At 38.9% G+C, this 72,089-nt stretch overlaps 1 long non-coding RNA gene across 7 annotated transcripts; it reads right to left on the bottom strand.

Annotated features, from left to right (window-relative positions):
* Positions 1-16,585: 16,585 nt before the first annotated feature.
* LOC132534275 (uncharacterized) lies at positions 16,586-46,057 on the bottom strand. 7 transcript variants are annotated; one of them, XR_009545995.1, is made up of 4 exons: positions 45,968-46,057; positions 45,405-45,655; positions 20,361-20,423; positions 16,586-17,571 (listed from the first exon to the last, which is right to left on the bottom strand). It is a non-coding gene; the product is annotated as an uncharacterized LOC132534275 (long non-coding RNA). The 7 variants fall into 7 exon arrangements; XR_009545994.1 differs by lacking the exon at positions 45,968-46,057 and adding an exon at positions 45,821-45,900; XR_009545997.1 differs by lacking the exon at positions 45,968-46,057 and adding an exon at positions 45,676-45,778 and having other exon boundaries at positions 45,405-45,604.
* Between the last annotated feature and the right edge of the window lie 26,032 nt (positions 46,058-72,089).

The following is a 72,089-nucleotide window of genomic DNA, read 5'->3' as shown; positions in this document are numbered from 1 at the left end:
TCCAATAAAAACATAAATAAGTAATGAAAAAGAAAGGATATATTTCACTTATCATTAAATAAATAAAAATTAAAACTACATAGAGGGGTCCAGGTGGTGGTGTACCTCTAAGTGCACATATTATAGTGTGAAAGGACCTGGGTTCAGTCCTCTAGTCCTCACCTGCAGGGGAAAAGCTTCACAAGTGGTGAAGCAGGACTGCAGGTGTCTCTCTGTCTTTCTCCCAACCTCTCTTAATTCCTCTCTGTTTCTATCCAATAATAAATAAAAATAGTTAAAAAAAAAAAAAAAAAAAACCTACTGCCTGGCCCCTGAAAGTTTTTGTTTTTTTAAAGCATCAAATAAAGTGGAAAGAATATGTGCCTTAAATATTATTATATCTTATCAAATATTCAAACTATGAGTCTAAGAAGTTAATTTTCTTGAGCAACTTTTTTTTACCACATACTTGTGAAAATTATTTACATCAACAAAATAGGACATGACTTGGTAAAGCAAAGTTGTGGAGAAAAAGAGACTTTACTACACTGTTGGTGGGAATGAAAACTAAGACAATACCTTTGGAAAACTGTATGGAGAGTCTTTATACTAAGAAAAAAGGAAATACCTTATGACTCCTCAATACCACCGTTAGGCATTTATCCAAGGAACATTCAAACAGTAATTCAAAGGGGCACAGCTACAGTATTCACAATAACCAAGAGTGGAAGCAGCCCAAATTCCTATCAACAGACGAGTGGTTAAAGACATTATGTGATATATGCTCTATGGAATACTACCCTGTAATCAAAAAATATGATGTTGTGTCCTTTGGGACAAAATGTATAGAACTGGAGGTGATTATGTTTAGCTAAAGAAGCAGAGACGTTAAAGACAACTATCAGATGGTCTTATTCATATGTGGAATCTAGAGACTTGAAACACATGAACATGCAAAAAACTATAACAGCAACAGAAATACTCCCCCACCCCAACTCAGAAATAAATTGTTTCAAAGACTTTTGAGAATTCTGATGGTTATCATTGGGAGATTGGGGATACAAAAGTTTGGTGGTAGGTGTGATGTGGACTGTACCTTGTAATCATATTATCTTGTAAACCACAATTAATAGCAAGTAAAAAAGTTGCTTAAGAATATTAATTAACTTCTTAGACTCACAGTTTGAATATTTGATAAGATATAATAATATTTAAGACACAGATTCTTTCCACTTTATCTGATGCTTTAAAAAAAACCAAAAACTTTCAGGGGCCAGGCAGTAGTGCACCAGATTAAACACTCATAGTACAAAGCACAAGGACCTGCACAAGATACCCGGTTCAAGCCACGGCTCCCCACCTGCAAGGGGGTCGCTTTGCAAGTAGTGAAGCAGGTCTGCAGGTGTCTATCTTTCTTTCCCACTCTCTATCTTCCCTTTGTCTCTCAATTCCTCTTGTCCTATCCAATAACAACAACAAAAGTGGAAAAATAGGACTTCCAGGAGCAGTGGATTCATAGTGCAGGCCCCAGGCCCCAGTGATAACCCTGGAGGCAAATAAAAAAATAAAATAAAATAAAATAAAATCTTTCTGGAACGTGTCTTTTTATTTTTTAAGTAAAGTTACACTGAAATGGCCCTTACACTGTTTAGATTCAATATAAAATACTTAATTAGCAGATAAATGTTCCTGTAGTGATTCTGCTTGCCTATTCTTTTGAAGTTTACCTATAAAAAAAGCACACATTTTTAGTCATTACACTATTTTAAACTGTTTGCTTTTCACTAAGTTTTTATTGCTATGTAAATATTTTTATATGTTTTTATGAGTGCATCCTCCTATTAGTTTCAAATTCTTTAGTGTCATAATCACATAAAAGGCTGAAGTACTGATTATGCCTCAGATAATGTAGTTGTTAATGATCAACTTAATGTTGAAAGCCATTACTGCTCATTGACATAATTCTAAGAACATTATACTGTAGAAGTGCACCTTTTGTGTGGAAACAGAATGACAAAATTGAAATGTTAAAAGTTGAGTGTCTGAATAATAGCCTGTGAAATCATTTAGACAAGACCATTGTTGCTGTTATTGTTCGGAGACTAGAGAGTGACAGGATGAGACAAAAAAGGAGAAACACCCCAACTGCTCCACTTGCAGGTTTAAAGGGAGGTGGAAAGTGAAGAGGAACCTTGTTTGTCTGTTTTTCTCTTTCTCCTGGAGGGTCTTCCACCTGACCACAGAGCACCCTCCTCTGGCCACTTGCCAAAAGAGGATACTTGCCTTCTTTTTTGATTGGCAAGAGCCAAGCCAGAAAGGAAGTTGCTGTAAGTACTGCTAATGATTTTTCCAATACAGTGCTGTGTGAGACTGACTCACACTGCTCACCCAAAGCCTCTTCCACGCTGCTGATTCATGAGTATTCAGTCACAAAACATTTGATTGCTAGAAAGAGATTTTTGGAAGCGAGAAGGTAGCCAATCACTTTCCTAAAATCATCAGTCAGCTCACTTGGGTACGTTACAACTTAGTGTCCACTTTCTGGAGATTTCTGGGTCCATCTTGATGCACAGGACTGAGATAATGCAGTAAGATTTTAGAGAGACAGAAGAGTATGTGTGATGTGGTTGTGTTTGCAGAGGGAGGTATGTAATCCATGCTTATTGTTGTTTATTTGTTTCTTGTTTTTTCTTTTCCTCTTAAAAATTTTTATTTATAAAAATGGAAATATTGATAAGAGTAGAGGATAAGAGTGGTCCAAATCCACACAGTTCTCACCACCAGAATTCCATATCCCATCCTTGATAGCTTTCCTACCTTTATCCCTGTGGGAGTATAATATTATAGGGATGCAGAGGGTGGAAGGTCTGGCTTCTGTAATTGCTTCCCTGCTGAACATGGGCATTGACAGGTCAATCCATACTCCCAGCCTTTCTCTCTCTTTCCCTAGTGGGGCAGGGCTCCAGGACACACTGGTGAGGTTGTCTGCCTAGGGAAGTTTGGTTGGCATCATAGTAGCATCTGGAACCTGGTGGCTGAAAAAGAGTTAAGATATAAAGCAGAACAAATCGTTGACTACTTGTGAACCTAAAGGCAAGAATATTGCAGATGAAGATTTGAGGGGTCTCCATTTTGGGGAAAGCTAGCAGGTCTATTTTAGGTATATTCCAAGGGGCTCATGACTTGACTAGTTTTTGCCTGAGTCTGACAGCTAACATGCAGGTGGACCCAAGATATTGTCTGGGGAGATGGTGTCATAGTTGGAAAAAGGACTAGAAAGCTGGATCAGGGAACAGCATTTTGACAGAGACAGAGAAGCAGAATTGAGAGAGAGAGAGAAGAGAGAGAAGCACCAATGATTTTTTTCACCCCCACACTGAAACCTGGGTTGCACATATGGCTAAGCAGTACATACATAACCTTACTGAGCTATTTCCACAGTCCTCTGTTTGCTTAATGGAGCCAATAAGATTTAAATGACAGGTATAATTCTCGCCAGGATCATATACTGTCACTCTCTCACTAAAGAGTCTTTTAAAGACCTTACCTGGACAAAACACTTAATAATGCCTTTATATAGTCACAGTAGTGACCAGTTGAGGATATGTGAATAGTTTATAGTTGGTTCATCATCTCAAAGTTTATGATCTGTTTATAGTGGGTAGGTGACAGCTATCCTTGTAGAACATTAATGTCACTGTAGTTTTCTGTTTTAAGCAACATTCTAGGTGCTTTGTATATATTAACAGGAGAGGCACATAGAATGGAAATGCACATTGACCACAGACTATCAGAAAGGAAAAATATATGGCTGTATTATTAAAGGGATAAAAAAATGATGTTCGGGAGTCGGGCAGTAGCACAGCGTGTTAAGCGCATGTGGCGCAAAGTGCAAGGACAGGCATAAGGATCTCAGTTCGAGTCCCCGGCTCCCCACTTGCGGGGTGGGGGGGGGGCGGGGGAGTCGCTTCACAAGCGGTGAAGCAGGTCTTCAGGTGTCTGTCTTTCTCCCTCTCTGTCTTTCCCTCCTCTCTCCATTTCTCTCTCTCCTATCCAACAACGACGACAATAATAACTACAACAATAAAACAACAAGGGCAACAAAAGGGAATAAATAACTAAAATTAAAAAAATGATGTTCATAAAGCACTCTATTTTTAAAAAAAATTCTTTATTGGGGGGATTAGTGATTTACAGTTGACAGTGAAATACAATAGTTATTACATGCATAACATTTCCCAGTTTTCTACACAGCAGTTCAACCCCCACTAGGTCCTCGTCTGTCATCATGTTCCAGGACCTGAATCCTTCCCTTCACCCTAAAATCTTTTTTTTTATTTTGTTGTTGTAGTATTTATTATTGTTGTTATGGTCGTTGTTAGATAAGACAGAGAGAAATGGAGAGAGGAGGGGAAGACAGGGGGAAGACAGGAGGGGAAGAGAGGGGGAGAGAAAGATAGACACCTGCAGACCTGCTTCACCACCTGTGAAGTGATCCCCCCTTCAGGTGGGGAACCTGGCCTCGAACCGGGATCCTTCTGCCGGTTCTTGGGCTTCACACCACATGCACTTAACCTGCTGCGCTACCACCCGACTCCCCACCCCAGAGTCTTTTAATTTGGAGCAATAAGCAATCCATTTTTAAAATGCAACATTGAATTATGGTTGAAACTGTTCAAGAGAGAAATTTGTTATATATTTTTAAGAGTCCATAAAATCAATTATTGTATACATGCAAAGTCTATTTTTTTCATAATAAACAGATTTATGAAGAGAACTATAATAAAGATTTTACAAAAACTCAGCATAAATCCTATACTTAGTTCTCACGCTTGTATGTTATATTTGTTGTGGTTGATGAAATAATGATAATATAATTGTGCTAATTAAAGTCCATGGTTTTATTCACATTCCCTCATTTTGTTTCCTATTGTCCCTTCCTGTGAATTCCAGTGTAGACCCACATTCTATTTACATAACCTGTCTCCTCAGACTTCTGTCAGTTTCTCAGGCTTTATGTCAATGATATTGACAGTGTTAAGGAACACTGGGGCAGGAGTAGATAGCATAATAGTTATGCAAAGAGCTATAGTGCCTGAGGCTCTGAGGCCCTAGGTTCAATCTCTTGCACCACCATAAGCCAGAGCTGATAAGTGCTTTTTTTTTGAGTGCTATAATATTTTAACTTACATTTTGATATTGCCTTTAAATTATTTATGAATATAATCAGCTGAACTTTTAATTTTTTGGTAAGGTAGCCTCAGTTTTACTCTAAATGTTCTTCACATCCTTATTTATGTTTGGATTTTTTTTTCCCTTTAAACGTTCAATCTTCTTGTTGGAGAATCTGTTGAATTTCAGTAACTGATAATCTCCTTCTTTGAGTTCAGAGTATCTTAAGTTCTCCAAATGTCCTCATCATAAATTTTCTGAATTTCAGGGCCAGGTGGTGGCATACCTGGCTAAGTGCATATATTACAGTGCACAAAGACCCAGGTTCAAACCTCAGCTCCCCACTTGCAGGGAGGCACTTTATGAGTGGTGAACTAGGGTTGTAGGTGTCTCTGTCCCTTTCTATTTCCTCCTCCCCTCTCAATTTCTCTCTGTCTCTATTCAATAACAAAAAAAAAAATAAAAAAAAAATTCTGAATTCATTTTTTTCCCACCAGGCCCTTTTATTTATGATGAATAGTGGTTTACAAGATTTTAAGATGACAAATGGAGGGGGGTAGATAGCATAATGGTTATGCAAAGAGACTTCCTTGCCTGAGGCTCCAACATTCCAGGTTCAATCCCCTGCACCACCATAAACCAGAGTTGAGCAGTGTTCTGGTTAAAAAAAGTTCCACATCACAGCCAGCATGAAATTATTTATCTTCATCCTCCCAGTGACAGCCACCATAGTTCTCCCAGAGTTCTAGAGACAGTTTACTCCTGGTGGCTTATTTGCTTTGGTGATTTCATGTGTTTAGTTCTCTAGAATCCACATATGAGTTGTTTTTGATCTCTTTACTTACTGAGGTGAGCATACCCGACTCTAGTTGTATTCATTTTGTCCCAAAAGCTGTATCTGGATGATAATAACCAAATGTAATTACTTACTTAGCATGTGACGTTTAGCATGGCTCTGGGTCTACACACACACACACACACACACACACACACACACACACACACACACACACACAAACACACACACACCCCTCTTTCTGTGTACTTTAGGAAACAGGTTTTTGATCATTCTTATATCGTCTTGGTTACCTAATTAGAGGCAAACTCACCACCATCACTTTAAAGTTGGAAGTTTTTTTTACTTTTATTATTTTTTTAATTTATAAAAAGGAAACATTGACAAAACCATAGGATAAGAGGGGTACAACTCCACACAATTCCCACCACTAGAACGCTGTATCCCACTCCCTCCCTTGAGAGCTTTCTTATTCTTTAATCGTCTGGGAATATGGACCCAAGGTCATTGTGAGATGCAGAAGGTGAAAGGTCTGGCTTCTGTAATTGCTTCCCTGCCAAACATAGGCATTGACAGGTCGATCCATACTCCCAGCCTGTCTCTTTCTTTCCCTAGTGGGGCAGGGTTCTGGGGAATCGGAGCTCCAGGACACGTTTCTGGGGTTGTCTGTCCAGGGAAGTCTGGTTGGCATCATGTTAGCATCTGGAGTTAACATATAAAGCCAAAGAAGTTGTTGACCAATCATGAACCTAAAGGCTGGAGTAGGGCAGATCAAGAGTTGGGGGGTGGGTCTCTGTTCTGTAGATAGCTAGTAGGCATATTTTAGTTATATTCCAAAGGGCCTGTGGCTATACTAGTTTTTTTTTTTTCCCCTGAGCCTGAAATCTGGTATGCAGGTGGATCCAAGTTATTATCTGGGGAGACGATGTCATGACAGGAAAAGGGACCAGAAAGCTGGATCTGGGAAGAGAGTAGCTCCCAAATATGGGAAAGGTGTATAAATATTGTTGACTGTCTGATTTCATTTTGTTTCTGCTTTGGGCTTGCTTTTTTTTTTTTTTTAAAGGAAATCATGTTTTTTTTTTAAAAAAAATTTATCATATTTATTTACTTATTTATTGGGTAGAGACAGTCAGAAATGGAGAGGGGAGAGAGTGATAGAGAGGGAAGAGAGAGACAGAGAGACACCTGCAGCACTGCTTCACCACTTGAAAACCATTCCCTCTGCAGGTGGGGAGGGGGAGGGGGGGCTCAAACCCAAGTTCTTACATATTCTAACAATGTGAGCTCAACCATGGCCTGGAAATCATGCTTTAAAAAATATTTTTTATTCTGATACTGGGAGATTTTCTGTGTTTGTTTATTTAGTTTGCTTTATTTTATAGTACTGTTTTGTTTGTTTGTTTCTTTGTTTTTGCCTCCAGGGTTAATACTGGGGCTCAGTGACTACACTATAAATCCACTGTTCCTGGTGGCCACTTTTTCCATTTTTATCGGATAGGACAGAGAGAAATTGAGAGAGGAGGGTAGATAGAGAGCAGGAAAGACACCTGCAGATCTGCTTCACTGCCAGTGAAACGACACCCCCCCCCCCTTACTCTGGCGCTTGTGCTCATGCTATGCACCTAACCTGGGGTGCCACCACTCGACCCCCTAGGTTACTTTCTATTGTTTATCTGCTATGGCAATCATGTTAAAAATTCTCCTTTTTTTTTTTCCCCCTCCAGGGTTATTGCTGGGGCTTGGTGCCTGCACCACAAATCCACTGCTCTTGGAGGCTATTTTTTTCCTCTTCTGTTGCCCTTGTTGTTTTATTGTTGTTGTGGTTACTATTATTGTTGTTATTGCCGTAGGTGTTGTTGGATAGGACAGAGAGAAATGGAGAGAGGAGGGGAAGACAGAGAGGGGGAAAGAAAGACACCTGCAGACCTGCTTCACCGCCCCCGGAAGCGACCTCCCTGCAGGTTGGGGGTGGGGCGGGGGGGGGGTCTAACCAGGATCCTCGATCCTGTTCTTGAGCTTTGTGCCTTGAGGGTTTAATCCACTGCGCTACCATCACCCAACCCCCTCTCTTTTGTTTATAAGGTGTGGAGGGAAGGGGAAAGGCAAGGGATAAAGAAAAGGATGCTGGCATTTGAAGCTGCCTGAAATCACTGGGAGGTGAACAGCCCCACGGGAAGGCTCGACCTTGCATCCTGCATGGCATCTTTATGCCTGTACTGTAGTCAGTGTGGTGGAGATTTCCTTTCTGTGCTCAACAAGATAGTCTCAGTTTCTTAGACATGCTGACTGGAACCTGTTTCATTCTTCCTTGGCTGTTTTCATCTAAACTGTTTTTACATTATGGAAGGTGAATTTGGGAAGTCTGTGTTTATCGGACTCAGTTGCCAACTTTCAGATGACTTTCTTTTCTATCTTAAAGGTGATTCCTTGTGGGGAGTTCAGTATGTTTGCCTCTTGAAGTGTTCTCTCGGGCTAGTGTTTTAAGGATCTGTGGGCTTTCTTCTCAAGTCTAAACGAAGCAGGCCCTGTGCTGTTAGGATAATGAAAGCTAGCAAACCTCAAGCTGCTGGTAAAATCTGTCCAATTGTCCATCATCCCTTCTGTGGACCACTATCCACTTTTCTTCCTTCAAAGGATGGCATGTCTTTCAGGTCTACCCAACTGTGATTTTGAGATTTTTCTGTGACATATTATTCTCCATATAGTTGTTTTAAAGGAAGGAAGAGTTCTAGTAACGATTTTTGTTACGGCCCCACCACCGGAAGTACCAGATTCTTATTTTGAAAAGTTTATTTCTTCAGTGTACATTTTTGAGATGTCAAGGCCTTTGTCTGAATCTCAACTGGCTACAAATGAGTGGAGACATGTGGGGAGACATCTAATGTGTCATGGAGTGTTTGAAGTGCACTCTAAGGGAATAAAATCATTGTCTTGCAACCTAATGAGAAAAGAAATGAACAGGTCTGTTTGGTTATTATTTAATTTCTAGAATTTAAATGTATGTGTGAGCGTTAAAACAAAGAGGGTGGATGTAGAGAGAGTGAAAGAGGGAGATTTTCCATGTTCAGTGCCCAGCACCACCAAGAACCAGAGCTGAGTACTTGCTGCGGTTGAAAAAGAAACAATTTGGCCGGTGAGGTGACTCAGTGAGTAGTGCACAGGACTGGCCACCTGGAGGCCTTGTTCTTGATCCCTGACACTGCATGTGGTGCTCTAATTTCTCTCATTGAACAAGCAAACAAACAAGCAAACATACAAATCATAAATACATGTTTAAAAATGAGAACGAGGGAGGAGAAGGAAGTAGCAGGGGAGTAAGTGAAGAGAGATGTGTAATTGTATTATTGGCTGGAAGAAAACCCAAAGCAAAAAGAAATTTGAGACTGTAATGAGTTCTGTGGAGGAACATGTAGGAGAAGCAAATGAAATTCACTTGCTCGCTTTGAGAAGGTGGGAAGAAATAACCTCAGCTTATTTGTGTGCTTCTGAACCCTGGTTCACCCACCACTAATTCAGAGGCTGTGGGAACTCCAGATGTAGTTGTTGTTCTCATAGAGATACATTAGGAACTGATCCAGCCACTGCCAACGTATCAGGAGGTTGCATTGGCAGCAAACAGATCCACTCCTAATGTAACTTGAGGGGAAAGCTTAATGCCTTTGCTCTGCCATTTGAATTTATTTTTTTTGTTTGAAAGAGCATATAGATTATTTATAGTCTACCAAATAAACCTGAGGGTCTCTTAATAAACTCATAGATTATGTTGCTCAAAGGAGTTTATTGAAATAATATCTGAATTCGCCCGTGACAGTGACATTCCATAAGAGTTTATGGTTCTATCCCATGTGGAATAGGATTTCCCACCTCACCCCAGGGTATGTGCGTATCATCATTTCAACATTCAAAGAGAAGATGAAAGAGAGACTTTAGGTCACACTATCAGCTTTTATTACATTTTTTCCCCTCAAAAATGAAAAGAGGCTAGAGAAAATGGAGGATAATTGATAAATAAATAAACAACAACAACAAAAAAACCCAAATCAAGCAAACAAATAAGCAACCAGCCAACCAATCAACCAAACGTACAAATAACAAGTGAGAAGAACTCAACTATCTTCGAAAGCAGGTAAAGTTAAACTCTTGGATTAACATTTTGGGAGTGGGGGAGAGGGGAAGGGGTGTGTGTGAATTTTCCTGTTTAGCATATTAGGGGTTTAGGGAATTTGGCTTGGATCTAATCCAAGAGAGAACAACGAGGACATAAAAATCCGTGTCATCATAGCCAGAATTTTCATTCCAGCTCCATTTATTCATTTTTCTGATGTGTCTGAAGAGCTCACAGTTGCATCAAAGTGTGGGTTTATCATTCACACTCCTCACAGTCCCACCATAGTTCACTCCCACATTCCCTTAGGGAAGTGTTTCACCTTCTTTTTCAGAATTATGACTGTTTCCCTTTTCTTAAAATTAAACCACTCCATTACATTACACATTATACTTCTTAAAGTTCAATTTTTTTAAAGTCACTCACCTCCCCCTTTTATTTTTACATTTTACCTTTATAGTTCCCCCATCAGTATACTTCGAATCCAAACTCCCCTATTCCTGTCAGCGGACCTTTCTTTCTTCTTTCTTTCTTTCTTTCTTTCTTTCTTTCTTTCTTTCTTTCTTTCTTTCTTCTCCAGCTGTCTCTTCAAATCTCACATCTCACTTGAAATTTTATTTAAAATCTCTAGCCTCTTCCCATATTCCTTTCTCATTTTCCCCATGACGGCTATTATTTAAGTTTACAGTGATGTTTTCTAACTTCATAAAACCTCCTGAGGTAACAATTTTTCTGAAACACACACGATTCTAGTATCTTCCTTTTTTTTTTCCCCCAAAGAAGAACAGAGCCAAAAAAGAAACAATGGAGAATTGTTTTCCTCAAAATAGGACAAATTAAATAACACAACCAAGGTAATCTTGGAGTGTATTTTTAAAACCCATCTTGTCAAAGCTCTCATTTTATAATGAGTAGACTCAATTCCCATAAAGTAGAGTTATTTTCCCCGAGTGACATATGCAATGTGACCAGTGGATGAGGTGCTTTCCATGGCAATTTATTCAGAGGGATGCTTTACAAATTGGCATCATTCAGCTGATAAATACTAATGGTGACATACTATGAGTAACTTCTAGGCATCCAAAACACACTACAGATAATTCCAGTTTCCCGTGGTCTGGGAGGTGGCACAGTGGATAAGGCATTGGACACTCAAGCATGGGGTCCTGAGTTCAATCCCTGGCAGCCCATGTACTAGAGTGATGTCTGGTTATTTCTCTCTCTCCTATCTTTCTCACTAATGAATAAATAAAATCTTTAAAAAAAGATAATTCCAGTTCCCTTTTTACATTTAATTAATGGAGATGAGTAATAGACAAGGCAGCCACCTACTACCAAATAGTGAAAGGAGCTCTGAAGAAAAATGAAGCAATACAGAGAATAACCATGAACAGACAAGTATGTGTAGGCTTATGGCATGATGGCCAGAGTTGTCTGAGGAGGTGAAAATGTGAACAGAGGTTTGAATGAAGTAAAGGTATAGGTCATGAGACTACAATGGGAAAGAACATTCTAAAGAAAGTGGAAGAACCCTAGTATGGTTCAAAAGGCTAGTGGGACCTTTATTACATACATTAATGAGTTTTTGATTTTGCCTCCAGGGTTATTGCTGGGGCTCCGTGCCCATACTAGGAATCTACTGCTCCTGGAAACCCCCCCCCCCCATTTTATTGTTGTTATTGTTGTGGTTGGACGGGACAGAGAGAAATCAAGAGAGGAGGGGAAGACAAAGAGGGGGAGGGAGAGATAGACACCAGCAGACCTTCTTTACCACTTGTGAAGTGATCCCCCCATGCTGGTGGGGAGCCGTGGGCTCTAACTGGAATCCTTACGCTGGTCCTTGATCTTCATGCCATGTGTGCTTAACCCACTGAGCCTGGCCCCTGAGTGATTTTTTAAAAAATTATTTAAATAATTTAAAAAAAAAATTAAGGGAAATTGAGAGGGGAGGGAGAAGTTTGTGTGTGCGTGTGTGTCTGCAACACAGTTCCCTGACTGTGAAGTTCCCCCCTGCAGGTGGGGGTAGCAGCTTAAACCTGGGTTCTTGTGCACGATGATATTTTTGCTCTACTTGATATGTCACTGCCAGGTCCCATGAATGAGTTTTACTCTGAGAATGCAGTATACTGATTAAGTTATGGGGTTTTGAATATGTATCCGTTGATTTAAATCAAGAACATTTTGGTTTTAGCAGACAAAATTGTTCACACCTGAATTATGCCTGATCCTACTAGTTGTCCATCTGACTGGTTCTTTGACTCTCTGTAATTGTGGGAATCTAGAAAATAGGCCTTGTCTTTCCTGCCCCAAGAATACATAACTAAACAGAACCACCTCCCAACCAAGTTTTCACTTTTATTTAAGTAGTTCTGTTAGAGAAGCAGATAATATAGCCTGCAGGTCAACTTTGGAGTTGGATATCGGCTTACACATTGTAACACAAAGGAAATTAATTACACAAGGGTCTTCGTAAAACTGGACAACTGACTAAAAGAGACTCATCACTGGGGCAGTGAGGTAGAGCCTTGGGCATGAACTACAGCTATTTTTGTAAACTTATGCCCAGGAATCCCCGATGTCTTAATAAGGAAAAGGGCTAGCCTAGTTTGACCTTTAGAGACTGTTGCAAAGTCATTGCTGAGCTATTATTTGAGTAGCTTGAGGTACAATAATGTTCAACTCAGCTTCCTGGAGCTGCATTTGAAATGCAATTAATTGACTGCTGTTAGTTGTCAATTAACATTTATTATCAATTAGTTCATCAAATTGATTAGTTGGCAAGACCTTAAAGTCTAAATGCACTCCTTTCCATTATAAATATGTCTATAAGAGTAAAAGCTACTCACTAATTGATGTCAAACTGGAATTGCTTATGTCGGACTTGAGTCTTGTACATATTGCATTTTAAAATCTATATCTGTGAACTCAGATAATACATGTACAGTTCACACTTTTGAAATGCACATAGCAGAGATTCTCTTTTTTTGGGGGTAGGGGAATCAATAAACATGCCAGGTGGAAACTTTATACTGATGTCAAAAAATGATATTTAATAGAACTTAATATTTAATTCTTGCAAATCTAGAATGAGTCTACTGAGGGAAAGAGTATCTGACTACTCCATGTTAATTTTTATACACATTCAAACACTGACCTTTTTCCACATTTTATGAGCCATCTAATAATATGTAAGTTTTAAAAACTCTCCAAAAGAAGATACATTTATGATTTGCCACTCCTCCTGTTTTGAGAGACAGACATACATACATTTTATCCCTTTTCCTTCCAAATCGTGTTTCTTCAGTACACTTACCATCATACACATTATCTCAAAACTAACAGATTTTGAATTTTCCTTTCATCCCTCTCTTCAGTCAAAAAAAAAAAAAAGCAAGCAAACAAAAAACCAAAGATAGACCATTACTTACTTAAAAATATCCTTTTTGTTGTTGTTGTTATTTTATTCTGTACCCTACAATACCTAACGGCCTAGCTTTACATATAAAAATGCTGCAAACTAGAGAAGTTAATAAATTTCATCTGAGTGAAGCAACTACTCCACAGCAGAGCCTGAATTTTGGAAATGTCTTTTTTTTTTTTCTTTTCCAGTTTTATTTTGCTGCATTCTCTCACTGTTCTGCCCCAAGGAAGTAAAAGATAGTTCCATTTTGTCCAGTAAACCTTCCATTTACAAAATAAACACTGAATACTTCAGAGGGATCTGAGCAGATTCCAGGGAGAACAATTTCTCAAGGACCAAGTATGCTGATAGGTTCTGTTTAACTTGTTCTTATAGCAATTTTTCTCAGAAAAAAAAAAAGATCCATTTTTTCCCCCTCTGAGAAACAGAAACTTATAGACAAATGTTTAGCCCTCTATGTATTCTGTATTTTTTATTTACCTTGGGATAAAGCATAGAACAAAATTGTAAAATTTACCCCATTTATTTAACAAAATCCAATACCTATAGGGGATTATTCATTTTGATCGTCTTTGTGCAAAAGAGAGAGTTCCTGCCTCCTCCTATCCCAAATTGTGACCTAAATATGGCTGAAAGACACAACATGTGACCTGCTTAGCACTGCCTGCCATGGCCTCGAGCCACAGCAGGAACTCTATTAGAGGGAAAGGCACAGATGCTACCAGATGGCCAACATATTGTCCAGAGATGACCCATGTATAATTGCAGAAAGTTCAATACATTCAGGTTTTGAATTTAATTGCATTGACCATCTTACCTACTGCTGCTGCATGCCTTGATTCATTTAAGGTGGAAACATAGTTTAAGAGAGAGTGAAGGAACTCCTTACAGTGCTATCTTTCTATGATTTGCCAAGCATCTGCCTGTCAAAAGACCTGATTCCAGGAGTTCCTAGGTATTAGAATGAACAATTTGTGATGTATTTGCTCTCCGTTATTTGGCTAGCTTCGGTTTTTAATCAACATAGGAAGACACAGCATTGCCCCCATGCAAATATTTTTCAAGATTCTGATTTTTTTTGGTGTAGGGGAGATGGATGGGATGAGGTCCTGTGTTATTTCCAATGTACCCTTCACTTTGCATGGGCAAAAAAAATTGATTGAATGTTAGTTACTTTGCCACCTTGTATCTTCCCTGCAACTTTAGCTTATTTTCCTGCATATGCAAATATGTAGTCACTTATAAATAAGAGTATAGACTTTAGTAACTGTAGCTTTGGGATCATTTCTCTCTGGAGAGAAATGCCAATGCTATGTTATATAAAGATAGGAAACTATTGTTTCCATCTCCTCTTGCAGGCTGTTATTTCTTCAGATGTTTCTGCTAAGCAAATGTAATCACGATGGCATGCGTTATTAATTCAAAATAGCTTCTCACATGGCTCAAGCTTTGAGATGGTAGCATGTCTGTTGCAATGTCATTTGTCATAATTCTTTGCTCTTGCATTGTGCCTTCTCTCCAAGCCACTCACATACTACATTTGCTTTGTGTCTATATTCAAGACAAAAGATAAATCCCTGTTTTGTTAGAATTTTCCAATCTAATGCATCTTTTCATATTTACACTGTAGACCATCTACTGATAGATCTGACTCATTTCCCTGATATGTTCTAGGAAGTAAATTCCTGAAATAGTCAAGGAAAATTACATTCCTTGTCAAAATCTGATCTGAGAATGAATTTTATGGTGGAAGCCATATTATAATACATTCAATGATGTTTTGTTGACACTTACCATCTTTAATTATGTTTCACAATGTCTTCCTTTTTTGCTTACCATGTAAATCCAAATCAGTTGAACTGAAAGTACATTTTTAGTGTTGCAAAAAGATTTTTAATTTTAAAAAGAACATGTTCTCACAAAAACAGGTAATGGAGAACACTGTATTAAGCAAAAACAAAACAAAACAAAACAACAAATAAACATTGCAGAAATTTAAAAATCGCACCTTAAGCTCTTGCTCATGATTTAGACTTGCTTTCGGGATGTCACAAACCTGATTGAGTGGTGTCCTTTTAAAAGCAGGATAGCAGCTGCTGTCAAAAATGGAATTCACCCCCCAAAAGTTGCTGTTTATTCATATCCCAGTTAAAGCTGAAACAAACAACTGAAGCTAATCACGCTTGAAGTTGGGTATCGCCTTTGTGAGCTTTATGAGCCTATTTTTCTGAAATTAGAAATTGCCTGAGTGAAATGTTTCTAGCTAAACTGCTTTCTACTAAAGTCGTGATTTTTACAGTCAGATAAATGCCCCTCAAGCTCCATTTATGTAAGCGTCAGTGACATCCAGTGGCTAGCAGGCTGATCACAAGTATGTCTCCCTGCAGTGTGGGGGCCCATGGTTGAGAGATGGTGTTGGCTTCAGCTCTTCATTGTGATAGTGCTATTTCTACTCATGAAAGTTGATTTTATCAAACTGGTCCTCTGATTCAGATGACTATATATTTCACTGAACATACAAACACACACACACACACACACACACACACACACACACACACACACACACACACACACACTCACACACATACCCCAACATTGACAGAAAGAAACAGGACTTGAAATTTGGAAATCCAAAGACACTTAGGGGCAACAAAGAAAAAGGCCATTGCTTGGGAAGTATAATCAGTACCCACACTAAACTCCCAAGCTTGAAACTCTGCAGGTGCCGCATAGAAATGGCTCTCAGGGAGCTAGCACAGCTTTCAGTTCTACAAAAGAGAACTAGCAAATTCTGGAGAGGCTGGCTCATTATGCAGAACTGGGCAATGTTACTCTTAATGCTTTAAGCCTTTCCTTCACAAGATGGTCCACCTTAATTTGAAAAAGGTATTACTTGAAATTATGTCAGCTACATAAATTTATTTGCAGACAGTCAATTCATATTGATCATAACCCGACCTTACAATGACCTTGAGAAAAGGTAGTCTGTGCTGGGTATAGATATTGGGATCGATACCAGAGTGCAATCGACTACACCTAGTACTGATAAATGAAGTAAAGAGGTACACTATTTTCAGAAACAAAGCTAATAACAGCTCATTTAGTCAACTGTTTGTAAAGGTTTAATATTGATACATGTAGCCATAATGACATCCTCAGGCATTTGCAAAGAGCAGCAAACAATAGGGTGCTGAGTGGCAGAGCCCATTAAGTAGAAAGAAGAATCATTATTTTCAAACTCCAAATAAGAAATTCTGCAAAATCTATGTCAACAACAAGGAGGACGAGGGCACTCTCTCTCTCTCAAGCAGTCCATAGAGAGCTCACAGTTCCCATGGCGCGTGGCTGGGCTGCTTCCGTTTTCTTCTCAGCTTGCCAGGTCTTGTGAAATGGAGACGCCCTGTTACATGAGAATAAAGCCTCCAGGACCACACATTGTATGGCAGTACTACCCTCTCTTGAACATTTGTAGTGGAATTAGTTTGCCTAGCCACAGGTACAACCAACTGTAATCATGAGGATGAGTGCATTTGGTCTCAACACATCTGCTCCATGTTGCTGCATTCCCCTCTGCTAGGGCAAGTAAAAGGAAAAGATGTTCCCAAACAGTTGCCCCAATTGTTTCTTTCTCTTTGCTGGGAATTCCACAGAGTGAGCACTTGGCAAGTTTTGCAGAACCCAAGTAAATAGAGTCCATTGGCAAAATGGTAACAGGTTGTGCAGCTTAATTGGAGGAGAGAAGTTCAGGAGCCAACACCATGTCTACTGCACCCGGTTGGTAAATGGTGCCTGTGGTGAGAACAGAGCGATTTTGCAGTAAGCTCATTTTGGGTAACCAGTCAGTCTGCTACCTTGAGCCAAGAAATATGCGGATTTGGTTTCCGTGTGCGTGAGTGCGTGCATGCGTGTGTATGTGTGTGTGTGTGTGTGTGTGTGTGTATGCTTCTCTTTATTTTGCAGTCTAAAATATATTTCTATATTTTGAGCAATGCTTATCTTCTGCCAGTACAATTTTAATCAATCGATTCCAGCACTCTGATATTGTCTTCCTAAGGGAGGAAAATAAGAAGAGACATTTGTGGCCATTAAAACCTGCAAACAGAAGGAAAGGGCTTAGGCATGGATTCCACTTGAATGTTTTCCCTGAATGCTTAAATTTCTAACTTGCTCCCTGCAGTTAATCTCCTGGTCACATTTCTTCAGCCACATGCTTGTTCACATGGCCTTCTTGCTTTTCATGCCGGCTGTCATTTGCTAGCCTCTTATGAAACTATTTATTAATAAACCTGTGTTTTCAATATAGTGGTACATCAATAAGCCTCCAAGTGGTTCCGTTAGTCAGCATTCTGGGAAATCCTATGCTGTATCGAAGAACTGTAAATCTCCATTATTGCTTCCCATAGCACAAATAAAGAATACTCTCTCACCTCTATAGTATCCTCTGCTAATTTTTAAGGGTGGATGCACATGCTCGCATAGGTGCTCTGGGTGCTGAACTTGTGTTTAGAAGCAAATGGATTGTTGCCACTGGTGAATATACCCTCGAACACCTAGAATCAAAGGGTATGTGGATTAAAAGTATTTAAAACCAGGTTACACCAGTTTTCTTCAGTCGTCCCCAGTCGTCCCTTTTCCTTAATTCTTTTAACAAGTCTGAGGAGATGGGAATTTTCAGCCTGAGAATTTTGTGTTTGGCAGCTATGGTATTTGTTACTCAATGTGTTATAAATTGACACAGATGTCAGTAATGAGAAAGATGAGATGAGATTGTTATACACCTTTTCACTCCTGAGCAGCTCTGCTGTGGGTTAGTGTTCCTGCCTTGCCTTTATCTGCTGCTCTAGCTTCTGACCTAGGCGTAGGGCCTCTCCCTCATTTTTTCTTTCTTTCTTTCTTTCTTTCTTTCTTTCTTTCTTTCTTTCTTTCTTTCTTTCTTTTTTTTTCTGCTGACTTTCAGTTTTGTTGACTGTTTTAGGTTTTGGTAAACATCTCCACAGAGAACAGGGATCCATCAGCTTTCTGTAAATCTCCATGAGCCTCAAGTACCCAGTGGCTCTCTAACTTACTTCTTCGACTCTTTTTGCACCCTCCCCCCGCCTTTTTTTCTAAGTTCCTATTATGTTTCAACTCCTTAGTGAGTCCTGCCTTCCCTGGCACCACAGCCAACCATAGTGGCATTCCACAGAGTCTGTCACCTAGGCGCTCTCTAATGCTCTACACCGTTCCCCAGAGCCCGTCTCTCCACTAGAACACCAGTAGTTTGATTTGTGTGAGCCAGTGTATACATGCATTTTTTTCCCCACACAAGGGTTGTCACCAAGACTCTGTGCCTACAGGATCCCACTGCTCCCAATACCCATCTCTCTCTCTCCCTCCCTTCCTTCCTTCCTTCCTTCCTTCCTTCCTTCCTTCCTTCCTTCCTCCCTCCCTCCCTTCCTTCCTTCATTTCTTTCTTTCTTCCTCTCCCCCATCTCTCTTTATCTCTCTCTCTTTTTCTTTCTTTCTTTTTGCCTCCAGGGTTATCACTGAGGCTTGGCTGGGTGCTAGCACTATGAATCCACAGCCCCTGGTAGCCATTTTTTTTTCTTTTTTCTTTCCTGTTTTAAATTCTATAGGAGGGCCCAGGAGGTGGCACACCTGGTTAAGCGCTTACATCACAGTGTGCAAGGACCCGGGTTCGAGCCCCTGGTCCCCAGCTGCATGGGGAAAGCTTCACAAGCAGGGCTGCAGGTGTCTCTTTGTCTCTCTCCCTGCCTATCTCCCCTCCCCTCTAAATTTCTCTCTGTCTCTAATAATAAATAAAATATTTAAAAAATAGATAAATTGGATAGGACAGAGAGAATTTGAGAAGAGAGAGAGGGAGAGATGGAGAGAGAAGGACAGACAGCAGCAGACCTGCTTCATATTTGTGAAGCTTCCCCGCTTGCAGGTGGGGTGCTGGGGGCTTGAAGCCAGGTCCTTACTTGAGTCCTTGTGTTTAGTATTATTAACTGGATGTACCACCACCTGCCTCCACCCCCCCCCCCATTTATTTTTCTTTCCACTGGAAGGAAGGTAAGAGACAGAGATGGAGAGGCAATAAAAGAGAAAGGGGTGAGTACATGTAAAGCTACCACTTCCACCCCCCTCCCCATAAGTGTTCCTCTGTGCTTGAGACTTGAACTTAGGTCCATATGCACGGCTATATGTACGTTCTACTGAGTAAACCACTTGCTGAGTCTCAGATAAACGGATTCTATTGGACCCAAATAACATTTTCTCTTTAACTGGGTGATAAGAAACTTCAAAGATTTTCTTAACGCTGGAAGGAAGAAAGAACTTTAAGACATTGGTGTATTTTAGTAGCAACCTTTAAGTGACAATCTAGTCCCAAACTGTATAAGGTCAGCCATCTAGAGCGTCTGATATCTCAGTGGCCTACATCTGCCATTAGTTATGTTTAGAACAGCAGCAGCAGTAGAAGACAGTGGAGTGGATTTTAACTGAGGGCCACAGACAGGCATTCTAAACACGTGCCATCTGATTGAGACCCTAGATTCCCACTAGTACCAACTTTTAACAATCTCAGCTTGCTAGAAGTGTGTCCAGAATTATACCTTCTGGTAAGTCAACATCATTATATATAAATGGAGATCCTTTGCTGGGGGCCCTTCACTCTGACAGGGATAAATCGTCATCGGTTGGAGACAGGAGATATTGAATTGAGGTAAACACTCAATTATGTTTCTCACCCTGGCCATGCCAAACAAGTTGGAACACACAGCAGAAATGATTGTTTTCTAGAATTCAAGCTGGTTGTCTTCTGATAACTAAGAATTCTTTTGGTATCTAAGTTGTTTTAAGGTATGAAGGCATTTTTAAAATGCAGAATTCTCACTTACCACTACATGAAATGCCTCTCTGAAAAAGCATCCATTAGGTAGATTTTCTGCTAGTTATACCTGCTGAAAAAAATACATTAGGTACATTAAAATGATTGCAGAGTTGCAAAAGCAATAATACTTCGCCATATTAATTAATTTTGAATTACAACCGAACTCTTATATAAGTGCACATGACATTCATGGTAATGCCAAATTAATTCTTTATGATCAGTGCTACTGCAATCAATACTAAATGAATTCATAATGATAAGATACTTAAAATAAAGAGTTACCACAAAAACAATAAAAAGACCATCACCAGCCAAGCTATAGCACACTAATAAAGTATTAGCTCAATAAGCTGGTGCTGTCCATGACAATCAATGGCAGATATTAATTTATTTCTGTCTGCCCATGTCCTGCTTTTCCTGTAAGGGCTGGGTAAAAGCAGTGTACTTTGATTCTACCTTAAATTATATACAGAGAAAGACGTACGGTACTCTTATGACTAAATAATTTCACGATAGCAGTCACTTTATGTGGTACCTCTCTGCCAAGGAGTTTAGGTGATAATATATACAGTGATTATATATTATGCTCCGTGAATTCATGAATTCTTCTTGCTTCTACTCAATAGTCATGAAACCGTGCCTTAGTGTTTCTGTTTCTTTTCTTTCTTTCTTTTTTAAAATTCCTTCCTCTTTATGTCTATAACATCTTTTAAAAATATTTATCTATTCTCTTTTGTTGCCCTTATTGTTGTAGTTATTATTGTTGTCGTCATTGTTGGATAGGACAGAGAGAAATGGAGAGAGGAGGGGAAGACAGAGAGGGGGAGAAAAAGATAGACACCTGCAGACCTGCTTCACCGCCTGTGAGCGACTTCCCTGCAGGTGGGGAGCCGGGGGCTCGAACCAGGATCCTTAGGCTGGTCCCTGCGCTTTGCACCACGTATGCTTAACCCGCTGCACTATTGCCAGACTCCTAGTGTTTCTGTTTCTTAACCTTATCTCCCTTTCTTCTTTCCCCTTCTCCCCCTGAGGTGAAGAAGTATTTGTGTTGTGTGTGTTGGGGGTGGGGGGAGGCTTGAACATTGCAATGCTTGTCTTTATACATTTACTTTTTCTATTTAAAATAATTTTTAGTGATTTAATGTTGGTTTATAAAATTACAAGATTTAGTGTGTGTGTGTGTGTGTGTGTGTGATCTCACTGTATCCACTAGTAACATTTTTGTGGACTCCTTTCCCTCACTTACCATAGAGTTTCATAAAATCCAAGAGTCAGTTCTGTTACCATTTTTTAAAAGTTTGTTTGCTTTAGTTATCTGTGCTCTACATAAGAGTGAATCCATCCAGCAGTTGTCTTTCAAAGCATGATCACGTCTAGCACTTCATACCAATCATTTTTTTTCCATTTTGATGTTACCCAAATACATTGTAAGGAATAAAATTAATGACTTTATTACACCTGTCCTTTACTGTACATTCCAAATCAATGGACCACAAATTTCAAAAATAATAAAAAAATTTTTCTGTACTAGTTAGTTCCTCCTTCCTTCCCTCTCTTCTCCTTTTCTTTTCTCCTTTTTTTAAAAAAAATTCTTCTTGCTCTTCTTCATTTTAAATTTGATTTCACATGTGTTTACCTTATTATAAGACTTCAACAGTTCAGTTGTGCATCTGTGCCTATATCCATGAATATAACTCATGGAATCTACAATCAAAATTTCTGTGCCATTAAAACTAAAGAAAACCCTCTACCTCTACTGCCCTCCCTCCTCTTCCTGCTCCGCTCACTGCCCTACAGATACCTATCACACTTCAGAGTCTAAGAGTCTGGTTATTACCAATACTGCTTTCTTTTTCTTTTTTTTACATTTTATTATCTTTATTTATTTATTGGATAGAGACAGTCAGAAATCTAGAGGAAGGGAGAGAGAGAGAGAGAGAGAGAGAGAGAGAGAGAGAGATAAAGACACCTGCAACCTTGCTTTACCACTCACAAAGCTTTCCTCCTGCAGGTGGGGACCGGGGAGCCCGAACCTGGGTCCTCGCACATTCCAGCATATGCGCTCAACCAGGTGTGCCACCACCCGGCCCCCTGCTTTTTTCTTTTTAAGATTGTCCTTATTTTTTTTATTTTAATTTTATTTATGAGAGAGAGCTAGAGAGAGAGAGAGAGACCTGCAGTACTGTTTCATCATTCATGAAACTTTCTCCCTGCAAATAGGGACTGGGAGCTTGAAACTGGGTCCTGGTACATTAGAATGTGTGCACTCTAGTAAGTGAGCCACCAGCTGGTCCCTGTCAATACTACTTTAGAAAGTTCATTTATCTACATTCCACACATAAGTAAACTATCTTGTTGTCTCTCATCTCATACTTACTTCACTTAGTAAAATCACCTTAGTTCCATTTATTTTGTTCCTAGTGACAAATATCTACTTAGGAAAACTTCTCTATCTGGTCATCTATTGATGGACATCCAGGTTGATTCCTTCTTTTAGTCATGGTGAATTGTGCAGCTATGAGCACAGGATGACATATATCCTTTCAGATGTGTGTTTTCATGTCCTCTGGATATATGCCTAGGAGTGTACCACAGGATCATAGGGTACTTCCACTCTGTATTCTTTCTCTTTTTTTTGAAATGATTTAATTTATTTATTTTTTCATTTAAATTTTTTTCCCTTTTGATGCCCTTGTTGTTTATTGTTGTTGTAGTTATTATTATTGTTGTTATTGATGCCATCATTGTTGGCTAGGACAGAGAGAAATGGAGAGAGGAGAGGAAGACAGAGAGAGGGAGAGAAAGATAGACACCTGCAGACCTGCTTCACCACCTCTGAAGCGAACCCCCTGCAGGTGGGGAGCTGGGGGCTCGAACCAGGATCTTGATGCCGGTCCGTGGGCTTCGGGCCATGTGTCCTTCACTTGCTGCGCCACCACCTGGCTCCCCTACTCTGTATTCTTAATGACTCTCCATATTGTTTCCCATTAGAGCTGCATCAGTTTGCATTCCTGCTAACGGTGCACAGGAATTCTTTTTCTACATCCTTATTAGCTATCATTGATTTCAGTACCTTCGATGTAGAGCATTTCCGTCAGTGTGAGTTAGCTTATTATGGTATTAATTTGTATTTCTCTAATAATACATGTTGTAGAACATTTTTCTTTTTCTAAGATTTATTATATATTAATGGGAAAAAGGAGAGAGACAGAGAAAGAGAGGGAGAGGGAGAGAGTAATAGAGCATAACTTAGGCATGTGTGATGCTGATGTCAGGGATAGAACTCAGGATTTCATGCCTAAGGATCCAATACCTTATCCCTTGTGCAACCTCCTGGGTTGATAGAGGACTGTTTTCATATGTCTGTGGGTCATCAGTATGTCTGTTCTGAAGAAGTATAATCTTTTGTCCACTTTTTTTAATTGCGTTGCTTGCTTTGTTAATTATTGAGTTGTTTGATTTTCTTTCTTTTTTGCCATCAAGGTTATTGCTGGAACTCAGTACCTGCCTGTTTCCACTGCTCCCCTGATAGATAGATACATAGATAGATAGATACATAGATAGATACATAGATAGATAGATAGATGATAGATACATAGATGATAGATAGATAGATGATAGATGATAGATGATAGATGATAGATAGATAGATGATAGATAGATAGATAGATAGATAGGGTACAGAATTGCTCCATCACTTGTGAATCTTCCCTCTTATAGGTGGAGACTGAGGGTTTAAACCTGAATTCTCATGCATGGTAACGTGCACTTTTCTGAGTATACCACCACCTGGTCCTGAGTTATATGAAAACCAACTATATAAAATCACAATTATGTAATGACTGGCTTTGTCTACTCTAGCTCATAGAATTAGAACTCTTAACAATTTCATAAAATAAGTTTGACTCTGATGCCTATCTATCATAATACCTGAAGGTACTATGTAACTAAACATTCCATAAAAACAAAAGGAAATGTTGAAGATGACTAAAACTCATTCCTTATAATGAAGCTGTATTAAATACCATCACCATGGACTAGGATTGTCTCTCCCTTCTTTCTTCCAAAAGTCTGGTTATATGGTGATATGATTCTCTGATGTGTGAATAGATTCATGAATAGATTCATGAATAGATTCCTCATCTTCTTTCTCAATGTTTACATCAAAATATCCCGTTTATTATTAAGTCTATTTCTTGTGTCATAGAAATGTAAAGGAAAACAATGAGATACCACTTCACTCCTGTGAGAATGTTATACATCAGAAAGGGTAGTAACAACAAATGTTGGAGAGGTTGTGGGGACAAAGGGACCCTCCTGCACCGTTGGTGGGAATGTAAATTAGCCCAACCTCTGTAGATAGAAGTCTGGAGAAAACTCAGAAGGTTAGAAATGGACCTATCCTGGGATTTGGGTTGTAGTGCCGTGGGTTAAGCACGTGTGGCACAAAGCGCGAGGACTGGCATAAGGATCCCGGTTCAAGCCCCCGGCTCCCCACCTGCAGGGTAGTCGCTTCACAGGTGGTGAAGCAGGTGTCTGTCTTTCTCTTCCCCTCTCTGTCTTCCCCTCCTCTCTCCATTTCTCTCTGTCCTGTCTAACAATGACTACATCAATAACAACAACAATAACTATAACAACATAAAAAAACAACAAGGGCAACAAAAGGGGAAATAAATAAATAAATATTTTAAAAAGTAATAAAAAAGAAATGGACCTATCCTATGACCTGACAATTCCTTTTCTGGGATATACCCTAAGGAATATAACACATCCAAAGAGATCTGTGTATACCTGTGTTCATAACAGCACAATTTTTAATAACGAAATCCTGGAAGCAATCTAGGTATCCAACAACAGATGAGTAGCTGAGAAAGTTGTGGTATATATACACAGTGAAATACTACTCAGCTATCAAGAATGATGAAATTACTTTCTTTACCTCATCTTGGATGGAGCTTGAAGGAATCATGTTAAGTGAGATAAACCAGAAAGAGAAGGATGGATATGGGATAATCTCGCTCATGGGCAGAATTTAAGAAACAAGAACAGAAAGGAGAAACACTAAGTAGAACTTGGACTGGGTTTGGTGTATTGCATTAAAACAAAGGACTCTGGGGAGGTTTGTGGTAGGGGAGGGGTCAGTTCCTGGTCCATGATGGTGGAGAAAGACTTTGGCTGAAGGTGAGAATGTTTTGTAAAAAACAGAAATTTTACACATGTATCAACAACTATATTTATGGTAAACCATTAGTTGCCTCAATAAGATAAGTATTTGCCACAAAACTTGATTTTTTTCCTTTTCTACTTTATTATTACTTTATATTAGTGATTTAATGTTGATTTACAAAATTACATGGGTACAACCCTGCACTGTTTCCACCACCAGAGTTCTGAATTTTCAATCTCTCCATTGTAAGCTACAACACTTCTCTTAATGTTGTAGATATGGATTAGCTATTATTTACACAACCCTCTGTCTATATTTGTATATATTTGCCCATTTTTTAAAGGTCCCATCTTCTCTTCCTTTCCAAGTCACACATACACATTTTACTACATCCAAATGTCCCTCCCTTTTTTCTCTTCTCTCTCTAGGTCCTGATGGATTTGGAATTCAGAGCCCTCTGGTCATCTTCCCCCTATCACTTCTTTCCTACTGGGGTACGGATCAAAATTATTTTTGGGGTGCAGACAGTGGGAGTTCTGGCTTCTGTAATTGCTTCTCCACTGGACATGGGCAGGTCAATCCATACCTCCAGTCTGCAATCCTTGAATTTTGTTAGTAAAGTAATCAAAAGTACATGTTCTAAGCATTATGTTCTAAGCATTTATACATTGATTTTAACTAGAAGCTTTCATTCTACCCAATTGTGCCCACCTACCCTGAAGGTTAGATTACATTCTCTCTGCTGATTTCTCTGTTTGATGAGACCGAAAATTTCATATAGATACAAAGATGGGATTTTAAAACTCCCCTGATGGAAAAGTTTTTATTTGTATTTAAAGTGGAAGCAATCATTGCTGGATCTCCCACCTAACAACAGCTGAAACCTTTGAAAATGGTACCTTAAATGGTTACTGTTGAAATCACTGTAGTTTAATGACAATCGCTAAGCAAATGTAAATTTAACAGTAGTGTTGCCGAGTTAATCTGAAATATACTAATTAATTAATTCATTCATAAGGTCAATCAGTGAGTGGATAGTTATGAATAACTATTATGTGCTAGGCTCTGTTTTAGTCACTAGGATGCACTAGTGGAAACATTCATTCATGTATGTCTCTGATCCCATTGAACCTAAATTCAAGTGGCAGAAAACAGGTGGTAAACATTAAATACAACATAGCTTCACATTATAAGAAAGTGTGATGCACAGTGACTAGCACAGAGTGACTTATGTAAGAGTGGGTAGTTGGAAAACACTTCTGGTGATATCTAGCCTGAACCTAGGTGGTGAGAGCAGAGTTATTTCATCTCTCAGGCACCATAGGCATGATGCCTATGACTAGGAGTTTTTTTTTAAGGGTCCACTAAGGTGGAAAATACTATTGGCATTAATTTATGAAAATACTATTGGCATTAACTTATGAAAAGAAGGTTGTGAAAATACTATTGGCATTAACTTATGAAAAGAAGGCTGTGAAATTAAAACCAAGAGCACTTATTTCAGTGCATAAAATTGCCCATTATAACTAATCAATTGCAATTTAGCAATTCACCTTTTATATCAATTCTGATAAATAAATGTATTGTGTAGGAAGGAGAACATATCAGAAGGAGTGTATTTTAATATATTGGAGCTGATGAGCTTAGATGCCACCAAAAACAAACAAACAAACAAAAAACTCTGTGAATGAGAGTGAGAGACATGAGGAGCTTGAGAAAGAATGTTGTCTTAAAGCAGAATGAGTTCCAGGGAAAGAAACTGACTAGAGCGCAACGATGTGGAGCATGATGGAGTGGTAGGAAGGGAGGTTGGGATCAGACATTGTCTAGATTATATCAAGTTTCACAAAGTAAGAAAAAATGCAAACCTGTTTCGCAACAATAACTTTCTTTTTAAAAAAATATTTATTTATTTATTCCCTTTTGTTGTCCTTGTTGTTTTATTGTTGTAGCTATTATTGTTGTTGTTGATGTCATCTTTGTTGGATAGGACAGAGAGAAATGGAGAGGGGAGGGGAAGACAGAGGGGGAGAGAAAGATAGACACCTGCAGACTTGTTTCACTGCCTGTGAAGCGACTCCCCAGCAGGTGGGGAGCCGGGGGCTTGAACCGGGATCCTTAAGCTGGTCCTTGCACTTTGCTCCACTTGTGCTTAACAATAACTTCCTTTTTCAGGTTCAGAGGCTTAGGTGTGAACGTGAGTGTATGTGCATGTTTCTTATTTTGAATAGAATTTGCCTTTGAGATTTGACAATGATAAAGGATATTAGTTGTTTGCCTGTATACTCTGGCTGTTTCTTTATATGATGATTGTGTGTGTATGTGTAGACTCAGGGTCTTGTCCATGCAAATTTCACTGCTACTATGTTAACTTATTTTACTGTTCATTATTATTTTACTTTATTTATTTATTTTTAGAAATTAAAAGTTTTTTTTATTATCTTTATTTATGTATTGGATAGAGACAGCCAGAAACTGAGGGGAAGGGGGAAGCAGAGGGAGAGAGGGACAGAGAGACACCTGCAGTACTGCTTCACCACTCGTGAAGCTTTCCCCTTGCAGGTGGGGATCGGGGGCTTGAACCTTGGTTCTTGGGCATTGTAACACATGCGTTCAACCAGGTGCACCACCACCTGGTCCCTTCTTCTTTTTTTTTTTTTTAACTCTTAAATTTTTTATTCTATTTTATTTATTGGATAAAGACAGCTAGAAATTAAGAAGGAAAGGGGAAATAGGGAGGGGGAGAGAAAGACAACTACAGCCCTGCTTCACCCCTCACAAAGCTCTTCCCTATACATGCCCCAGTGTGGGTCATTGTGCATTTTAACATGTGTGCTTAACCAGGTGAGTCACCACCCAACCCCCTTCATTTGTTTGCTTGTTTATTTATTTAGGGAGAAAGACACCACAATACCAGATTTTTCTCTGAGTCTCTGTCCTTCCCCACTGGGGTCCAAGCTAAAACTTAGCTTTCGTGTATGACAAAGTTCTCTATTGTAAAAATAAAAAGACTTTTATTTATTTATTTTTTGGAGGGGGTGCTTGGAGTATTTAAAGTCAATACATTTTTTAGGTTCCTAGAAACTACAGTAATGGAATAGATAAAGGAGGGAAAGATTAAAAAACCCAAGCAGTTGATACCCATGAGTTACTTTCTTTTATAAGTCTATTCTCCAGCTATCATCTTCCAAAACACTCTGGATATTCCAGAGGGTAACGGGGCAGGAGCAAGAGAGGACACCAAGAGGCCAAGAAAAGTAAGAGAGCCATTCCTGTCAAACCTTTCCTTAAATCTCTTCAGTTCTAAAAAAAAAAGTCCTGGTTGGGCCAGACGGTGGCGCACCTAGTTAAGCACTAACATTACAATGCACAAGGACCCAGGTTCAAACCAAGAGGGTGGAAAGTTTCAAGAGTGGTGAAGCAGGGCTGCAAGTGTCTCTCTCCCTATCTCCCTTCCCTCTCTGTCTCCGTCTAATAATAAATAAATATATTTAAAAAATAGTGCTTGCAAGATTATGTCATTTGCAAATGATGTCTGCTAGTCATACTCATAGGCCTCAGCCTTCCTTTTTTTTTTTTTTTACAGAAATAATACATAATGTCTTCCCAACAGCACTCATGCTACCTGATAAGCTATCTGTCTGTCCTTCCAGAGATCATTACCTTGACAACTCAACTTGTATATTTTGCCCTAAGTATTCTATAATGTTTTTCATCTATGGGTCCAAAAACATCCTGTCTACTAACTAGATTCATGATGATAGAAGCCAATTATATTTTTCTTGTTTTGGTCTTTTTCACACTTCAAAATGGGTTGGTTGCCTGATGTTTGGGAAAGTTTCAAATCAGGGACAACTTTTGAAGACTTTGAACTTTTCACCAACTTCTTTCCTCATTGTGGGCCCAAGGGTTTATTCTAGAGTTTAAGCTTACCGCAGTTCCTTCAAGTACTGTGCCATTCATATTTGCTTTGTGATGATTCCCAGCTACTCCCAAGTGACAAAAATATCTTGAAATAATTGCTCTAGCAGGTAGGACTCAGAACTTGCTTTCTTGTTGGTTGGCGGAGGGGGCTGGGCAGTTGAGTGCTTTGCCTGCCAAGCTATAGAACATCTTAGCTGCTTTCTTTTTTCCCTTCAATTGTCATTGAAAATAACGAGTCATAATGCTTTTGTGAACCTTGCCTGGCCATGGCTATGTGTAAATCATGCTCCCAGACAGGGCCCCATGGTTTAGAGGTCCCATTGTGGGAGTGATTTAGGTAGAGGCAGAATCATGAATAAAGAACACTCACCCTCTTCTTCAGAAGCAGGGACAAGAGAGCCCGGGAGAGCCCTTCCCAAACATCTCTTTTCAGCACCAGTATTTGGCTAAGGGCTTTAATTTCATTAGACAAATGGAGGCTGGGTTTTTCCATGCATCTCAGCCTCCTTTTAATGTGTAAATTACATAGGATTTGCCATTCATTACAATGATGATATGATTATTGGCCTCAAACAGACCACACTGCACAGGCCCCTAGTGATAGACCAGCTAAGAAGTGGCATGTGTGGGAAAAATTGGATAGGACATGTTTTCTAATCACAAGCCCTCAAAAGAATTGAATTTACAAATGTGAGGCCCCCATTCGGTTTACTCAGAGTGTTTCATGCAAAGTAAATTTTGGAGTGGATGAGGCATCAAGGTAGGTGATTGATTCGGGGGCATTTGCTACACAGGTTTCTGAGCAGAGCATAGGAGAAAGTTTGTGGATTTGATACCAATGCTACATAGTCTTAGCTGTTCACTGAAGATAAGCCTTTCAATTCCCATGAACCCCAGTGAACCCATTTACAAAGTAGGAAATAGTCATACCTCTCCAATACCAGCTGATTGTACAGAAACATTTTGTTTGAAACTCTGCTATGAAGTACCATGTTAGGAAATATAGCCTGCATAACATCATTCATTCTTTACTACAACCCCTTTTTTAATTATTATAATTTTTTATTTGAAAGGACAGAGATAAATTGATAGTGAAGGGGGGTGGGACAGAAGGAGAGACAAAGAAAGAGAGACACTTGGAGCATTTCTTCACCAATTCTGAAGCTTCACCTCTGCAAGGTGTGTGGGTGGGTAGTGGAGGGGAGGAGCTCGGGGCTTGAACCAGGATCCTTGTGCATGGCAATGTGTATACTCAACCAGGTGTGCCACTACTCAGACCCCTTTACTACAACCCTTATAGGTAACTATGAATAAGCAAATAGAAGAGAATTAAGTAAGCCAATGCAACATCTTTCCTAAAGTTCTGCATGGACACAACTAACTCTCTCTCTCTTTCTGTGAAAAATACTGCTCAAAAATTATATATAATATTTACTCCTCATTGACCTGTTCTTGAAAAAATATTACAGGGCAGATTAGCACAATATAGTTTCTAAGAAACTCTTGATTAAAATTTTTACTTTGATTTTAATCCAGAGGTTTTTTTAAAAAAATTATTAGTGATTTAATAATGGTTAACAAAATTGTAAGATAATAGGAGTATAATTCCATATAGTTTCCACCACCAGAGTTCCATATCCCATCCCCTTCATTGGAAACTTCTCTATTCTTTATTCCTCTGGGAGTATGGACCAAAATTCTTTATAGGGTGCAGACAGTGGAAGGTCTGGCTTCTGTAATTGCTTCTCCACTGAACCTGGACGTTAGCAAGTCAGTCCAGACCTCAAGCTTCTCCCTTCCTTCCTTCCTTCATTTCTTTCTTTCTTTCTTTCTTTCTTTCTTTCTTTCTTTCTTTCTTTCTTTCTTTCTTTCTTTCTTTCTTAACGTCTTGGTATTTTCTATTTATTTATTTATTTATTTATGAAAGGAGACATTAACAAAACCATAGGATAGGAGGGGTACAACTCCACATAATTCCCACCACCCGGTCTCCATTTCCTATATCCCTATATCCCAAGCTTGTTTCTATCTTTCCTTAGTGGGGTAGGGTTCTGGAGAGGTGAGAATTTGAGACAAATTGGTGAGGTGGTCTGCCTAGGGAGGTCAGGATGGAATCCTAGTAGTGCATGGACACAGGTTTGAGCTCTCACTTTCCACCTTCCAGAGGGACACTTTATTAGTGGTGAAGCAGTTCTGCAGGTGTCTTTCTCTTCCTCTGTATCTACCTCTATCCACTCAATTTCTTTCTGTCCTATCAAATGAAAAGAAGAAAAAAAATGGTCGCCAGGAGCAGTGGATTAGTAGTGCCAGTACGGAGTCCTAGACATAACCCTGGAGGCAAAAACAAAAACCAAAAACAAACAAAAAAAAAAGAAAGAAAGAAAGAAAGAAAGAAAAGAAAAGGAAAGAAAAGAAAAGAAAAGAAAAGAAAAGAAAAGAAAAGAAAAGAAAAGAAAGAAAGAAAGAAGTAGGGTGGATAAATGGAAAAAGGATTGGAGTTTGAATTGTTTTTTACATACCTAGTTAGGACATCTTCACATTATATCCTGTATGTAAACTCTAAACAGTTGATATAGAAAAGTGATGATACTCATAAGAAATATGCTTCACTCTTCCACTCAGAAAAGATTTTTTTGGATAATTTATGTATGTTCACTTGAACCATCTCTAAGGTTATAAATTTGAGAGACAGTGAACTATGGTTAAAAACTGTGAAGCAGTGTCTAGCTAAATAGCCTGTCCTGAGAGCAAGCCTATGACCTCAGTCTTTTGTTTGTTTGTTTCTAGGGTTGTCGCTGGGGCTTGGAGGCTGTTCCCCCCCCTTTTATTGCTCTTGTTGTTTATTGTTGTTGTTGTTATTGCTGTCATCGTTATTGGATAGGACAGAGAGAAATGTAGAGAGGAGGGGAAGACAGAGAGGGGGAAGGAAAGAGATACCTGCAGACCTGCTTCACCGCTTGTGAAGCAACCCCCTGCAAGTGGGGAGCTGGGGGCTTGAACCAGGATCTTTATGTTTGTGCCATGTGGGCTTAAACCCATTGTGCTACCGCCTGGCCCCCCTGACCTCAGTCGTAACTTGCATAGAGCCATGATGGCCACCAATGAGTTAACTCCTGCATTTTCCCTATTTGAATTCTGAACATGGTAAGGATGGTTAGTTGCCAAGCAAAAACTTCACTCTTTGCTCTAAACTTCTGATGTCATCTTATAATTTCTTCATTAAAAGATCTGAGCTGAAGATATACAATGCAAAATATTTTTTAAAATTTTATTATGTTTTCTGAGATCAATCAATGAATTTAACTTTCAATCTTACTACATTCTGAACTGCTGCAGATGGTGTAGGTGGCAAGTATTACACATTTGGTAAGAAAACATCATGGATATAAATACCCTTGTCTTTTTTCCTCAGATCAGTGGAGAGCTTTAAGAACAGGATAAATACCCATCTGCCTGGAACATTGCCTCAAGGCAGGGCGATGGAGTGGAGGTCTTACTTAAAACTTCATTCAAACTCCTCCTCAACTACCCCACCCCTATTCAGAGCTTTCTGCCTTTGCCAACAGTTCCGGTGGGATATATCTTAGGACTGGAGAGCATTCTTCTTGCATGCACAACGTCTAAAGTTTTCTGTTGAGATTAGTTAAGAATAAGCCTCTTCCTCTTTTGTATAGAAATATGCTGTGGGGTGCCAGGTGGTGGTGCACCTGATTGAGCACACACAGTGCAGTTTACAAGTACCAGATTTCAAACCCTTATAGGGGGAAAGTTTCACAAGTAGCGAAGCAGTGCTTCAAGTATATCTCTCTTCCTCTCCTCCTCCTCTCTCTCTCTCTTCCCTCTCATTTTCTTTTTTTCTGGCCAAAATGGCTAAACAAACAAATACATTAAGAAATAAACAGGCTCTTTCTGAAAGCTATCTGCTCTGCAGAATTTACTATTTAGCTATGGGACTTTATTAAGAAGGCAAAGAGACACTCATGCCGGAGACTCCAAAGCCCCTGGTTCTATTCCCTCTCCTGGCACCAACATAAGCTAGAGTTGATCAGTGCTCTTGAAAACAGAAAAGAAGGAAGGAAGGAAGGAAGGAAGGAAGGAAGGAACAAAGAAAGAAAGAATAATGTAAATACATGTTTTCTGCTTTCAAGGGAACCAGCATCACTGTGATTTATGGTTTTTTTTATAGGTTTGCCATGGAACCCAAAGTCAATTTGTAAGCTTGTTTGCTGCATTGGTGGTTCAATTGTAGAATTCTCACCTGCTAAGCTCATTTGCCAGGTGATGGCCTATTAAAATTATGGCTAACAACATGAAAATATTGATAATAATCCCAACTGTCCAACTGGAAGTGGTGTTCTAGTGGAGGTGGGAATCTCAGCCATGGCTATACTTATCATGTACAACCCAAATGAGAAAAAAGACAGAAGTACATTTATGTTAATTTTCAAAGCAAGCAATATACCACTTAGAAATGTTTTAGAAAGCAGATATGTATGAAGACTACAACAAAAATCATCCTTAATTCTTTAACCAGTAAATAATCACTTGACTGAACGGCATATGGTAGGCATTCAACATTTTTAAGTTGACATACTGAGCACTTGAAAAATTGACATATGAACCCATTTCACTATAGTATCTGAGCTTCCCTTGGGGAAAAAAAATAATTCTAATGGAACCACTAGTGATTCTTCAGTTTTTCCTTCACTGGAAGATTTTTGTAATCCTTGGAGTGCAAAGAAGTTATGTCACATTACTGCCATGTTGGACAATTATGATCACATTCACACTCACTTCACTAAGAACCATGTCACCAAGTCTTTTGGACTTGCTATGTTCTTTCCAGTCCCATGACTGGCACTAGTAGTTGGTTTACATCCTTTATCTTTTGGAGTTTTTTTTTAGAAGTAATGTTTTGATGAAACTTACTACTTTGTAGGTTTTTTTTTTTTGTAACTATAATATCATTTTGAAAAGTAGCTTCTGGTTGGTCACCCAATTACATTTTTTCCAAGTTTATGACTTTTTCTTTTAATTTTATTTCTTTGTTTACTTCGGATAGATATAGAGAAAAATTGAGAGTGTAAGGGGAGATAGAGGGAGAGAGACAGAGAGAAAGAGAGAGAGACTTGTAGCACTGTTTCACTGTGAAGCTTCTCCCCTGCAGGTGGGGACTAGGCCCTGTTAACTTCATTCATACTCTTAGTAAGTTTCTCTCTCTCTCTCTCCCTCTCTCCCTTCAGGGTTATCACTGGGGCTCAGTGCCGGCACTACAAATCCACTATTTTTGGTGGCCATTTTTTCAATTTTATTGGATAGAACAGAGAGAAATTGAGAGAGGACAGGGAGGGAGAGAGAAACACAGACATCTGAGACCTTCTTCCCTGCTTATGAAGCATCCCTTCTGCAAGTGGGGAGCCAGGGTCTCAAATCATGAGTTCCTTGTGCTTAGTACTGTGAATACTTAACCCGGTGTGCCACCACTGGGCCTGTAAATTGATCTCTTCACATCAGTGCAATACACTTAATGTTTCAAATTCATACACCAGAAATGCAACTAATTTATATGATTCATGGACTTTAAGTTACTCAGTTAGAAAAATCACATATGCAAGTGTTAGAGTTTCATGATTTCTCTTTTTAGACTTTTTCTAATTCTGTTGGATGTTTATATTTGTGTTGGTGTGTCTATGTGTGCAGTTACTTCAGTTTTTTTAATATTTATTTTTCATTTTTTGTTGCCCTTGTTTTTTTAATTATTGTTGTAGTTACTATTGTTTTCATTGTTGTTGGATAGGACAGAGAGAAATGGAGAGAGGAGGGGAAGACAGAGAGGGGGAGAGAAAGATAGACACCTGCAGACCTGCTTCACCGACTGTGAAGCAACTCCCTTGCAAGTGGGGAGCTGGGGGCTCGAACGGGGATCCTTCCTCTGGTCCTTGCACTTTGTGCCACATGCGCTTAACCAGCTGCACTACTGCCTGACTCCCTTCAGTTTTTTTTTTTAACTTGAAAGTACTCAGAGGAATTTTTTTCCCAGTTTGTTATTAGAATCAATTTTTTTTTCGCCCTACGCCCTGTATTATTAGAATCAATTATTTAATTATTGAGTGATCTTTTTATTGTCTTGCCCACCAAAATATACTTGAGAAAAGATCATTTTTGTGTCATTCATTGCTGTATCCTTATCATCGAATAAGTCCTAGTAATAAAATGGCAATAACTGTTAATTCATTGAACAAATGAATGATTTAAATATTCACTGCCCCTATAGTTTTTGATGACTCTATAATATTTTATAATAAAGACTTAACAAAAATCTTGTTAAGTATAGTTGACATTAATGTTTTATTATGAATTTAGGACCAATATTCTGGGGAATAAAAATCTTGATCTCTAGTTTTGATTTTTCCTCAAGATTTTAGAATTACTAGGTCAAAGCAGAAGGATTCCATAAATATTACAACATAATGTAACTTATCTATCCCTCCCACCAGCCCCACAAAAAACCAGAACACCAGTATACAATAAGCAGTTAAAGACAATTTATATTGTATCATAGCCTTGTTTTTTAAATATATATATTATTTGTTTTATTTATTTTTATCTTTATTGAGGGGATTAATGGTTTACAGTCAGCAGTAAAATACAGTAGATTATACAAGTGTAATTTTTCTCAGTTTTCCACATAACAATTCAAGTCCCTCTAGGTCCTCCTCTGCCATCATGTTCTAGGACCCGAACCCCCTGCCCCCCCAAAGTCTTTTACTTTGATGCAATACACCAAGCCCAGTTCAAGTTTTGCTTTGTGTTTTCTTTCTTATTTTTTCAATTTCATTTTAGTTGTTTTATTTTAATGAGTGAGAGAAATCAGAACATCGCTTAGGTCTGGTTTATAGTGGTATGGGAGATTGAACCTGGACCTTTGGAGTCTCAGGCTGCAAATCCTTGCTTTATGGAATGATTTTTCTTGTTAATCCTTTTCCTAATTTTTTATTGCCACCATGGCTATTGCTGGGCCTCAGTGCCTATATGAGGAAGCCATTACTTCCTGCTGAGTCTTTCCTTCTTCCTTCCTTCCTTCCTTCCTTTCTCTTTCTTTCTTTCTTTCTTTCTTTCTTTCTTTCTTTCTTTCTTTCTCTCTCTCTTTCTTTCTTTCCCCCTCCTTTATTTTATTTAATAGGAAAGGAAAAAATAAAAAATGAGACAGGAAGGGAAGACGTAAGGGCGAGAGAAAGTGTCACCAGCATCACTGCTTTACCACTTGTGACGCTTCTCCTGTGCAGATGGGGACTAGACACTTGAACATGGTAACATGTATGATCTGATACGTACTTTCAGCTCCCTCTCCCCAGTGGAGTGATTGTTCAATTTTCTTAATTCTGGAATTCAAAGAAATTCCACTTCTTGTTTTTTTTTTTTTTTAAGTCTTTAATGAGAAGTAAGGAAAACATCATTCCAACATGTACTATGTTGGGGATTGAATTTAGGTGCTCAAGTTTATAAACTCTGTACTCAACCATTGAGCTACCTTGCCAACCATAGGCATTTTGTTTCTATCACAGACATTGAATTAGTTGAGATATCTTTACTGCTTTAGCCAAAATTCCAAGTTTAAGCAATAATGAAACCCTTTTCCTTATTTACAGTATAGTTTGTTGTAGCTTGGGTGACACTTCTGAGCAGCTGTCTCCAAGTAGGAATTAAGGGAATCTGGAATTTAAAGTCTTTTAATCTACCATCTCTGAATAAGTACTTCATAGTGTGTGTGCGTGTGTGTGTGTGTGTGTGTGTGTGTGTGTGAGAGAGAGAGAGAGAGAGAGAGAGAGAAGTTGAGAAATTAATAGGGATATCATTTTGTTCAACTGCAAGTCATTTATGCTCAAATTCTATTGACCAGAATGAGTCATGTGGCTCAGTTACATAAGGTGGGGGCAGTTATGGCCACCACATGTATTGTTCTTAAAACAAAACAAAATGAAACAAAAAAAATTTCTTTAACTTTTTAAAATAGATGAGGAGTCTAGAGTGCATGTGAGGAGATTAGATGTTCCCATTCGGATCAAAAAAGGCATTCTTTTTTTTTGTTTTGTTTTTATTTTTTATTTTATTTTTAAATTTTTTATTTAAGAAAGGATTAGTGAACAAAAGCATAAGGTAGGAGGGGTACAACTCCACACAATTCCCACCACCCAATCCCCATAACCCACCCCCTCCCATGGTAGCTTTCCCATTCTCTATCCCTCTGGGAGCATGGACCCAGGGTTGTTGAGGGTTGCAGAAGGTAGAAGGTCTGGCTTCTGTAATTGCTTCCCTGCTGAACATGGGCGTTGACTGGTCGGTCCATACCCCCAGTCTGCCTCTCTCTTTCCCTAGTAGAGTGTGTCTCTGGGGAAGCTGAGCTCCAGGACACATTGGTGGGGTCTTCAATCCAGGGAAGCCTAGCCAGCATCCTGGTGGCATCTGGAACCTGGTGATTGAAAAGAGAGTTAACATATGAGGCCAAACAATTTGTTGAGCAATCATGGATCCCAACCTTGGAATAGTGGAGAGGAAGTGTTAGGGGGATACTCACTGCAAACTCTAGTGTACTTCTGCTTTCAGGTATATATTTTGCAGTAGTTTATGGATACGTGTGCACATAAGCTCTCTCTCACAGAAACTGGTATATATCTAGGTTATGGGACTTTGTTAGAAAGTGAACTACCTGAGATGAAATTAGAGTGTACTATTAAAGGAAAGGTCTCACCCGAGTAATGAAGCTGAAGGGTTGTCATTCCACACGTGAAGTCTCTGGATACAGTCTGAGGTGAAGCATGTTGAGATGGTAAAAAGGCATTCTTACAACTCCATTCTTACAACTGCATCCAGTACTTGTAATATTAATAATAAAATAAAGACAAATAAATGGAACGAACACCAACCTTGCCATTGATGTGGTTTCTTGTCCTGCAATTGGGGAGAATTGCTAGTCAATTTGCCCACCTTTAGAGTTCGCTTTTGGTGTCCTGGAACAATTCCAACTTGGTTAATTGCATTCTGCTGATCTAAAATTCCCCTGTAGTTTCCTCTGGATAAGCTAACCTCCGTCTCTCCCTTTACACATTGTAGCACAGTGTTACTGGCACTCATTGATTACTTCATTCCATGAAGAAGCTGGGCACATCTTTCCACCAGGAGAGTGATCTCTGGGTAAATTTTGTAGACTGCAAGATTTTTAGATTCCTTTAGCATGCTAAATAAGCATTTCATGGATTCGTAAAATTGGTGATTTGAAACAAGGTGGTGGAAAGTATTAGGCATGTTTTATTATTATGGTTTTAACTCTAGAAATAAAGGACTGTCTTCCTTAAAATGTGCAATATCTTTGACCCAGCAAATAATATAGTACTTTCTCTTTTGCTAGATGAGTTATTTTGATATCTTGAATAATATCTTTGAGACCTATAGTGTAATATTCGCACATCAACATGTAAACCTATATTCCAAATAACAAACTGTCCTATAGATTTTACTAAGCAAAATTCAAATTTAGAGAACTACTCTTTTTCTTTTCCTTCCCAGGAATATTCATCTTACTAAGTAGTCTACACTACCACCAAGTAAATGCTTATGTGTGCAAAAATAGTAAGGGATGATATTAATTTTCATCTCGAAATAAAATATTGCTTGGTGGTGGGTGTTTCTGTTAAAAACCGAAGGTCAATGTGCAATTACAGGTCTTTTAGCAAAGTATCAGAATAATGTGCTGCTCACTGGGGTGATGAAAACAGGAAGCTATGGCTGTTAAGTAATTATTAAGGTCACACTTGAAACTTGTAGAGATCTTTTATTTTTGTTTGAAATAATTTTTCTTTTTTCCAAAAAAAAAATTAAAAATCCAGGCTTATTTTTGATTTATGAATTTCAAAGCTCCCATAGCCAAAGGAGGGAGATTTTCCTAACAGTTGGGGGTTATCCTATTAAAATGCACCATGATTCTCCTTACTGAAAGAAGTAAACAAGAATCAATTTCCTTTACTTAAGAAGTTGGCTGAGATGCAAGTTGATCTAGGACAGAGTTGACAAACCCATATGAAATGTTTACAAAATAATTTGGAATTGGAATCTACAATTTATAGGGAATTCTCTCCATTTTCCTTGGACAGGGAGAGAGGGCCAGTGGAAATCTGTATTAAGGAAGTAAAAGAAAACCCTGCACACACACACACACATACACACACACACACACACACACACACACACACACACACACACACACAGTAAAGGATTTATAGATTTTAATTCTGCTAAGCCACCGATACATAGAAGATGCACAGTAGTGTAATTATCTGGCTAGATAGATGTAATTGTATCTATCAAACTAAACAGAACACTGTCAGATGACAGCCAAGATTGGATTGTCTTGAAGGGTCAGACAGCAAGTTAGGGTGACCTCATTCCTTCCTTCTCACTATGCCTGTTTTCTTGGTCTTTGATGGGGGTCCATTTTGCTAACCACGTGTAAGAATATACAGTAACACTGTCTTTTTGCTCTATGCCAGTGACCTCCCTAGAGACTATACTCAGTTTACTTGGGCTCGGGGGAGTAAGCCTGCCCAGGCCTCCCTTGTATTTGAAATGTATGATATTGATATCAGTGAGGAGGGAGAATCAGGCCCCTGCAACGAACAGATCATGCCTGGCTCCATAAAGTCTACTTTGCACAGAGAGATGTATAGGCTGGGTGGAAAGGGGCCAAGCTAGGCTTTTGCACTGTAAAGCAAGTATTAGGTAATGAATTAAAGAGTTTGTCTCCTGACTTGTTTCTTAATATTCAGAACTTCTCGTGCTTACCAACAGAACTGAACCTCTGGGACAGTAGCAAATCACTGTCCTCTCATAGATGTTGACAGGAATATCAGCATTCATATGCCTTTGCTGGGCTGTCTTTAAAACAAGCAAGCCCTTCCCCTGTGCTCATTTATAAGCAGTTGGAATCTATTTTCATGGAGTTCCTCTAGTCAGGATTCTGTCCAAACCGTGTTATTTTTTATTTATTTTTTCCATCCATACTATATTCACTGTGTTTACTGAAAATTCTAGATTCTCCCCTTGCTAAGTAGTGAGCCCACAAAGGCAAAAATATTCCAGTTGTCCTTTAGCATATTTGGAAAAAGAAAAAAAAATTCTCACAGAAGATGTGTGGTTGTTAAATGGTGGCCCCACTGGAGTCAGGGATGCATTTTGGGTCACTCTTTGGTAACTTACTGTCACTGAGACACACGGTTCCCATTGTAGTTCAGTTGCTGTGAGGGAACAAAGCACTACCAAAGGCAGGTTTGCCTAGAGCGTTTTTTGGCATAAAGATGCATGACACTTCTGCATATGCTGTGTGTTAAGCTTAACCAGGTTAACGCCCCTTTGCCTGGGCTTTTGAAAAAAAAAAAAGACCCAGAATTGTCACATGTAAAGGGACATTTCAGTGCTGATTTTTATTTCCATGAGATTAAAAGTGAAACATGTAACCACAAAGCTGGTTTATGTCATCCCCCTGTCGGAGCCAGCAGTCATGCCAAAAAATCAGATATTTGATAGGTTTGTGAGAGAAACAGATGCAGAAGGATGCCATTCCCACAATTTAGCCTCCTTCTTATCTTTAAGCTAGAAAGAACATTCCAGATGAGGAAAATCTATTTTATTGGCTTTAAAAATAGCAAAGAAAATGTAGAAATAAAAAATGCTAATTTAAAACTGATGTCATTCTTGGGGACTTATAAATGGCAAATTGGTAATTCTAACTGAAAAAAAGTCATTCTAAACATGCTTAGTGGGTGTTTTCTTTTATACTGTTATTTTTACCTCAGCAATGGTATTATAACTGAGAGAAAATATTGGTGAGCTATATTCACATATAGTTAGTTATAAGTGAATATAAGATAGCAAGAAGCAGAGAGCAAACTAGTACCCTTTAAAAGGCTAAAACATCAAAAAAGTATTCTCTCAGCATTTTTTTTTGGAAGCATTTTGTGTCCCATTCTTTTTATTTAATTCTGCCAGCTGTCTGCTAAACAAATCTAGCCAGGTGGGGCTTACAACCCATGACTAAAAAACCTACCAGTGCAGCTGTCCAGCTTGCCCGGAGGAAGAATTCAGACAAATGGCAGGAACGAAAAGATTGTTTTTAAGAAAGTCACTACCGTACCTTTGGATTTGTTATTATTATTTTTTTCTTATTTACTTAAGTTAATCTAGAACTTCCTATGGTTTGGTTTTAAAATAGAGCGGCAAGATTATGCTCTCGATAATCTAGTGTCTTTCTTCTGTAAATTTAATCTATTGCAGTTTTGCCCCAAATAGACATGTGTATGCTTATATTGCGTGGTCTGATCTTGCAAGGCAGCACTGAGCTATCCTTTGCTTTTATTGACTTATTTGTGTGTTACTGATTGCTAGATCTTTATTTTCCTTTTCATTTCTAGGTGGGAGCGAGTTATTAGTGAACTGTGACTGAACTTTTCTCTACATATTGCATAATTAAATATGGAACTACTTAAAGGTGAAGGTTGGCATGGTTTATTTGCGAACAGAGGAACAGAACAGGCTTCTTTGCACTGCATCATCAGTCGACCTCAACTGTGAAATTCTAGTCAGCAAATGGGCGCTTCATTTGGTGTGTTTGAGCAGAAGAAGGGAAGCGCTGTGCTAAAAATGATCACATCGCCATCTGAGCTACAGCTCCGTTGATGACAGATCAGTGTGTAAAACACCCAGTTACTTTCCCCACTCATTTGGCATTTATCAATTCAGCACACTTCTCAATTTTCATCAAAATCTGCCTACATTTTTTATTGTCTCATGAAAAAGGCCAAGAGAATCATAGCTGGTCTCCGTCTTTGGACCCAGCAACTGTTTGAAAGATAGGACAGACACGCATATTTAGGATCAGGACAGGGGACTTGATTTTCCCCAGACTTATAACCCTCCATAGAGAAGTACTTGTGATGCTAGTGTACTGATACCCTTTAAGAAACTTTCAGAAAATTCAGAAGTCTTTGACATGCAAGATGAAATATTGCTGCCTCTTAGCCAGTAGTGATTTGTCTGTAGACTTAAGAGAGAATTAGATAGATGGGACTTGTTTCTTTTTAGTTTTTTAATAGCAAGGGCACATGTCATTCCATAAATTGACAAGGTGGTTTGACTACATCTCCAAGAAGATTTGGCAAAGAACTAGAACTAGGAGATTAACAGTTCAGCTGTCACAAAGAGACACAAAGAGACAATACTTGTGTAATAGGGACAATGCAGATCAAAATGGTACCTGGAATTAGAAGGTGAAATTTACTGTTGGCTCACCATTGAAATAGTTTCTAGTTCCTTTTGTTAAATAACAAGACAAGAGTGATGTTGGTGTGGGTACTAATATGCCAGAAACGAAAGGCCAATGTGTGTGTGTGTGTGTGTGTGTGTGTGTGTGTGTGTGTGTGTGAATTGAAGTGCAGATGCAAAACTAACCCTCACATTTTATGATGATGGAATAATGGAGAGCTTGGGGGCACAAATAGTATTTATGCATGACGCTAAAATCTCAGGAATGAGTGATGGGATTATCTAGTACTCAGAGGATTTGCACATGCAATTTAAAGTTAGAAGTGAATAAATTGTGCAAAGCTGCATTAACATACACCGGTAAAAGAATAGCATCTCTACCCTTTGGCTCTCTTGGCCACCACTGAAGACCTAATCAGGCATTCTTCACATTTGTCCTATATCTGTGCTTCCTTTAAACACCTAGACTTAACTAACATTTGGACAGTGTGACCAGTCAACATGTTTCTACTCTAGTAACTTTATAGTCAAGTAGATTTCTACACACACACACACACGCACGCACGCACGCACGCACACAAGCATGCACGTACGCGCACACACACAGATATAAATACAACATAATTTGCTCTTAGTGCACTATACTGTTAAAAGAAAATAACAAATGTCTCTGGAAGAAAGACCTCTCTGAACATGATACATGTGATGAAGTGTTACTCTACAGAAAAAACCAGAAAAGAAACATCATAACATTTCCTCCTTTTTCTTTTCACCCATTATGCATGCACGTGCATCTGAATCTGTTTACATTTAAATTCTCTTTAAATAAATCTTTAAATGTGGGCAAGAACTGCTCTATAATAGAGTGCAGACAAGCAAATCCATAATACATACATTTTCTATATTTTCCCCGAGATTGATGAATGGATATCCAAAAGAATAAATAATTTATACTTGTAGAAACATGTATATGTGTAAGGCAAAGATCTGAGAAGTCTTAATTTCTATCCATGTGGTCAGGATAAACTAACATTATGGAGATGAAAAAGTTTTCTCCAATGTTGTCTCCATTAACAAAAACATTTACAGTGGAACAAAAGGTTTTCCATACAAAGTAAGTTTGCAATTAATAGAATGACTCTCTCTTATAGAAATGTAGTTAAGACCAGTCCTTTTGTAAATAGTATCTTTATGAAACAAACGCTCATATAATGCAGTTACTCTAAAGCATGCAGCTAGATTTGTCGTTTTATGTCTACATGGTAAAAGAAACACCAAATTTATTTGGCTTTATGCCTTCTTTTACTGAATTCTAGGCTTGCCTTTCAAAATCTGTTTCCTATCCTTCAGACAATTACTCCCTCCACCTTTTTTCCATAGCCTTTCGCTGACTTCCAATTTGTGTGATTGTGAACTGGATTTAAATATTCAACCTGTAAACCATTTCTCTATAAAACAAATTAACACTGAATTTGATCATGACTCTTAAAATTGTGTTCTCATGGAAGAGGGAAGATTCTTAAAATCATTCAATCAAAGTATGTAACAAATGTGTACTATTAATGACACGCTTATCTAAAAGTTAGTGTGAAAATTCCCTGACTCAGGAGCATAAGGCAGAAAGATCTTGCAAATCTTCCCTGTTCATGCATTTATTTTGCCATTTTGATTATAACCAGTATAGTAACACTGTGTTTTCTGTATCACACAGGTAGAAAGTGAGAATTGGAGGCTTATTTAACAGTGTGAATTTCCCCAATATGTCACAATTACAGAAACACCTGAACTTTCTAACTTTTTGCTGATCCACTCTGAAAGTTCAGTGTGTTGAAGTAACTACACTGGAAACATACTTAATTTCCATATTTTATTCTATCATTCTCTATAGTTTCTTTCTACTTCTTTCTCTCCTTGTTTAATTTTTGCCTTCTTTTATTCTATGTCTTTATCCCTTCTTTAATTTCTTTTTCTTTTCTTCTCTCATGCTCTAAGATTTTTCTTTGTGCTCATATGTGACCTAAGTTCTACAAAGTTTTCATTTGCCCATTAAAATGAGGAAAAATAAATTTGGAACAATACTGTCTATCAAAAAGCAGTCACCATGTTTTATAAAAGTAATACTTAATGATTCCATTTTTCTTTTGAATATGTTTCCTGTCTAGTATTACTTTTTAAAAGAATTACAACAAGGCTAAATAGCCAAGCTGTTTGAGTATAAGCAACTAACCCAATGTATACATTTGACTTCATACAGCAATTGCTTATCAAGTTCAGAATAGAGAGACAGACCTTCCCAAGTGTTCTCATTTGTACTGTTTACAAGGCAGCCCTGTACTTCTGGCTTACAGCTCTCCTTAGATCCTGTTACAGTTATACTTAGATCTTTCTTTTGGTATAATGGAATTTAATGAGAAGGAAAGTGTGCTTTCAGTTTGCATTTTCAGAAGGATTTATGGTTGAAGCTAGGGTATTTAAAACCACATTTACCCCCACATAAGCCAAGGAGTCATTCATATAAAGGACAAAACATTCCCACCTGCATCGAAAATGAAGGGATTCTTTAAATATGTTGCTTTAGAGTGTGTCAAAACACTAAAAATAAATAAATAAATAAAAATAATTTTTTTCTGAAGTTAACAAGTTTCCTACCTTTAGTTGAAGTCCACCTTAAGGTCGGGTATAACTCTGGAGTTTTGCTGATCATTTGCAAATCCCACTGCTACAACCAAGAAAGGGTGGGGCTGAATCCGGAGACATCTGTGGACCAGAGGAGCTGGCAAAGGAGCGAAGAGCTTTCCATGTCAATGACTGCTCCCAGCCTGACTTCAGGAACAGTTGACCTGAGGTAACTACTTCCACATATCAACACCTTGTCAGTGGTGATCTGAAAGACACAGAAACTGGAGGGAAAAACACGTACCTGCTTCAGTGAGCAATAACCAGCTACCCTGCACTCCCCTCATCACCACCTCCTCGCCCCCCCCCCATATGGAAGACAGAAAAGAGACCAAGTAGGAGAACACGATAGGAAAGAAGCAATGAATAGTAATAAAGCAATGAAGTACTTAAATTATGCCACTGGTTGGCTTTGATTATTGGTGTTTAACTTCATAATGAATCTATAAATGTTCAGAGCACATCTGATGATCTCACTTCAGAAGAATTTAGTCTCCCTGGGTCAGTGGTTCTAAGTGCACTGTTGTGACTCACACATGTCTTGTGATTCTTTGGGAGGTGGTTCACATGTAAGGCATGATTAATAATCATTTTCAGGAATTGCTTCAACTAGAGCTGAGGATTCAAGGTCATTCCTATAACCATTTCATTTTCACTCATGGATATTCCCATTTGTACCCCTGAGTGACTGAAGGAGGTACCAATATAACCAGTGTCCTGGGGATTATATCAATCCCACATGTGAACATCATTTGTTGTGTGTTTTGCAGTGGGAACAAAAGCTAAACACTGAGATACGTTGCTTGTGGACTCGAGTGGCTGCTGTGTTTTACTTTTCCATACCTAGTCTCAATATGATTATGATAGAAATAAGTAAAGTGTGATTTTGTTGTCATCCAATAACTGTGACATATAATACAACCAGGAAGACTGCTTTGTTGCTCCTTCTATGGGCTGGATCACAACAAAACATGCCTAGAATAGTTGGTAATGATACAACTTCTGATCATTTCAATTTTGATTCAGATTATGAAGTCCTGGAAAGTGCTGTGATGATCCATTTGTATTTATAACAAATCTGAAATAGTAAAACTACCCTGGTCCTAAAGAAGCGGAGACTCTATTAAATATATGTTATGAAAGAAGATTCTTCCTGCTATAGTCAACTCAAAATTAGTCTTGGGCGAAGCAAATTTTAATTCACTTGCTTTAACTGAAGTTTAGAACACTTAGTTTTAGTGAAACTGTGTAACACCTCGAGAAACCATAAGTTGACATTATTTATGTAATTCATGAATTATTTCTTTTATGCCTGACCTCTTTTCTACAAGTAAGCTCCATGAAGACATAGATTTCTTTCTTTTTTTGTATGTGTATATATATATGTATATTTCTTTATTGGGGGAATTAATATTTTACAGTTGACAGTAAATACAATAGTTTTTATGTGCATAACATTTTCCAGTTTTCCATATAACAACACAACTTCCATTAGGTCCTCTGCTGTTCCAGGAACTGAACCCCCCCTCCCACACACACACCCACCCCAGAGTTTTTTACTTTGGTGCAATACACCAACTCTAGTCCAAGTGAAAATACAGATTTCATGTTGATATTCTTCTTCTTCTTCTTCTTCTTCTTCTTCTTCTTCTTCTTCTTCTTCTTCTTCTTCTTCTTCTTCTTCTTCTTCTTCTTCTTCTTCGTGATTTAATAATCATTGACAAGATTGTGGGATAAAAGGGGAACAATCCCATATGCTTCCCACCACCAGAGTTCCATATCCCATCCCATCCAGTGGAAGGTTCCTTATTCTTTATCCTTAGAGGAGTATAGACTCAGGATAGTCTGGCTTCTGTAATTGCTTCTCTGCTGGACAGGAGCATTGGCAGGCCTATTCATACCTCCAGCCTGTTTTTATCTTTCCCTGGTGGGGTAGGACTCTGGGAAGTGGGGTTCTAGGACACATTTGTGGGGTTGTCAGCCCAGGTAAGGCAGGTTGGTGTCATGGTAGCATCTGCAACTTGGTGGCTGAAAGCATTAAGATAAACAGCAGAAAAAATGTTTAATAATCAGGAACCTAAAGGTAAGACTGTAGCAGGTGAGATTTGGGGTCTTCACGTTAGAAGAAGCTAGGAAGTCTATTTTAGATATAGTCCAAGGGGCTCCTGACTTTACTAATTTTTGCCTAAGCCTGATAGCTAATTTGTAGGTGGGCTAAAAGTATTATCTGGGAAGATGGTGTCAGAGTTGGAAATAGGACTAGAAAGCTAGACCAGGGAAGAGAGTAGCTCCCAAATATGGAAAAAATATATAAATGCCATTAACGATTAACGTCATTGATGTTGACATTTCTAGCTGACATACCTATAGCAATATACCATCATTTGACATTTCTAGCTAAATAATTTGTGAATAAAGAAATAAGAAAGATTTTCATCCTTTCCTCAAGAAAAGTCAAGTTCATAGTTTCACTATTTTACCCAACACCTAAATATTTTTTTCCCTTCCACCTTCCAAGTTGTCTTACCATTTACCATCTACCATACATGAAAGACTGGTTGATATAAGACATTGGCTTGGATTTTATTTTCTTTGGGGCAAAAAGAAAAACCAGCTGCTATTTTCACTAACCAAGATGATACTTCTCATTTCTTGACTTCTTTGGAAAAGGGAAAGCACAGGTTGAGCTGCTTAGAAAAGATAAAGAATCCCCCCCCCCCTTTTTTTCTTGAAGTTTGAAGACTGGGGCTTATACACATGGTTTCAAAGTTGACTGAGCATGTAAAGTCCTATGAGGATAGATCCTGCAAAAGCAAAGAAACTATCTGATGAGTTCTTTAAGTGTGAACACACCACACCGTAGTCATGTGGAAATAATAGTCTGCACAAGCAACAAAGGCTTCTATTTAATGAGAGCAGTGCTATTTTTCTTAAAAGTCTAATTTGGTAAACATCTTAGAGTGCTGACTCATCAGTACTGAAAAATCCAATAGCAAGTCACTGTGATTTAGCCCCAGTGCTGGAAATTCACATCATGGAGTGTGTAACAGCATCTACTGAAACTCAAACAGGTCGTTGAAAGGTATATTTCATCAGTAAGCAATTTAATTTATACCAAAGGACTTTGACCCAAAGTGAATGGAGACTTGCCACTTTTGAAAGCAGTTGACTGTTGGGGGAAATAGGATGTGTTAGTTGCCCATTGAAAAAGGTAATAATGCCTAATTCTGAGTGTTTTAAAAGTCAATCCCTCAAAGTACACAGAAAACAATATGAAATAACAACCCAGTATCTTCGTATCTTAATCATGTTTGGTAACGAAGGCCTTTAGATAATTGGCACTGCTTCTGTGACAGGCCAAACTTTCTTTTAAGTTACAAATACTTACAAAAGGTTTGCATTATAAGAGGCTGCTTTGGAGATGTGCAGATTTAGTTTGTAAGTACAAAGTGAACATGCAAATTGCCTTATCTTGTGGGATTCACAAACAACCATCATTCAGATTGATTTAATACATGGCTTTTTATCTTTAAAAGTGTTAATTAGAAAATAGGGACAGTTCTCTGAACACTTAAGAGTAATAAATAGATCAAAACTGCATCCATGCTTCTGTGATGGAACTTCTGAAGGCTTTGTAAAAGGATTAATACAATTGTCAAAAATACCACAGTATACATATTTAATAGTGTTACCAAGCTACAATTACATTTTTAGGACTTTGTTGCTAAGTTTTCCACTACTCGTGATCTCCAAAATACCGAGATTTTTCTACAACTTTCTTCCTCATTTTCAAGCCATCTTCTCATTTCAGTTTTTCCACCTTGAACCATCAAACATACTCCATCTGAGAAGGCAGTAAAAGTATAAGCAATTATCCACGAAGGGGCTGTGGAGTTGCACAAAGTGAAATATTAGGAGAAAATATGATTCATGCATTTTTCCTCTGAATGAAAAGCATAAAACTATTTGCTGACAATTTGCCTCTATTTTGAAATTTCTCTGTGTCAGTGAAATGCATGTGCAGTCTTGGCTCTGCCACTGCCTGGCTTAGTGACTTCAGGGAAGTGATGCTACATGGTTGGGCTTCTGTTCATCTGTGAAATGTGCAAAATCACAGTCCCTTTTCTCAAAGGGTTATGGTGGGGATTAAATAAGATAGTGTTGAACAGTGCCTGGCACTTAGAAGTGTTTTTTAAGTTGTGGTAACTGAGACAATTGCTCATGAATCTAGGTGTTGGTTGTCACTGGGCTCAGTTATATGGCTATCTCATTATCAGCACTGAAAATATTTGTGAATGCCTCTTCAAATTTAGGAGAAAGTTACACATGCCCACAAAAGGGTCAGTCCCTTGGCCCTCACATCTCTTGGGCTGGCAACCTTTCCTCGGCTTTAGGAGGAGAACCCAAGAGGCTGAGCCTTCTTCCCTGGAAATGTCTTTCCTAGTGCTCCTTTTTAGGCTTTATTTACATTCATTATTTTAATTTTACTAATACTATCTAAGGTGGCAAGATAGGAAAAGAAGTACAAAAATTACAATCTTGTATTTATTTATATATTTTTGTGAGAGTGGGGCCTCACTGTTACTGAATTTTTTTTATTTAGATAGAAAAACAGAGAGAGAGAGAGAGAGAGAGAGAGAGGTTTAGTGCTGGGGTTTCCCCTGGTACTGTGGAACCTCCCATGTGATGGTGATGTCAGGGTTTGAACTTGGTGAGCAACATTTCTGGGTATATATTTGTATCCATCCCACAACCTCATGCAGGTTTGCATGATTTCACTGCTTCCAGGTCTTTTTATTTTCTTTATTTAAAATTTTTTATTGGTGATTTAAAAAATATTAACAAGATTGTAAGATAACAGTGGTACAATTCCACACAATTCCCAAGATCAGAATTCTGTATCCCATCCCCTCTACTGGAGGCTCCTTATTCTTTATCCCTATTTGGGAGTATAGACTAAAAATTCTTTATGGGGGTACAGTGAGTGGGAGGTCTGACTTCTGTAATTGCTTCTCCACTGAACATGGATGTTGGCAGGTCTATCCATATCCTCTAGCTTGTTTCTATCTTTACCTAGTGGGGTAGGGCTTCTGGGACACATTGGTGAAGTTGTCTGTCCAAGGAGGTAAGGGTGGCATCATGGTAGCATGTGCAACTTGGTGGTTGAAAGACAGTATAATATAAAGCAAATTATTCAATAGACAGTCACCCAAAGGTGGGACTAGGGCAAATGAAACGAAGGGTCTTCATGTACCAGGAAGTTGGGAAGTCTTTTTTAAGTATGTTCCATGAGGCCCATGGCTTTAGTAGTTTTTGTCTGAGCCTGATAGCTAGCATCTAGGTGGACTAAAAGTATTATCTGGAAAGATGGTGTCAGAGGTGAGAATAGGACTAGAAATCTGAATTAGGGCAAATAGTAGTTCCCAAATATGAGAACAGTATATAAATACCGTTAGCATTTGATCTCATCAGTCTGACTGAAGGCCCATGTCTGTTCATATTTAACACCGGAGCCTGTGTAACTTCTGAGTCCCTGTCAGTCTAGGCTCACAGTTCATAGTTATGGCAAGGAACATTCTAGGCTGTACTCATTTCAGGACCAGTCTTCCTGGAGTGGCATAGTAAGCTGACCCAGTCTCCCTTCAGAGAGTGGGGCAGTTCCTACAATTGCTGCTCTACCCGGTGTTTATTTATTTATTTAATTTTGTCATTAAAAAATCTGAACAATAGAGACAGAGAGGAAGAGAGGGACATCATGGCACTGCTCAGTTATTTGTAAATCTTCCCCTGGTGTTATGGTGCTGCCATGTGGTGCAAAGGCTTGAACCTGGGTTTTTATGCATGGCAAGTTATGCTCCCTGCCGGGCGAGCTATCTTGCAGTCCCATGCAATAAAATTGGCTAGAAACCATGTATTTAAAAAAAAAATCTGCCAATAATTCTAGAAAGTATGTTTGCATCTTGCCTTTTCTCTCCTTTCCTTTCCTTTTTTGTTTTAACTTAGCTCTGACTCCATGAAGTTAAACTTTTCATTTCTTTCCCCTGACCATGTCTTTGAAAATTCACAAATTTGAAGCCCCATTTAAGCAAAGACCAGCACTCCCCAGGTCTCCAAGCAATACCTCCCCATTTCCTAGTCCAGTAGTCTTCCTTTCCTTTCCGTCTGCTCTCACTGTTGTTCAGTCACACACTTGCCTGCCCTCCAGAAACACTTTCATTCCTATTCTGCTTCCACCATCCTATGAACCCTTTACATTCAGTACCTCTTCTGCTCTCCCTTCTAGATGGAAACATAGAGAAAAATAATAAAACTCTACTGGTTGAAGGTTGTTGGGAATTTCTGTTATTTACACTAACTTGTGGCTCTTTTCTATAACAAGTACCATGCTTTCATTTGGGCATACTTACAGGCTGAGAAATTAAAGCTATATCCTATTTTTTTTTCAGTGCCTTTACAATTCTTTATTATTTTATACCAATCACAGGGAATCATTATACTCATTAACAGGTGAAGAAATGGGTTTAGAAAGATGAAGCAGCTTGTTCAAGCTTCTGGAACTCAAGAGTAATTTAATGAGAATTGAGAACTGAGTTGACTATAAAGTCGGCCGTCCCGGGGCCAGGTGGAGGTGCACCTGGTTAAGTGCACACATTGCAGTGTGCAAGGACCCAGGCTCAAGCCCCTGGTCCCCACCTGCAGGGGGAAACTATTATAAGTGGTGGAGTAGGGCTGCAGATGTCTGTCTGTCTCTCTCCTCAGTTTTTCTCTGTGTCAATGAAATATATAAGTAAATAACAATATTAAAAGAGAAGAAAGACTGCAGTCCCTGTGAGTCTCAGTCTTTCTTGCCTGTCTGTGTCAGGACAGTTCCTTGTTAATTTCTCATTCTGTTTTGCTGTCGCAGGGTGCATTCCTGCCATTTGCGTCACAGGGGAATACTGCTTTCTAAGTTTCTGAGAATACTTGAAGTCACCAAATCTTCCTCTCTGCCGTTTCTCTTTGTCCTATTTGTTCTCCAATCAGAAGCTAGAAAAGTCTAGGCCTCCTGCAGTCTCACTTCTCCAGAGGTGCCGCTGGGCTGGTCTACCAGAGGTCCAGAAGACCTCAGCCGTCTCCTAAAATCTAATCCAAAGCAGACCAGATGATACAGAGCAGAGCACTGTATCATCTACAGCAGGATAGGAGTATTTTAAGTCTACAGAAAAGTGACCGGGGTGTGGCTGGGGGATTGCTCAGTGGATGGGGCATTAGACTTTCAAGCATGAGTTCAATACCTGGCATCATGTGTTTCAGAATGAAGCTGTTTCCCTTTACCTGTCCTCCTCCTCCTCCTCCTCCTGCTCCTGCTCCTCCTCCTCCTTCTCTTCCTCATCTCTTCCTCCTTCCTCTCTCTCTCCCTCCCTCCCTCCCTCTCTCTCATCAGTAAATAAGCGTTTTTAATAAAGAAAGGTGAGGGCACTGGATGGGCATTGGTGCACCAGCTAAGCACACAGAGGACCCTGCTCAAGGACCCCCTGCTCAAGGGGCCACTGCTCTCCACCTATAGTGGGGACACTTAACAATCTGTGAAACAGGTTTGCAGGTGTTTTTCTTCCTCTCTACCTTATTCTCCCCTCTCAATTTCTCTCTGTCTCTATCCAATAATAAATAAAAACACTACTTTAAAAAAGGCTGCTGGGAGTGGTGGATTTATAGTGCAGGTACCGAGCCCCAGCAATAACCCTGGAGGCAGAGAAAGAGAGAGAGAGTGAGAGAGAGAGAGAGAGAGAGAGAAGGAGAGGGAAAGGGGGAGGGGGAGGGGAAGGGGAGGAGGAGGGGGAGGAAGAGGGGAGGGGAGGGGGAGGGGAAGGGGAGGGAGAGGGAGGGAGAGGGAGAAGAAAAGAAAATAGAAAAGGTGTGATCAGGTAATGGTGTATCTTGTAAAGCACAGTGAAGGTGTTTACACAGTGGGGTTCAAGTCCTGTTTTTCTCACATGCAGAGGAAAAGCTTCAGAAGCGGTGAAGCAGTGCTGTAATCTCTTTCTCTCCATCTCCTCTCCCCTCTCAGTTTCTTTCTGTCTCTATCAAACAAACAAAGGAATGAATGAATAAATAAAATATTTGGAAAAGGAAAGAAAAGTGACCCAGACCATCACTCCACAAGGGAAAGATAGAAAAAACAGGCTGGGGTAGAGACGGAACTGCCAATGGCCATGTCTAGTGAAGAAGCAGTTACAGAAGCCAGGCCTTCCATTTCCTGCACCCCGTAAAGAATTTTGGTCCATACTCCCAGAGGGGTAAAGAATAGGAAAGTTTCCAATGGAGGGGGATGGGACATGAAATTCTGATGGTGGGAACTGTATGAAATTATACCCCTCTTACCTCACAATCTTGTTAACCATTATTAAAATCACTAAAAATTAATAATAATAAAAAGGAAGGTATAGGTCATTTCCCCTGTTCTAAATAAATGGAATCACTTGCTCCAGGCTTCTTGGTGAATTGGGGACAGTCACACTGAGTCTTTTTGGAGTGACTGCAACTTCAAGTAAGTTTTTAGCCTAAATACTCTCAGTGTATCTCTACATCCTTCTCTTCCACATTGGAATTCCCATAGTTTAATAAATGTTCCTCTTTGTTTCAAAGGTTCACTTTTTAAATTTAATATATGTGAGAGTTTCATAGGAGACACAGAGGGAGAGAGATAAATCACGGTGCCAATCTAGTACATGTAGTGCTGAATATTGAACTAGGAACCTCAAGCAACAAAATCCAGTGCTCTACCAGTTAAGCTGTTGCCTCTAGTAGTTGATTACTCTTTCCATCGGCTCTTTCTCCTACTTATAGATTTCCTCTTTATTTTAAAAGTAAAAGCAGAACATTTATTTTGTGTCTTATTAATGTTCTCAATTCTTTTCTCTTCCTTCTCTGCCTTCCTTTCTGAAATATTCTCTCTTTTGCTCTACTTTTTCTCTCAGTGCAAAAAGCAGTCCAGATTTGGCTATTTTCATGCTCTTAATTTTTTACATTCACTCACTTCTTTATGTATTACAATTTGACTTTTATATCAGCTAATATTTATTTGTTCCCTTTTGTTGCCCTTGCTTTTTTATTGTTGTAGTTATTATTGTTATTGATGTTATCATTGTTCGATAGGACAGAGAGAAATAGAGAGAGGAGGGGAAGACAGAGTGGAGAGAGAAAGATAGACACCTGCAGACCTGCTTTACTGCCTGTGAAGCAACTCCCCTGCAGGTGGGGAGCCGGGGGCTCGAACCAGGATCTTTAGGCCGGACCTTGCGCTTTGTACCACGTGCGCTTAACCTGCTGCACTACCGTCTGACTTCCATCAGCTATTATTTTTAAGTGTACTCCTATGCATTCTCTTCATCAAATTATCTGAAATCCCAAGAGTCCTGGAAGCTGTACTGATTGAGAAAGCCCTGTGGATCTGAACTTGTTACAGAGACCAACTTAACCTGTGAAAGAATTTTTGGAATCCCTACCCCAGTGTTCAGAGGCAAAACAACTATTCATCCTTGGTCCTCTGATTTTATTAAAAATTCTGATACTGATGCTCAATTTCTGTCTCTTTTTCCCACTCATATATATATATATATATATATATATATATATATATATATATATATATATAAATTATTTAATAATGGTTTACAAAACTTACGATCTCTTTGGTGGAAGGTGTGGTGATTTACACATACTATGTATGAGTGTGAAAATATACTTTTGAAATCCAATTCCTGTGTCTTATTTTTCATTCTTGTATTGGATTCTGTGTTCTAGAATCTCCATCAATATTATGTCCCTTGGTACCTGGACCTTCCCTGCCACTGTCTTCCAGGAGGGGACTCTCATGCCTGCATTGCAACCTGGTGACAAAGGTGTTTCTAACCTCTGATTGCAAATAATCATTGGCATGTGCCTCCAATATCTTTTCCTTTTTGGATCTCTGAGTTTCACCAGTGCGGAGATTACTGCCTCTGTGGCTTATACCAACATTCTACAGTTCTAATGAGCTTCCTCCCAGCACCAGCAGAGATGTCAGATCTAGTGCTGGAGAGAGATCAAATTGGAGACTCTAGCTTCTTCTGAAGAGTTGGTGGCATTGTGGTTAACCGCAACACACCTGAGCCCATATCATTTTCAAGTGCTGCATCAACACATCACCTCGCTGACTCACACACTCTCTTAACTTCTCTCCTTCACCTTTAGTGGCAACTTAGTACGTATTTGAAAAAAGATTTATTTATGAGAGAGGACAAGACAGCGAAATGGTGGGGGGGAGGAGGGAGAAGGAGAGAGAGAGAGAAAAGAGTACTGATCAGTTCAGGGCAAGGATTAAACCTGGGTCTACTGGGGCCTCAGCATGCAAATCAGTTATACTATCTTCCTAGTCCTCACCAATTTATTTTTTTGAATTCTCTTTTGTCTTTGGAGTTCTCATTTATTTCTATAGTTTTATCTAAATATTTGGATGGGGGTAGATAACATCTAAACATTTGATATCTTTAATACTTCTGTGTCAACATGACTTACCAAGTATCACACAGAAATGGACAACTCTTTCCTCTGGAACCTTCTAGTCTAGATGTTCCAGAGTCACATTCATGTTACATACATGAATACACGTACATGTTACATACATGAATACATACATGTTACAGAGTCAAATACATGTTCCAAATAATCCATGGTTCCTCAGAAAATCAAAAAAGTCCCAGCTTCTCTGGCTGTTTACTCTCATCCTTGCTACTAAGATTAAAAATCTGTGACTACCTATGTCTTTTTACTTTGTTATTTTTCCATATCCAGTCATTACTAAATCCAGATAATTCTTTTTTATTGTCAATTGCAACTTGGTTTTTCTTTTGATAATTTATATATTTGTATTCTAGTCACTGCTACTGTGGCTAAAGTCATCCTTATTTTTGCACTGAAAATCACATTAGCTCACATGACTCTCCTAGCCCTGGAAGCTTCTACTTACTTTGGATCCATATTTGCTGCTATTGTTGCACTATTCTATGTAGAACAGGTTCTGATTAAATGAGATGGCACCACTAGAAACATTATATAAAATGATTTATTTATTTTTATTATGCTACAGACTTAAATATTATTAAATTCTCCCCATGGCCCACAGAATAAAGACAAAATTCCACTGCTTGCTTTTTAAAAACTACTGTAATAGTATTCATTTACCTTTTTTACTAATCCCTACTAGATATAGTCTCTCTAGCTGAAATCCCTCTCTCTCTCTCTCTCTCTCTCTCTCTTTTAGATAGCTAGGCCACAGAATCTAAGCTTTCTTCAATGAAGTTGGGGGTTGGGTTTGAACCTGGGTCATACAAATGATAAATGATCACACTACCAAAGTAGTACCCTTCTGGTATTATTTAGTCTCTCATAGGATATTATGTTTGTATACAATATTTGGAGAGGAATACTGTCAGAATGGAGTGACTACAGATTGGTTAGGATAGTGAAAATGACAAAAAAAAAACTATGAGAAAACAGGGGTGAAACCAAATATATATAAGCTCTTGAAGAGAAAATGAATTAAATAAATAAATAACATTTGTTAGAAATAGGAGGTCTTACGTGTTCTTTCAACAGGGAGAAGTAGAATAACTAGAATTATTTGTGAATAAAGATTATAGAATGATTTTCTAGTGAGACCTCTTCATTTGAGCATAGCAAGATTTAGTCTTCATCCCTAATCTTATAGAAAGAAGATTCTTCCAAAAAATCTTACATGATCAAGTCATTTCACATTTTGGTTTTTATCCCCAAATTATAAAAGCACTAATTTGAAGAAATATACTCACTGCCATGATTTCTTCATCATTAATTATACTGGTAAATAATTGGAAACAAGATGGCTGATAAAATGGATGAAAAAGATGTAGTATAAACAAATACCAGTGTATCATTCAGCTATAAAGAGAAGATAAAATTCTGCTATTCATACTAACATGGATGGATTGAGAGGTTATTAAACTATGTGAATAAGTCAGATGGAGAAAGATAAACACCAACTTTTTTTCACTCACACAGAGAAAACACCTAGGTGAACTAGATAAAACAATAGCTAACATTTGGGCCAATCTATGGTTACCAAAACGAAAGTGAGAAGGCTCAGTGGGTAAAGGGGTGTAAATGAGCACAGAGACAGCACACATGCTGATTATTAATGGTGCACCCTTGAAAACTCAATAATGTTCTCCTGCAATGATATTTCAATAGAAGGAATGCAAAATAGAACATCAACTAAATCAAATTAGCAATTTCTGTCTACATAGATTGATTAATTCTTAATGATCAAGATTGCTTTAGAAACATTTCCCACAGGGGAAAAAATATTAGATGAATGACATTTCTTTAAAAAAAAAATTCCCTAAAACTTAGAATTCTAAAAAGGAAAAAATATTCTAGGGAAGTCACTGGTATAACTAAAATGAAACAAACACATAGCGGTATGACTTTACTGGTCTGAGACTGGGTAGACATACTAACAATGGAAGACTGCCACCCTCCAAAATATTGTGAATTGTGAGGGAAATGTGAACATTACTTGCCAAAAAAAGAGCCTTTGCTTGGGAAGTTGAAAGAGCCATGGCCACCATATAAGAACATATAACCACACAGGACTTTTGGGTCTGCACAACTAGGCTAGAGGGTAGCCTTCAAGGAAACAGCACTTTACCTGGTGAAGTGGTGAAAAGAAATGTCACTGGCATTTGGACTATATGACTATGGGGCAAAGTCACATTCAGGTTGAGAATTCTGGGAACTGTAATCAGTTTTTAGAAGAGTTATGAGTTCAGCAGATGCAGCCTCCTGCCCACCGCAATGCTTTGAAGTACACCTGATGGACTTGATGTTTATGGTTTCTTGTCTTACCACACCACACTTGGCCTGGCTTTCTCTCCATCTGTGTTTTATTTCCCTTGTATATTGCCCCGGCTAAACTTGTAGGTGTCAAGCTTATTTAAGAAGTTGTGTTTTTTGGCCCTTCATTTGTCTTCAGGTTATCAACTGCAATTCTGATCTTAGTTGAGATTTATTTTACATAGCTATAGCGATGGTAAATGACTCCCTATTTCACCTGCCTGCTCCTTATTTTTCAACCTAACATCTTAACTATTACAACTTTTTATCACATATTTTGGTTCCAGGTCACACTAAAAGTTGTTTTATTTCAAACTGAAACATACATCCTGGATGCAACTTTAATGTTATCAGTGGAGAGAGAAGGAAAAATTACTTATAATCTCCTAAGTCATAGATAAAAATATAAAAGGCATAAGCAAGTACAATTTATTGCTCTGAGCAAGTGGGCATGCAATTACTTGCAAGGCTGCTTTCAGTTTAAAGCATAGTCTTCTATTTCTTTCCTTAAACATTTTCCCTATATAGTAATCTTGGAGAATTTGGCCCACTTGCCAAATACCTGATGATGGTGTTATTTCTGCAAAATCATGTGCATTTCAATGGTATCACAGTTGCCTCTCCTTTCACCAGATGGGCAAGCTCTGGAAGGCATGCCTTGTCCACACCATGCCCACCACTCAGTTGGCCACCAGAGAGGTGTCACAGAGGAGGAGAAGAACAGGCCGCCATGGGGGGGGGGCATGAAGAGTGAAGACTAGATACTATGGCAGAGGATAGTGCACTTATTGGGTTTCATGGGGTATGTTTATACTCGAGCAAGCAGGCAGAGAAGTGTTGCTTGGATCCATCATTTTAAAAGTCAGTATCATGAAGCGGGAACAAGCTGGGGACAGCAAAGTTGAGGCCTGACCAGGAACTGGGCTGGGGCAAGGGCTGATGCAATCTCAAAGGTTAATCTGTTTATGACTTGGGGACTTTAAACTATCCTATGCTACGGGAACCAGAAACTTTATCTTGTTTGTGTAGCAGTTTTGGCCAGCAGACTCTGCCCCCCCAGGGCAGGTGCAGTGAGCAGGCAACAAGGTCATTAGGGAGATGGGGGAAGGGCAGGGAGGCCCTTTGGGTGAGCTCCTTCTGGTCTCAAGGAGAGACTATGGAGTCTCAACCCTGCTCGACCCACCACATCCCCACAACCAGAGGAGTCTACTACTATTCCAGGTCTTCTTGGCTAATTTGTTGTAGTTGAAGTTTTAGTTGCTCAATAAACTGTATTGAAGGATTAAGTAAACAAATCGCTAGAACTTATCTAAACAGTTGCTTTTATAAAATTATAAAAATGTCACATATTTGCTGGAGTTCTCTATGTTCATCGTTTTTTACCCATTTCTGTGCTTATTTAAGAGCTGTAAGTTCATCATCTCTTGATGTTTAGATTTAATTAGATACATTTGGAATATCAGTGAATGAACATGGTGATACTATCAACATAGTTATTTTTTTTTAATTCTGTTTTCTTAAATAAACACATTTTTGATGATCTTAGCCCGACACCAGACCACCTCAACAACATCTGGCGCCCATCGTGTTCCGTACCCACACCACGCCCGGCTAGCTCAGTCAGTAGAGCATGAGACTCTTTAATCTCAGGGTCGTGGGTTTGTGCCCCACGTTGGGCGCCATTTGTTGTTAAAATTCGTAGGCTCCAGCAGGCCGGGCTAGCTTCACGGGCGGGTAACAGAGACGCGGAGACAACGGCTGGGCAGGGAAGCTATATTTCTTTATTCAGGAACAACAATTCATAAACTAAGACAAACTAATCACCAAACAGAACTCTGCTGTCTCTTTGCAGTGGCACAAGCACTCCCTCTTACTCTCGAACTCAGGAACTCTCTGAACTCTGGCGGGGTTCCTTCGGGGCGGGGCCAAGCAGGCCCGTGAAACTAACTGGACTGATCTAATTCTCTCAGTGGGGGATAACTAGAACCCAATGTAAAGCATACAACATACCATTATGTTTTAGGACCCCTGGGAAAATGATGCCTACTGACACCAGTGTCTTCTAGAGACCTAGACTTAAGCTCTAGAATCATTAGTGAACAATGATTTTTAAACAATCTATCCCAGTGATGGTCTGGGTCACTTTTCTTTCCTTTACATAATATTTTATTTATTCATTCATTAATTTGATAGAGACAGAAAGAAACTGAGAAGGGAGAGGAGATGGAGAGTAAGAGATCACAGCACTGCTTCACTGCTTCTGAAGCTGCATGTGAGAAAAACAGGACTTGAACCCTGATGTTTAAACATCATAACATGTGTGCTTAACAAGATACACCGTTACCTGATCATATCTTTTCTAGTTTCTTTTCTTCTCCCTGCTATTCTCTCTCTCTCTCTCCTCTCTCCTCTCTCTCCTCTTGATCACATCTTTTCTAGTTTCTTTTCTTCTTTCTCCCTGTTATTCTCTCTTCATCTCTCTCTCTCCTCTCTCTTCTCTCTCTCTCTCTCTCTCTCTCTCTCTCTCTCTCTCTCTCTCTCTCTCTTGCCTCCAGGGTTATTTATGGGGCTTGGTACCTGCACTATAAATCCACCACTCCCAGCAGCCTTTTTAAAAGTAGTGTTTTTATTTATTATTGGATAGAGACAGAGAAATTGAGAAGGGAGAGTAAGATAGAGAGGAAGAAAAACACCTGCAGACCTGTTTCACAGATTGTTAAGTGTCCCCACTATAGGTGGAGAGCAGTGGCCCCTTGAGCAGAGGGTCCTTGAGCAGGGTCCTCTGTGTGCTTAGCTGGTGCACCAATGCCCATCCAGTGCCCTCATGTTTCTTTGTTAAAAATGCTTATTTACTGATGAGAGAGAGGGAGGGAGGGAGAGGAAGAGAGAGACAGAGAGAGAGGAAGAGAGAGAGAGAGAGAGAAGAAGGAGGAAGAGATGAGGAGAGGGAGGAGAAGGAGGAGGAGGAGGAGGAGGAGGAGGAGCAGGAGGAGGAGGAGGAGGAGGAAGAGAGGTAAAGGGAAACAGCTTCATTCTGAAACACATGATGCCAGGTATTGAACTCATGCTTGAAAATCTAATGCCCCATCCACTGAGCAATCCCCCAGCCACACCCCGGTCACTTTTCTGTAGACTTAAAATACTCTTATCCTGCTGTAGATGATACAGTGCTCTGCTCTGGTCTGCTTTGGATTAGATTTTACGAGATGGCTGAGGTCTTCTGGACCTCTGGTAGACTACCGGTACCTCTTTTGGTACTATATTGCTTAACACACCCCGTGCTAGGCAAATGTACTGTAATTGAAAACAATGGGATTGGGACATCAGTCCCTAACTCAGAGTTGGGGAAAATCTTACATGTGTTTCCTGACGGGGCATTTTAACTCAGTATGTGCAGTTTACAGATAAAGTCGATAAATGTTTAAGTTCTTAAGATTTAAACATATATATATATATATGTATATATATAGTCTGCTTTTCACGTTCTGAATCACTTCATTCTAAGCCCTGAACAATATTGCCTTTCTTACATAATCATACAACTGCCATCTTTTCTTGAAATTATGGTAAATTCATTTCTAGCATAGAAAAAGAAATGTAGAGATCTGGGTTCTCTTTTTGCATCTGATTATAGGATACAGGAGCCTAGTAAAATGTTAATAACATTTTAGTAGGGGAATACAGCACCTTTTATAGTTTAACTGCAGCTACATGACATCATGGCTGCACATGACAACATGAGTTAAGATAAAATCTACTCATTAAAAATCAAATTCCATCATGTCATGGGTAACTTGTGATCTCTAGCTTTGGAGTGCTAAGTCTTGTGGATCACGCCAAGGCCTATGTGAAGTCTGCTATTAATAATAAGAATAAATTCCACCCTACTTCCTTGGTGGTTCATTCATATCACCAATCAATAACTCAGTACAACTTTTAGTAACAAAAAAGGAGAGAAAAACTAGCATGTTCTAACATTTTGGATCGTTTCCTGGAAACTTGGATAATATGCCAACGTTCATGTGCTGGAAAAGGAACTAATAACAGTTAAGCAACTTTATCTTAAAATAGTTGTGTGCCGCTTTGTGTATCTGTGGCTGGTTAGTCTCTTGGTTAGAGCACTGTGGTAGTGAAGCTCCAGTCAGAGGTTTTTCCTCATGTGGTCTTGTCAGCTTCTACCTTTTAAGAATCATGGCTTCATCTCTGACCCCAGTTTGTTGGATCTGCATACCTATATACTACCAGCCAATACGAAAATGCTGTTAAGAGCTCAGGCATTGCTGAAAGCACAATCTATCACTGTCGTGAATGAAGAAAACTCAGTGTGTAACCCATAGACTGGTTGCATAGTGTTGCCAGGAGGCCTATATCTCTGGGTTTGTGCAGGTGGTTATGTCTAGGTATAATGGCATGTGCATTGAAGATAGTTGCTAATCATGTCACTACTAGAGATATACCAGGGCAAAGGCCATCATAGAACGGGCTTTTGTATTAAAAATTAGTTTAAAGATAGATACAGACTTATTATTTTAAAATCTCTGGATGAGGGGATTAAATTAGATAAACTTTAAAGTCCCTCCAGCTCCAGTTTCAAAGTGCATTGATTAACATACATAATGTAAAACAATGAAGTTTTGTAAAACAAAATTGGCAGCAAGAGTATATTCTCTCAAGAAAAGCTACTTTCTGAGAGTATTTCCTTCAAGCTAGCCCCTCAAAGGTGACTAAAGAGAGTTCAAAAATAATTTCTGGGCTTAGATTTAAAATTATTTGATCTGGAACAGATTATTTCACTCCACAATTAGGAATGGGATCCAAAATGCAAATATTACTGAGAGAGATAGCACATTGCTTCATATTCACACTATGGTGTTAACAACTGCTATAAGAGCCACTTTGCAGAGTGAGTTTGAGAGAGGGAAGCATACCTTATTCAAATATATGAAGATGATTTTACAAATCTTATCCTATTTTATTCCAGTCCTAATTCTGCCAACCCTTCTGGGTATGTAACAGTTTTAAAGACAGTGCTTCAAATTTTGAAAAGGAGAAAAAGTAGAAACAGCTTAAATGAGAATATAACTCTTAGGCTTTTTATCAAATGCATTTTCATAGTTTTCCAGTTGGTTATATTTTCTTGAGAAGGGTTGAAATTTTTTTTTTTTGGAATTAAATGTACAATAAAATGCTAAATATATCCTGGTTCCTTAAAGCTTTGCATTTCTATTTTTCCAAGCTATCTTACTTTAGATGAAGTCTCTCTTACATTTGAATTGACATGCTGTTTGATGAGACATGCTATTTACTGTCCTATTGACCAGAAGAAAATCCATTCAATCAATATTTGAGGATCTATTCTATTTGGAGTTTTGGTTAGTCATGTAGGAATGTTATTTTGATAGTAATAAAGCAAGAGGAGGAAAATAAATATTAAATCAACTGACTTAAAAAGCTGCAAAATCTCTGCTTCTCATTGTACTTGCATATAAAATAAGAGAAGCAGGGAGCCACATGTTGCAAAGGTATGCAGGTTAAATATTAATGTTCTTTGTTTTGGGTGTAGGAGTTAAGAAAGGGCTATAGAGAGTCACCATTACATTTGGTCTTGGAGATGGTGAAACACAGGTACAGCCGGTTGGAAGTCATTTATGTAGGAATCACAGTAAGAGAATTAGTTTATGTATTTTGCCAAGAACAGTTTCTTTTTCATTTATTTAATATTGATTGACAAGATTGTAGGATAAAAGGGGGTACAACTCCATACAATTCCATATATATATATATATATATATATCATCACATTGGAAGGTTTCCTATTTATCTCTCTGGGAGTACGGACCCAGGATATGGGGTGCAGAAGGTGGGAGGTCTGGCTTCTATGATTCCTTCTCTGCTGGATATGGGCATTGGCAGGTCCATCCATACTCCCAGCCTGCAATGAACATTTTCTTTGCCCTGGCTGAAAAGTACCCGCTCTTTCTTGTCTGCCCGTTCTGATCTAGAGTGTCACAGGCTGCTCTTATAGTCAGGAGAATAGAAGGCTTCTCAGCTGTGCCTTCAGGGGCTGCTTTATGAGGGCAAACTGAGTCTTTTTATTTTTATTTATTTTTATCCGTAGAGGCTAGTCATCATCTTCACAGCACCCTCCATGGATGCCTTCATCTGGTGTCAGTGCTTCTGGTTTTCTCTTCTGTCTTTTGACCTCCAGACTAGATGCTGGCCAGACCCTCCTCTAGAGAGAACAGCTGTTACTCTTGGCTCATTTAAAGGCCTTTCAGATTTAGGAGCTCCTCTGTGAGATCATTTTGTTTATCCTTTGAATGTTAGGTGACGAGACCTTTGAAAAACTGATATTTTCCGCCCTCTAAACTATAAACTGGAAACTTCACTCATGTGAGTATGTTGTATTAGAAGAGCAGGCTTTCTTCTTTTTAACTTCCTATATAATCAAAAGAGCCTAATGAATTCAAGTTGCCTGTAACATTTTGTGTGTTTCTGAGTTGAAACCAAATTCCCAAACATCCATGTGAACAATAATGAAATTCAGGCAAAGAAGCTCTATTTCCCTGCTTTTACAAACGAGAGTTGATGGTGAACTCCTGGGTTCTACTCCTGTGATTCAAGACAGTGTAATATGTAGCACATATTCTCTGCATTTTAGGACACAAATTACTCCAGAGATTCTGAAAAGTGGAATAGTTGAATACAATTTGAAACTGAATGCAACATCCAGAATTGTCTAATTCTTGCATTCTCTCCTGTTGAAAACTAGTGTATAGTCTATAGATTAATTTGGAGATGATGCAACAGAAGGTCTCACCTACTCCCATGTAGGAATTTAGATACGGTAAGCAGAGCATAATTATTCTAGTGGAATTTGGCCAGAAGCTGGGGATTAAAAACCCTTAGTGTTATGAAAAGTTCCATGGGATGTTTAATGACTAGAAATAGCCAGAAGCTTAGATTTATGACATCCAAAAATAGTACTCACAGGATTAGTCCACCCAGGTCATGCTGGGGCACAGTTTGGGCAATAGTAAAAAAAAACAACAAAAACCATTTATTGAATCATAAACATAATTTCGAGCAGCTCCAGGCTGGGGATTTATATTCAAGCACTACTTAGCAACTTTTAGCAGCTTTCTTGGATGTAGCATCCCACCGGCACTCAGTAACTACACATTAATCAAGAAAATGTCAGGTAGACTTGGCTGATAATGATTATAGTTGTTACATGAGGACAAGGACTAAAGTCAATTTTAGAGACAGGTGGCGGTTGAGACGTCTCTCAAAGTTATGTGACTTTCAAGTCTATGGAAAGACATAAAGTACCACTTGGATTTGGCTTTTTGGTGCCTGGAATGCTATAAGCATAATTTCATTCATTTTATTTAGTGCTCAGTCCCTTTTTCAAAAGTAAATATAACTGACAAAGTCAATACGTAAAACTTTGTTTTGATTTAGATCACAGTGGTATGATCTATTCATATCATGTTTTAAGGAGTTTTGGTAGCACTGAAGAGTAATCAGTCTTTGTGACTGGACATGCTCAGTGAGTGACTTGCCAAGGGAGGACAAGTTTGCAGGAAGGAGAGTACATTGTCAACCTTGATAGCTTTCTATAGCCTGACTGTTGTGGGAGGGATGGTGTCCCATCAAAAATTCATTTGTTGGGGCTCTCATTCCACTTACATCAGAAAGTGACTGAATTTGGAAATAGGGCCTTTAGAGCTGTAATTAAGTCAAAATGGAGCACTAATGCAACATGACTGGTGTCCTAAAAGAGGAAATTTAGAAACACAGACATCATGGATGCACATGCACTGAGAAAAGCGGTGTGAGTGAGCTCACAGCAGAATGGTAGCCATGTGCAGGCCAAATAAAGGCCTCAGAAGAAACCAAACCTGCCAGCACCTAACTCTCAGAACTATGAGGAAATACAATTATTTTGTCTAAGCTATTGGCTCTGTGACATTATGGCAGTCCTAGTGAATTAAAATACATCCCCTTTTCAGAGAAAATGCATCAGGACTCCTAGCAAAATCTCTGTTTCTTTGGGGCTATGACTTTTATCTAAATGGATTCTAATCTTTCTTGTATTTTTCTTGTCCCAGAGAAAAGCCTTGTGGATCAAGTCTGCTATTTCATGTTGATTTTTGTAAGGTCTGGGTTAAATTCATTGTGGCAGAGATATTATGAACATAGATAAACTAGGAAAGGCCAGTCTTTTATTAATTTTTTATTAGTGATTTAATAATTATTAACAAGAGTGTAGGATAAGAAGGGTACAATTCCATATAATTCCTGCCACCAGAGTTCTGTGTCCCATCCCTTCCATTAGAAGGTTCCCTATTCTTTATCCCTCTGGGAGTATGGACCAAAGATCTTTTTGGGGGGCAAAAGGTGGAAGGTCTGGCTTCTGTAATTGCTTTTCCACTGGACATAAGCATTAAGAGGTTGATCCATATCCCCAGCCTATTTCTATCTTTCCCTAGTGGGGCAGGGCTCTGGAGAGGTAGGGTTCCAGGACTCATTGGTGAGGTGATCTGCCCAGGGAAGTCAGGTTGGCATGGTAGGATTTGCATCTTGGTGGTTGAAAAGCATTAAGATATAAAGCAGAACAAACTGTTTAAGAATGAGGAACCTAAAGGTAAGAATATAAACAGATGAAATTTGGGGGCTTCACTTTGGAAGAAGCTAGGATATATATTTTAGGTACATTGCAAGGAGCGCATGACTCTGGTAGCTTTTGCCTGAGCCTGATAGCTAACATTTAGGTGTAGTAAAACTACTGTCTGGCACAACAAGATAAACACAGACTTAAAGTGAAAGGATGGAAAACTATCATACAGGCTAACGGTCCACAAAAAAGGGCAGGAACAGCCATTCTCATCTCAGACATGATAGCTTTTAAATTAAATAAAGTAATAAAAAATAGGCAAGGACATTACATAATGATTAGAGGATCAAACAGCCAAGAAGACTTAACAATTATTAACATCTATGCACCCAATGAGGGACCATCTAAATACATCAAGCACTTACTGAAAGAATTTCAAAAAAACATCAATAGTAATACAATAATAGTGGGAGACTTCAATACCCCACTCTCACACTTAGACAGATCAACAAAGCAGAGAACCAACAAAGATACAAGAGAATTGAATGAAGAGATTGACAGACTAGACCTCTTGGACATTTTCAGAGTCCTTCACCTGAAAAAACTGGAATACACCTTCTTTTCAAATCCACATAACACATACTCAAGGATAGACCACATGTTAGGCCACAAAGACAGCATCAATAAATTCAAGAACATCGAAATCATCCCAAGTATCTTCTCAGACCACAGTGGAGTAAAACTAACATTTAACAACAAACAATTATTAAAAGTCACAGAATTTGGAAACTAAACAACATACTCCTTAAGAACCACTGGGTCAGAGACTCACTCAAGCAGGAAATTCAAATGTTCCTGGAAACTAATGAAAATGAAGACACAACCTATCAAAATACTTGGGACACAGCTAAAGCAGTACTGAGAGGGAAACTTATAGCCATACAATCACATATTAAACACCAAGAAGAAGCTCAAATGAACAACCTTACTGCACCTCAAGGACCTAGAGGAAGAGGAACAAAGGAACCCTAAAGCAATCAGAAGGACAGAAATCACTAAAGTTAGAGCAGAAATAAACAACATCAAAAATAAAAGAACCATACAAAAGATCAATGAAGCCAAATGTTGGTTCTTTGAAAGATTAAACAAAATTGAAAAACCCCTAGCCAGACTCACCAAACAAAAAAGAGAAAAGACTCAAATTAATAGAATTGCAGACGATGCAGGAGATATCACAACTGACACCACAGAAATCCAGAGAATCCTGTGAAACTTCTATAAAGAACTATATGCCACCAAGCTAGAGAATCTGGAAGAAATGGAACAATTCCTAGAAGCATATGCCCTTTCTAAACTGAACCAAGAAGAACTACAGAATCTAAATGCACCAATCACAGACAAAGAAATTGAAACCATTATTAAGAATCTCCCCAACAACAAAAGTCCTGGACCAGATGGCTTCACAAATGAATTCTACAAAACTTTCAGGAAACAGTTAGTACCCATACTTCTGAAGCTTTTCCATAAGATTGACGAAACAGGAATACTCCCTTCCACCTTCTGTGAAGCCAACATCACCCTGATACCAAAAGCTGATAGGGACAGAACAAAAAAGGAAAACTACAGACCAATATCTCTGATGAACATAGATGCCAAAATATTAAACAAGATCTTGGCCAACCGGATACAGCAACATATCAAAAAGATTGTTCATCACGACCAAGTGGGATTCATTCCAGGAATGCAAGGCTGGTTCAACATCTGTAAGTCAATCAATGTCATTCACCACATCAATAAAAGCAAAGCCAAAAACCACATGATTATCTCAATAGATGCAGAGAAAGCCTTTGACAAAATCCAACACCTATTCATGCTCAAAACTCTACAAAAAAATGGGAATAGATGGGAAATTCCTCAAGATAGTGGCGTCTATATATAGCAAACCTACAGCCAACATCATACTCAATGGACAGAAGCTGAAAGCATTCCCCCTCAGATCGGGGACTAGACAGGGCTGTCCACTGTCACCATTACTCTTCAATATAGTATTGGAAGTTCTTGCCATAGCAATCAGGCAAGAGAAAGAAATCAAAGGAATACAGATTGGAAGGGAAGAAGTCAAGCTCTCACTATTTGCAGATGATATGATAGTATACATAGAAAGACCTAAAGAATCCAGCAGAAAACTACTGGAAGTTATTAGGCAATATAGCAAGGTATCAGGCTACAAAATCAATGTACAAAAATCAGTGGCATTTCTTTATGCAAACACTAAATCTGAAGAAGAAGACATCCAGAAATCACTCCCATTTACTGTTTCAGCAAAATCAATCAAATACCTAGGAATAAAGTTGACCAAAGAAGTGTAAGACTTGTATACTGAAAACTATGAGTTGCTACTCAAGGAAATAGAAACTGATACAAAGAAATGGAAAGATATCCCATGCTCATGGATTGGAAGAATAAATATCATCAAAATGAATATTCTCCCCAGAGCCATATACAAATTTAATGCAATACCCATCAAAGTTCCACCAAGCTTCTTTAAGAGAATAGAACAAACACTACAATCATTTATCTGGAACCTGAAAACACCTAGAATTGCCAAAACCATCTTGAGGAAAAGAAACAGAAATGGAGGCATCACACTCCCAGACCTTAAATTATATTATAAAGCCATCATCATCAAAACAGCATGGTACTGGAACAAAAATAGGCACACAGACCAGTGGAACAGAATAGAAAGCCCAGAAATAAATCCCCACATCTATGGAGATCTAATCTTTGATAAGGGGGCCCAAAGGATTAAATGGAAAAAGGAGGCTCTCTTCAATAAATGGTGCTGGGAAAACCTGGTTGTAACAAGCAGAAGAATGAAATTAAACCACTTTGTCTCACCAGAAACAAAAATCAACTCCAAATGGATCGAAGACCTAGATGTCAGACCAGAAACAATGTTTTCAGAGGAAAACATTGGTAAAATAGTTTCCCACCTACACCTCAAGGACATCTTTGATGAATCAAACCCAATTGCAGGGAAGACTAAAGCAGAAATAAACCAATGGGACTACATCAAATTGAAAAGCTTTTGCACATCCAAAGAAACTATCACACAAACAAAGAGACCCCTCATAGAATGGGAGAAGATCTTCACATGCCATACATCAGACAAGAAACCAAAATCACCAAAATATATAAAGAGCTCAGCAAACTTAGCACCAAAAAAGCAAATGACCACATCCAAAAATGGGCAGAGGAGATGAATAAATCAGTCACTACAGAGGAGATCCAAAAGGCTAACAAACATATGAAAACTGCTCTAGGTCACTGATTGTCAGAGAAATGCAAATTAAGACAACACTAAGATACCACCTCACTCCTGTAAGAATGGCAAACATCAAAAAGGACAGCAGCAACAAATGCTGTAGAGGTTGTGGCGACAGAGGAACCCTTTTACACGGCTGGTGGGAACGTAAATTGGTACAGCCTCTGTGGAGAGCAGTCTGGAAAACTCTCAGAAGGCTAGACATAGACCTTCCATATGATCCAGTAATTCCTCTCCTGGGAATTATAGCCCAAGGACTCCATAACACCCAACCAAAAAGAGGTATGTACTCCTATGTTGATAGCATCACAATTCATAATAGCTAAAACCTGGAAGCAACCCAGGTGCCCAACACCAGATGAGTGGCTGAGAAAGCTGTGGTATATATACATAATGGAATACTATGCAGCTATCAAGAACAATGAACCCACCTTCTCTGACCCATCTTGGACAGAGCTAGAAGGAGTCACATTAAATGAGCTAAGTCAGAAAGATAAAGATGAGTATGGGATGATCCCACTCATCAAAAGAAGTTGAGTAAGAAGATCTGAAAGGGAAACTAAAATCAGGACCTGATCAAATTATAAGTAGGGCACCAAAGTAAAAACCCAGTGGTGAGGGGTAGACATGCAGCTTCCTGGGGCAGTGGGGGGTGGGAGTGGGTGGGAGGGATGGGTCACAGTCCTTTGGTGGTGGGAATGGTGTTTATGTACACTCCTAGTAAAATGTAGTCATATAAATCACTAGTTAATTAATATGAGAGGGGGAAAATTAATTGTATGTCTCAAAGTTTTTCAAAACACAAACTGAATCTTTTCAATATATAGGCTGTGTAATTGATAAGCAGACTCTCTCAAAAGCCAAGACCAAGTAGATCAGAAGCAACCAATAGCACAGCTATATACAAGATACTGGGTACTGTACAGCCAACCCTAACAAAAGGACTTTTCAAAGTTAACCCAATTACCAATTAATGTGATGATAACATTAACTATCGATTGTCTTTTGGAACCCTAAGACAGCAGGAACCTCACATCTCCACTATAGAGCCTCTACTTCCTCCAGTCCTGGAACCCTTGGATAGGGCCCACTTTCCCGTATGCCTCTCCCAATCCATATCAAATAATATTGCATCTGCCGATCACAACCTAACGCAACGATTGCCACCTCAACATGCTTCATCTCAGACTGTGTCCAGAGACTTCACGTGTGGAATCACAACCCTTCAGCTTCATTACTCGGCTGAGATCTTTCTTTTCATAGTATACTCTAATTCCGTCTCAGGTGGATCACTTTCTAACAAAGTCCCAAAACCTAGATATACACCAGTTTCTGTGAGAGAGAGCATATGTTCACACGTATCCGTAAACTACAGCAAAATATATACCTGAAAGCAGAAGTACACTAGAGTTTGCAGTGAGTACCCCCCTAACACTTCCTCTCCACTATTCCAAGCTTTGGGCCCATGATTGCTCAACAATTTGTTTGGCTTCGTATGTTAACTCTCTTTTCAGTCACCAGGTTCCAGATGTCATCAGGATGCCGGCCAGGCTTCCCTGGACTGAAGACCCCACCAATATGTCCTGGAGCTCTGCTTTGCCAGAGACTCACCCTACTAGGGAAAGAGAGAGGCAGACTGGGAGTATGGACTGACCAGTCAACACCCATGTTTAGCGGGGAAGCAATTACAGAAGCCAGACCTTCTACCTTCTGCAACCCACAATGACCCTGAGTCCATGCTCCCAGAGGGATAGAGAATGGGAAAGTTATCAGGGGAGGGGGTGGGATATGGAGATTGGGTGGTGGGAATTGTGTGGAGTTG

The sequence above is a fragment of the Erinaceus europaeus genome, chromosome 18 (assembly GCF_950295315.1).
Source record: "Erinaceus europaeus chromosome 18, mEriEur2.1, whole genome shotgun sequence".
NCBI classification, from domain to species: domain Eukaryota; kingdom Metazoa; phylum Chordata; class Mammalia; order Eulipotyphla; family Erinaceidae; genus Erinaceus; species Erinaceus europaeus.
Note: the sequence above shows the minus strand (reverse complement) of the source record. Positions and strands in the feature narration are given on the sequence as shown.